Source organism: Erpetoichthys calabaricus, chromosome 8, assembly GCF_900747795.2.
Source record: "Erpetoichthys calabaricus chromosome 8, fErpCal1.3, whole genome shotgun sequence".
Taxonomy (NCBI): Eukaryota; Metazoa; Chordata; class Cladistia; order Polypteriformes; family Polypteridae; genus Erpetoichthys; species Erpetoichthys calabaricus.
Genome location: NC_041401.2, coordinates 82,781,946 through 82,847,434, shown reverse-complemented (window position 1 = coordinate 82,847,434; position 65,489 = coordinate 82,781,946). Strand labels below are relative to the sequence as shown.

Here is a 65,489-nt window from a genome sequence, read left to right as displayed (position 1 = left end):
ACACTCTGCCGCCCCCCGGCCTGGCATAAAATTACTATTGTTTAGGGCCTTCAGCTGTTTCCCATGCACACGTGTGTGACAATTTCTTATTTCAGACAGAAGGTGTTGTTGAAGAATGAAAATAAAAGATTATAACATGAAAGCTTCAAGGAAGCAGTAATGAATTAGTACACATCAAAATATAGATCTCAGACCATCATCTTGGAAGTCTGAAATGCTGGTAATGAGAGTAATGTGTCAGCTATGATGGACAAAAGATACAAATTGTCCACAAATGAGAATGCTACACTGGTTAGACTGAAAGAATTTGCTGCGGCATGAGTACAACTAACTACACGACAATGCTGGCTCACTGAGTGCCCAGACACTGTGGATCTGTTTACATCCAACTCACCAAAGTTATCTGAATTAAAAAAAGGCAAATGTACCTTTAATTGTATTTTGTTTAGGCCCACCTTTTATTTATTGGAATTTTACTAATAAAGCAAATCATCAGTAAAATATTGTATCTAATTAATTTCAACCTGTCACCCATTCATTTTCCAAATGTGGTTCCTCCATTACAGGGTCTGGAGTCTATCACAGCAGTGTTAAGTGTAGGATAGGAACAGGCCGCTGACTGGGTTAGTCCATCACTGGACACACTCTCAATCTCACTCATACAGGGCTAATTTAGACTCACAAAATATTCTAGCCTCCATGTTCTTTGGAATTTGGAAGGAAACCGAAGTATCTTGAGAAAATCGAGACATAGGGAGAATGTGCAAACTCTGCACCAATAATGACCAGTAGTCATACCTATTTTCCTGGAGCCATGAGACAGCTGAATTGAGTGTAGTGACACACCTTTATTTTTCTGCCCCACTTAGGGATGTCACAATATCAGAATTTTAGCATTCAATACCAATATCAGTCAAATTTTATTCACCCACCTAGTTTCATATATGCCCACCCACCAACAAAATTCTGGCTATGCTACTGATTCAAAAGAACAAAATTGTGCTTTTTTCTGTGTAATACAATATAAAATATATAAATATTAAGAATAACAAGAGCTTAAAAATACTGGTATACCCATCAAGTAGCAGAATGATGTGCTTCTATCTGTTTCTGCGATAAACTTTAGATTTCCTGTTAAACTATGACAACTAATGAACAATCCAAACACTGAGTCCATTATGCAGGACTCAACAGATTATTATTGACCAGCACTTGTTTGAAAGAAAGCTTTCATCTCCAGAAATAGTATTGGAGACATTAACAGATGTATGTATACAAGGCAACCAATTTCAGAAGTTTTATTCAACAAACGAATCTGTAAGGGTTTAGAAAACTGATAAAAGCAAAAGAGATGACAACTTGAAAACCAATGTAGGATGCAACCAGAGTATTGCGAAAAGACAACTCCATAGACAGGCTGGAAACAGCATGTCAGCAGTTATAGTAAAAAGAAACTCATATGCTGAATTACTGATTAATGAGAAGGTAAGAGAAGTCAAATTAGCACAACCTTAGTTTCAAGAAGCTTCCTGAGTTGCTGGTAAATGTAACAAGGTCCAAAGTCAAAGCCAGTAATGTGAGAGTACAAAAAAGGATTGATCTAAATCATCAACAGTCTAACTAGAAACAGGAGATTCTTTTACAGTACATGGTGTCAGCAGTATAAAAGAAGAAAGCATGAAAAAACATGGTAACAAAATTTAAAAGATAATCAGCATTAACATTTTATTATTTAGACCTACTGTATTTTGTTATCATGTATTGCCAAAACAAAATTCACCAAGATTTTCATGAATAATGTTTCTCATAAGATAAAGTTTTTATTTGTTTTTAGCAAGTGAATCACAGACTTTTACATACTGTATGTCACACACATGCTCGGCACTCATGTATGCATTAGATAGTCAATCAAATTGATCACCCTTCAGACATTATCTTTTCAAGTCCAAATACTCAGGTGCTACAGTTGTGCTTGAAAGTTTGTGAATCCTTTCGAATTTTCTATATTTCTGCATAAATATGACCTAAAACATCATCAGATTTTCACTCAAGTCCTAAAAGTAGATAAAGAGAAACTAGTTAAACAAATGAGACAAAAATATTATACTTGGTCATTTATTTATTGAGGAAAATGATCGAATATTACATATTCGTGAGTAGCAAAAGTATGTGAACCTCTAGGATTAGCAGTTAGTTTGAAGGTGAAATTAGAGTCAGGTGTTTTCAATCAATGGGATGACAATCAGGTGTGAGTGGGCACCCTGTGTTATTTAAAGAACAGGAATCTATCAAAGTCTGCTCTTCACAACACGTTTGCGGAGGTGTATCATGGCACGAACAAAGGAGATTTCTGAGGACCTCAGAAAAAGGGTTGTTGATGCTCATCAGGCTGGAAAAGGTTAAAAAAACATCTCTAAAGAGTTTGGACTCCATAAATCCACAGACAGATTGTGTACAAATGGAGGAAATTCAAGACCATTGTTACCCTCTCCAGGAGTGGTCGACCAACAAAGATCACTCCAAGAGTAAGGCATGTAATAGTCGGCAAGGTCACAAAGGACCCCAGGGTAACTTCTAAGCAACTGAAGGCCTCTCTCACATTGGCTAATGTTCATGTTCATGAGTCCACCATCAGGAGAACACTGAACAACAATGGTGTGCATGGCAGGGTTGCAAGGAGAAAGCCGCTGCTCGTCTGCAGTATGCTAAAGATCACATGGACAAACCAGAAGGCTATTGGAAGAATGTTTTGTGGACGGATGTGACCAAAATAGAACTTTTTGGTTTAAATGAAAAGTGTTATGTTTTGAGAAAGGAAAACACTGCATTCCAGCATAAGAACCTTATCCCATCTGTGAAACATGGTGCTGGTAGTATCATGGTTTGGGCCTGTTTTGCTGCATCTGGGCCAGGACGGCTTGCCTTCATTAATGGAACAATGAATTCTGAATTATATCAGAGAATTCTAAAGGAAAATGTCAGGACATCTGTCCATGAACTGAATCTCAAGAGAAGGTGGGTCATGCAGCAAGACAATGACCCTAAGCACACAAGTCGTTCTACCAAAGAATGGTTAAAGAAGAATAAAGTTAATGTTTTGGAATGGCCAAGTCAAAGTCGTGACCTTAATCCAATCGAAATGTTGTGGAAGGACCTGAAGCGAGCAGTTAATGTGAGGAAACCCACCAGCATCCCAGAGTTGAAGCTGTTCTGTACGGAGGAATGGGCTAAAATTCCTCCAAGCCGGTATGCAGGACTGATCAACAGTTACCGGAAACGTTTAGTTGCAAAGGGGGTCACACCAGATACTGAAACCAAAGGTTCACATACTTTTGCCACTCACAAATATGTAATATTCGATCATTTTCTTTAATAAATAAATGACCAAGTATAATATTTTTGTCTCATTTGTTTAGCTGGTTTCTCTTTATCTACTTTTAGGACTTGAGTGAAAATCTAATGATCTTTTAGGTCATATTTATGCAGAAACATAGAAAATTCTAAAGGGTTCACAAACTTTCAAGCACAACTGTAGATGAGAGGGCATGGATTGCTTGCAAATGAGTAATAAATATTATAGAAATACAGAGGTTATGGTACACACAAACAGTGATAGCTTTTACACTTTTTCTTGAATGTTACTCTCCATGGATGCAGAGTAATATTAACCATCTGCATCTCCAGCAAACCAAGACAATTCACTGAGCAAGAAAAATCTTGATGAGGATCTAGTTTTACAACCAATGTGGCCAAACAGTCCAGAGGTTTAAATCAAACAAACTGACAGATATTTCTCAAGGCATGATACCCATGTTTCACATTTAGAAAAAATCTTTTCACAAGCCGTAAACACCATACAATTAATTTCCTTGCCATAGCATGCACAACTGGATTCTACAAGGAACGTGGACCAAAATTTCAACTGGTGTATAATTCCATCAGCCCAGCAGCATCCAGTATCTTTCTTAAAAGGTATTTCCTAAAATCTAAGACAGTGTACAGTATGTGTATCGCCACATGATAAAAGTTCAGAATACAAAAACAACAAATCACAGAACTATTCGGTTAAAAGGGAACGTTACCGAATAGTGGTGTTTGACATAATTAAAATTACAGTTTGTCATGGCAAATGTTTTGTAGTTTTATATAAAACCATATTTAAAGACTTCTTTATTTATTTGAAACTTTAGTATTATTTTTATCTAATTCCATTTCAGCACAAAAATGTTTTCTAATATTCTAATGACAAACTGCATATTTATAAAAATGACCAGGTCGTTGTCAAACTATATTAAATAATTTAAGACAGGTGCAATGATATTACTTTATTGAGTTATTATGTTAATATTTTATTTTTTTTCCAATATCCTTGCAATTCAATGATTTTTTGGAATTTTTGTGAGAGAATCAAAAAAAGGAGTAACCTGGAGATAGTATGAAGGAAAAATGGGAAGACCCGGAGTAAGACATAAAACAACATAACATAACTTTTTAAACCCACATAATCCAATCCTGAGTAATTGACTTTGTCTTGAAATGGACTAATGGACTAACGTTCTGTCCAAGGTAGGTTACTGATTTTCAAGTGATGCTGTTGTGAACTTCCTACGACACTGTAATGGCAAAAATGGGCTTAGATAATGGATGGCTGCATATATTTTATGTGCAGTATTATTGTGAAAAATTATCAATGATTTTATTTTTATTAAAGCTATTATATATTAATATATGCATAGATGTTGGAACATCTGTTCTCTCTTTCCCAGATGTTTCAGTCAACATTTTTTAATCATTACCCGTTACAACAATTACCAGGTTTAGGTTAATCCAACAAATCTCTTTTTGCAATTAAATAAACACATCACAATCAATTTTTTACACTCTGCAAATGTAGCTGAATATTTTGTCATTGATGTAGTTATGTTACAGTATGTTTGAGTTCTAGTTTAATTAAGTGGACATACCTGTTTAACCACTTTACATTGTTTTCCTACATTTATTCTTCAAGGTTAATTGCTTAGGCATATCTAAGGAATTTTACTGTATTTATTTTAAGTATAGTGGGAGTGATGTGCAATATGGTATTGGAATTTTAATGAAGATCTTGGTGGGTGCTTAGTGCTTAAGTGGTTAAGTATTTCATAATTTACTATTATAATAATATACTGTAGATCACTTTTCAACATCTAATCTGCACTGTTTTATCCATAAATATAAATGCAATGTTCAGTGGGGAATCAAAAATCAGCCAATCCCAGTTATCAGTACACCAGCTCATGCTTGGTAAATGTAGACATGATTCTGCTTCACAGCAAAATGCAACCTGAATCTGCTTTGAAGGACCAACCGCTTCAAATGCTGGAGGTTAAAAAAAAAAAACAAATAGAAAAATCTTCTAAAAACAATGTGGTTAAAATAGCACAGGAAGCAATCCTTTAAACACACAACACCCGGTGTCTTCTTTTTACCATGGCGGCTCCCCTCTCCTACTCCCATCTGGGCTACTCAACAGGAGAGTCGCCTACCTGCAGGAACAGCTGCCTTTCACTCTGGTCCGGTGGCCCTCCGATCCCTGGCTACGTTGGGCTCCAAACCGGACCGAGACTTAGGTTATTTCCCCTGGCCAAGGCATTCATGCTGGGGCTAAACCAGCCCAAAGCCTCCTCGACTCCCGCTCCTTTCATTGGTCAGTCGTCTCTTCTACTGGTCACTCCAGCTCCTAAATCGCTCAGCTGGACCGACTGCTTCCTTCAGCCCCACTGAGTGTCGGCCAAACACTCCCCTCGTGGGCTCACCTCCCAGCTACCTGCTTTCTCTCATTCGAACCTGCTCTTGCTCACTCGCTCACCTTCTTCCTCACACCGGCTCTCTCCACCTGCTTCCTGCCTTCTCTTGCTACCTCCCGTTCTCTTCTTTCTTTCCTTTTCTTTTTTTTTTCTCCTAGCCAACTCGGGCTTCTATGTTATCCAGAGGGCATGGCAGCTGTAGCAAATTAGTAGCCCCAGGAACAATCACGGATGCGGGCGGTCTCTCACCTGTGCACATAGCTGCGAGCGCAGTGATTATTTATTAAAACTGGCCTTTAATGGGAGCTGGGGAACCGCTATACCACATACCATCAATTACACCATTAACTCTGAAAAACAGCCAAATGTAAGACTAATGGAACAGCCTGTTCAGTTTCCATTCCTAAAGCATTCAAGGTTCTGGTGTCTCCACTACAAAAGCAAAGCAATAACTGTTCACAATCTTGGGTAAGCATGCATAAATTTATATGCAATTATTTAAAAACTGGATTATTTTTGTTCAGAAGACATATCAATTGACAATACATAGAAAAATACAGAGGCTAATATCAACTATTTCTTGTTAAAGAGTTTAAACTTTAGATTTTACTAAACTGATTACCAAACCCAATCAAGGCTGTGAGCTTTTCTTCATAAAAACTGTGAAGGATGAAAGTGTAACTTCTTACAATTATATTTGACAATCAACCTCCCAGTAAGTACAACATATTAATGGATACTAACTTAAAATTTAAGTAACCTTTTAATAACGTGCTAATTTGAATTACCAATCTTTATACAAACGAAACAATAAGTACAATTTGTATAAATACATTAGGCATAAAAACTGTACATTAATAAATCTCATATGATTATAAAATTAAAGGATGTGAGTTATGATGAAGGAGTGCTTGAGGAGATGGAGAGAGGACAAAGAACAGAAGAAAAGCAATAAAATGCAAATAGGATATGTGCAGAAAACTTATCAGACATTTAGTGGTATGATAGATCAACACGAAGGGAAGGGTAGATTGTGTGTGAAAATGAGTTCTAGTCGATACCTATGAGTTTGCAAGGAAAAAGAAGGAGCAACAGTTTAGAAAGAATGAGAAAAGAAAGTAAGGACGTTAGATTAGCAAGGAGAGTTAACATATATGCTGAAGGACCCTAAAAGAATACCTAGACCTGAAAATATGACTGGAGAGAGGCAGAAACATAGTTCATCTAGGTGGTTCTCATAAGTTACAGGAGAATGTTTGACCTCTAAAAGAATACAGGAACAGCATTAATGTCAACTGTAGAAAAAGACTGAACTTTTTGGGCAATAGTGACTCCTAGAAGCTGGAAAAATCTATATGGGTGGGGGGGGAGGGGGTACTGAAGACCTTAGGAAATTCTGCTAAGTGATTCAGTTTCCATCTGAGAGAAGAAATCTAGAGGAAGATAACAGGCATAACCAGTGATAAAAACTGCTCTTTGGAAGAAAACCGGCAATTCCAAGATTATTTAGAAATTAAACACTTTGACGAAACAGAAAAGGAAATACAACACAGTATATGAAATGTACAGTATATTGCTTGTGTGGGAGGTCTGAAGACAGGACTGAGGAGGGGTGAGTCTAAAAAATGAATGTCATTAATGAACAAAAAGAACTGGAGGCATGTTCAGGAAGAAGTATGTTGAAAGAAAGACAGATTTAGGTTTGTGTAACTACTACCCCAATTCATTTGCAATGTCTAATCAGTATCAAAGAATAAGACTTTCAAAGACACACTAATACAATCTGCTTGATAATTCCATAATACAATGCCATTCATCCCTAGTGACTAATGAAAAAGTAAATACTTCAGAAAATAGTTAACTTACAGACGATAGTTAACTGAAGGAAGGCTTTATTTGTATCAGTAATGTTCCAGTCTCTCTGTGGTGGGCTGGCACCCTGCCCTGGGTTTGTTTTCTGCCTTGTGCCCTGTGTTGGCTGGGATTGGCTCCAGCAGACCCCCATGACCCTGTAGTTAGGATATAGCGGGTTGGATAATGGATGGATGAATAATGTTCCAGTGATTCAAATTTGTCCTTCTAATATAGACTTTGTTTAAGTGTACTTCCTATATGAATGTTTTTGGTTTTGTTATGTTTACAACATTATACTTATATAGTATTTAATTATTTTATGACCATTAACTACTTGTATATCATTCACTATTGTCATTCTAATGTGTAATTGATTTATGGAAATGTGTATTTTATAATTAATTTTTGAGATTTAAAACAAACCTACATTAGTCAAGGATGAAATATTTACGCTGTTTTACATTTCTTATTAAAAAACATTATGGAATAACTACAGCCTAATAAATCCTATGTTTCCACATCAAAAGATTTAAATCTTGTCAGTCTTGTCACCCCTCCCAAATACTTCTCTATTTATTTTGAAAAGTAGAAATGGAATATTTTGAAAAGTGGAATGATAGATCAACGCTATACAGCTTATCGGACTCTCAGATCTGGGCAACAGGACCTTCTAGTTGTCCTACGCACCCGGCTAAAAACCCGTGGGGATTGTGCTTTTCAGTCCATGGCACCAAGACTATGGAATAGCCTGCCTTGTAGTCTGCGTGCAGCCGAGTCTGTTGATTCTTTTAAAAAACAACTGAAAACATTTTTTTTAAACAAGCTATTAATCAGTGCTGAATAGTTCCAGTTTGTTTATTTATTATTTTTATTGGTTTTGTTTATGTTTTGTTTTAACTGTTGTATTTGTACTGTATTTGCTGTTCAGCGCTCTGTGACCTTTTGTCTGTGAAGGGCACTATATAAATAAACTACTACTACTACTACTACCACATGAAAGGAAGGGTAGATTGTGTGTGAAAACAAGTTTATATTTATATTTTTCTAATTAAAAATTATACTGAAGGACTGGTACAGAAGCACACAACTTTAGCTACATTAAATTGGCTTAGTGTGTTGGGTGTGTGTGAGCATGTCTTAAGATGGAAAGGCACCCTGTCTGGTGTTGCTTTCTACATACCTTGTATCCACTGCTGAAAGGATAGGCTCACAGATTCAAAGTGAAAAGACAGAAGATAGACTGAGACAGTGTTTGTTCAAACAAACCGGATTGCAGTTTCTTGTCCATGTTAACATGCCTTTGACACAAGCTTTTCATGATTTCCCTGTGTATACATTATTTTTCTTTTAAGCCTCCCTTTCTTCATGGACATGTAAATCTGTTGTTTATATGTAACTAAACATAAACATGTAACATTCATATATTGTGTATAAAGTACACTGTATACTAATAAATCATACATTCATTTGTAAATTTAACAAATTCAGATGTTAATTTAAAAATATACAAACAAATTTCAAGTTCATCCCAGCTTTTACTGTTAATAAATATAAGGTAGCCAGTACTTTTCATTTTAAAAATATGTTTTCTCATCCTATAAAAAGTCTATTGACATTAAGCTAAATAACCAGTGACTCTAAACTTGCCTTCTATATGTGAATATGGGTGTTAGTGTGTATATGAGTGTGGACTGTGCCCTGTCCAGGATTTGTGCCCGATCCTCCCACCAATCCCACGTGGAATTCATGAAGTCTAAAAGGGATGTTTGGAAGGATGTCGGTCTTCTCTCAGTCATTCACCAAGTGGAGAAGCAAACATGAGTTTAAATGACTGTGCCAAGTTGTACCAAAGTCCATCATTGGCATCAAGGAAAGTGTTGACAGCACTTAATTAATGCCAAATCTAATAATACTTCTTGAATCTCTTTAACTTTGAACATAATATGACGTCTTTAAAACTCACTAAATATAACACCAACATCATTCAACCATCTTTTTACTTAACTGTTTATTGCAGTTCAAGAACAAGAAGAAAATATTTTAGTTACTTAAACAATACTAACAAAAATAATATGCATAATAATGAAAAAAGGCATTCATAGCTTATGGTGGTTTTAGATGTACTTTGTTTACAGGCTATCCTTTGTAACAGCATTCAGCTGTAAACTTACTCCCCCCTTTTCAAGGCGAATAACACACAAATATTACATAAGTTTTCACTCATTGGTTTAGGCTTATTTGTGTCTTCAGTCCATGGTAGAAAGTTCAAGGGAGGCTCGACCTTGTCGTCACAGTTTATATTTACCTCGTACCGACCGTTTAAATGTTAAAACATTTTTCTATAAGACAGGTGTAGGGACTGTCTGTAAGGAACGGCCTGCAATGATCAAGTTTAACTTCGCTATTACGAAGCAGAGTTTAATTATGTCTTTTATGGAAGAGCAAAGCTAGACTAGTTTTTACATTAGGTCCAGGCCGCACCGTATGCGATTTGTTTAGAGAACCAGGGTCATCTCCACAATCGCTTTAATTATGGCCACGTTCTAGACATATTTTAATCGCTAAAACTCATGAGGGAAATGGTCGGTATTCCTGTGCTAGTCGCATTGTGGTCTTTTGAAAGGAATAATAGGGTTCGTGTTAACATATAATTTTATTATATGAGAAGAAATTAAATACAAAGCTCCTTTAAGTACGTGAAGTCGGGTCTCCGTTATCTGTGTGCTGATCGAAAAGAAAGCACTCATCCGTAATAACGGAGTCTTTGACTGTGACAGACCACCTTGTAAAGGTGTACGTGAACTAATGACTTCCGCTTGTTATGCAAACCACACACCTTGGCACAGTTTAACTGTGTCGCACTGACTTTAACACAGGGCAACTTTAGAAGCCTTTTGGTATCTTGGCAACCGTTTACGTCAGTTCCTCGGTGGGTCCACGTTTTTAATTGTGCGATATAGCGGGACTCCTGCATTCATAGGCTGGACTGCGCACTAGCTACGTCCTTTTCACGTTAGGACGTACAGCATCAAAGCAATGAAGAGTCTGCACAGTTACAAACCTGTTTTTTGCCCTCGCCCATCTGGAGGTAGGTTTTAGGTGCAGTCGTGAAACTTATCTACCTCAAATGGACTGATCTGACATTGAAGTAATATGTTCAGCTGTTGTGTGTCGCTTATGGTTCAGGTACGAATAGGAGTGCTGATCTCGCGCTATATTTTCTAGTTGTTGATGAATGTAAAAATATTTATAAACTAATAAAATCATAGTTGCATTGAATTAGATTTCGTTCGGCAACATGGACATTTTTGATAATTTCGTACTATGCCATGGGAACGGATCCCTTTACATGTCTTTATTTTTATTTATTTTTTGACTCGTAAACATTAAACGCTGTCATGCAGAAACTGCTTTTAGGCCATTTTAGTAAGTTATAGTGGAAGAGGTGTACTTTTTAACTGGCCGTGAACTTGCGCACGTTACTAACCGACTCCTATCAAAGAAGATTCGAGTTTTAAGACTATAAGACGGTTGTCAAATTGAGTTGGGACCATTGATAAAAATTGTTATCTCACAGATAAACATATGAAACAGACAATTAAATGAAACCCCACCTTAGTTCGCTGTCGATGCGAAATATGGCGGCTTCTATCCCTATGCGCGCGCCATTTACTGATGCAACTGCGCACGCGCACTCTCAGAAGACGCCGCAACGGTCCTGGTTGGTTGTGATCTGTTTTTTTTTCTCTCGACATTCCGTGTTTCTTGTAGCCTTTCCAAGAATATAGCAAGATATGTCAGTTTTTTTACAGTTGGTAACATCCAAATATAAATTGTGACATTCTATAAATATGCATTGGGGAAGTGAAATAAAAAATGAATTTGCTGCACACTTGATCGTTTTGCGTTTCACATGATAAGATGAATATGAAGCAAAATTCCAAAACATTATCTATGGATTTTGGGTACGCTTGTGCATACGTTAATATTATAGAATAATAAATTTGAGTTTGGCACAGTGGCGTTGCAACCTCTCGGATTCTCTGCTTGAATCGCATGCCCAGTTGTTGTGTTCATATATAGTAAGCATAGTCTCGGCTGTCTGTTTTTTTCCGATTTTATTTTTAAAATTTTATTCAAAGAAAATAATTTTCCATACAATCAAGTCGAACTACAGAATTCAACGCTCATCCAAGAGAAGAGAGCTAACAGCATGGACAAAAATTTTAAAAAAAGAAAGGCAGAAAGAAACCACAAACAAGGGAAAATATCCTAACCCCATCTCAGCCCATCTGCGAGTACTGTACACCAATCACAGCTGTGATAGTAATCTATCTATCTATCTATCTAGTGATGAGTGAACTCTATGGTGTTCACTTCTCCTCAAGTTCAGAGAAATTACGGAATTGTTTTTTTGAATATCATCAAACTTGGCAAAATGAATTGAAGTCACTGGGGACAGACTAACTGAACTAGATTTGACTGGATTATAGTGCCGCAATCATCTTTAAAGTGTCCCTGAGTGCTAGGGAAACATCTGCCAACTATACTGGACTGATTACTGTGGCCAAAAGGAAAATCTGAGGTATGCGGCAGCAGTGCCAACCACTGTGCCTCCATGAGATTAAAGAACACAGAGACTCACAGTCGTATATTTCATCAAAACAAAGCAGAAATACAGAAATTGTAGTCAACATTCAGAAATAATACATAGGTTGTTTTATTTTGATTTATATCAGAAACTATTGCTTTGTGTGCTTTTCAGAAAAATGAGTTTTGTTGTAAAAAATATTCAGCTCTGGGAGGAAAGCAAAAAAATTCAATTATAAAAATAGTTGAAGGCAAAAAATTCAAAGTGGCGTGTCATGATTGAAGCCGCTGGCTCATTCTATTTAAGGCTGTCCAAACTATCTGTGTTGATGCTTTGCATTTTTTCTTCTTTCAAAAAGATAAAAATGTCTTTCATTATTATTTCATAGTCTTCTGTGTTCAGGGGGATATCAGGGTCTTGGAAGGTTTGTTTTCATTCTCCATGTAGCTAATTACACATGCATAGGGTACACGCCTCCTTCTCTTATACTGACATGAAACTCGAATTTTAACCTGCACATTTGTCAACAAGCACAGATAACTAATTGTTTATACTGTATATATTTCATAACAAATAAAATTTGAGAACTTGCATTATTTGCTTATCTGTTACGCTCCTTAAATTGAGTTCACCAACTACACACACAGTATTAATGTGCTTTTATGGCTTTACATTTTGTAGCTTTTGTTTTTATGGAAAATACAAAAGACTGCGGTGAATACTGATGTTATAGTAGTTCACCAAGTACCTTAGCACCTTTGATTTCTATGAAACCTGCATGCTCTGTTTATTATCTGCATGAGTTTTCTCCCAGTATTCAAATCTGCAGTGTGTCAGCCAGTAGACTTGTGATACTAACTGTGAGCGCGACTGTGTGCTCTTCATAGTGCCAACCACTGCATGCCTTCATAAGATCAAAGAAGAAAGAAGTAGTGGGAGATGCACAACCTTCATAACCATTCTGTAAAGCAGATTATCAGCATTATATACCCATGGGGCGGTCCCATCTAATGTTGGCTGTTACAGCTCTGAGGGATGTCACACTGACCTTACAAAGTATTATGGGACGCTGAAAAAAAGTTCTCCTAAACCAGCCAAATTATCAGTAAATAATTTAACAAACAAGGGGCATTTACTGTAACACTTTGGTGAAATTCATTGATCAACATTAGTTCATAGTATCTTTTGAAATTCTGCTAGCATATTAAGGACTACTGGTATAGATGTTTGTGTATGCGATATATAGAGTGCAATATCATCTCTGCATATATTTTTTTTTTGGAAAGATGATGATAATGCTTAGCAACAAGTTAGAGATAGAATTTTGTTCTTTCTAGCTTCTATAACCATTGTTAATACTAGCAGGGCTAACTTAGTTGAAAATTGTTTGAAAAATTCCACTGGGTAGCCTTAAGGGCGTACTGCATTCTGAATCTGGAGTGAATTTATAGCATCCAGTAGTTGTGAGAGTGTCTGAGGTTTGTTCAGTTCCCCTGTACTAAGAGTATCTAGCCGTGGTATTTATTTTGTGTCAAAAGACTCCTTAGATTGTGTCGTATCTTCTTTAAACTGAGTAGAACTTCTAGTACTCCCTAAATGTGTGGCTTATTTTTATGGTCAATGGTTTTATCTCCAACTGCACTGGATCTGCGTTGGAAATTTCTGCTATTGCATTGCAGACATGCTGTTTGTGGATTTGTTAAGCTAAAAGCTTCTCTATTTTTTTTATCCACATCTGAAAGAAGTGTGTGCTAGGGTGACTACAGTTTCTAATTTGACCTTTTGTGAATGTTGTGTTATCTACATTCATGCTTTGACCCAGAGTCTATGGACTCAGACCACTGTGCATGACACTAAATAGGACTAAATGGGTTTGAGAATGTTAGGATACTTTTTAAAATCCATCCCACCTTTTGCACATGCATAAACACAGGGATATTTATGAAATTTCTGAAATTCAATATTATTGCATAGTGCTGTTTGTTTACTGAGTACTTTGCAGACTGTTGATTCCTTAATAAATGTTTCAGCTATAATAGAGTGATAGTTATTAAATGATGCAACAATTTATATATACTGCACATAAAAGTTACATATCTGAAATGTTTCTGCTATAATAGAGTGAAAGCTAGTTATTAAATGATGCAACAATTTATGTATGCAATACATTAAAGTTATCTCAATAATTAACATAAACATTTCAATATTTAGCATAAATCTAATTACGGAGACACTTAATATTACTCCATCATTTTATGCCTTAAGGCTCACTATGACATCATTTATTCATTTGAGATGTTTGTGCAAGGCCTTGCTTTATTGTTTCTATTTGCTTTCAGTTTGAGGGGGTTTCGTAAATTGAGTTTTTTTTTCAGTGTTTTTTATCAATAGCCTTGTGCCATATTTGCCAAACTCCTCAATATTGATGGATGGTTTTTACTTTGGAAAACATTACTTTAACCTATGCATATAATCCACTTTAGTTTTTACAATACATGAATGCAATCATTGTTTTTGTTCTGTAGTGATACAGTATACTGTATATGAGTAAATATATACCAATCTTTTCATCTTAAATGTGAATTGCTTGTGTATACAATACAATTTTAGCTTCACTATCCCAATAAAATGATACTGAAAGTATGTGTTACAAGGCTTCATAAATAATACTGGTTAACTAACAAAAAATATTTTAGAACAGCTTTCCCTTCATTTTCTAACTTAATTGATAGTATTGTATTTAGATAAGGCTACTTGACTGTAGCAGTAGTAGTAGCATCAGCAACTATGTACATTAAATTATTGTATGTCTAATTGTACAATCTGCTCTGTGAACCTAAAGTGTTTTTACAGTCCCTTTGTAGGAATATGCACACTTCAAATCCAACATTTGGCAAGATTAAAGATGGGTTTCCAGCCAGTAACTAAACTATAAGCTATGCAAGAGGTGAAAGAATTACAGTACCTGCTTCCCCAATTTATTGTGCCCTTGATTTGATCATTTAATGTTTACTTAACAATATAAAGCATGTTTAAGACGATCTGAGCTTTAAAGTTGAAAGGTGGGAGGGTTTGTACAGTATCTTCAATTCAAAAGCTTAATCCCATAAGAGCAGTTTTACATTTCATTTACAATACTTTCATTCTGCAGAAGTATTTATTTACCAATAGTTAAAGCAAAAAATGTTTAGCAAAATATTTATCTGTTTTGGATATTTTGAGCACAAGACTAGGTAAATGGCATGTGGATTATGTGATGCAAGTAAAAAGTTTTCTTGTCCATCACCACATAGAACATATAGGGTAAGTAAAAGATAAAAATATTATTTTTGCATGGAGTATTCCCTTTAATTTTGTAGATCAATCATGATTGCCCCTTTTGAGTTTAAAAATAGATTTTTTTTACAAACAAATTGGCAATTTTGACTGAGCTACAAATTTCACAGTCTAACATAAACCAGCAAGCCTGCGATTCTTGAAAGAATCGCAAATCCAAGAATGGCAATCACTTTCTGTGCCCTCTGATACTTGGAGGGATGAAATATTGTTGAGGGTGGGCGCGTCCTGGGAAAGTTCATTTCATTAAATAAACATATCTGTATTAAAGCGGTTTCTTTTTGGAGCTGTGACTCATCTGGTTCTGGTGTTTCATAAGCGCGTTGTACGCACCTTCGTTTATTGTTTTTATCCATGCAGTCTCTTTTTTGTTTTTCTATGGCTGTGTCGTCAGCGAGAAGTCGTTTGCTGACGGCGGCGGATTCGCGTGCTGAAGTGACCATGGCGGCGGATCCGGGCATGGAGGGCTACATTACTAAACGAACGTGGTATATGCGGTGGTGTGGTCGGTCGCGTTCGGGCGGCTGTACAACCTGGCGTGCACGCTATGCCTCAGGTTTAGTTCACAGGTCATAGCCATGTTAAAGTTTTCATTTAATTAAATAAACATATTTGTACTAAAGCGGTTTCTTTGTGTGGGCGCCTTCGTTCATTGTCCATTTGGAGCCGTGACTCCTTTGCCTCTGCTGTGTCAGAAGCGCATTGTGGGCGCGTTCGTTCATTGTGTTTATCCATACGGGCTCGTTTTGTATTTCCGTTAGTTGAGCTCTTTCATTGTGGAGCCGTGATGTCTTTGCTTCTGGTGTATCTGAAGCGCGTCGTAGGAGCCTCCGTGTATTCTTTTTACCCATACGGTCTCGTCTTTGTTGTTCTGTGGCTGTGTCGTTAGGTAGAAGTCGTTTACTGTTAGGAAGCATACTCCAACTTACACACACTGACTGCTGGCACAGTGGATTAGAGCAGGTGTAGTTTACAGGTTGTGGTGTTTGGGTGCCACGCATTGACTCTGGGAACTACGGGCTCGGTTTTGTATTAAAAATCGTTGAGCTCTTTCCATTTGAAGCCGTGACTGCTTTGCCTCTGCTGACACAGACTGCTGGCACAGTGGATTAGAGCAGGTTTAGTTCACAGGTTGTGTTGTTTGGGCACCACCTACTGACTCTGGGAATCCGCTGGGTTTGACTCTGAGGCGCAGTGCGCATGCAGTTGCGTCCGCCGTCCATGCATAAATTAAACTGTCGTTTAGTAATATAGATGCTGTCTGTAGCACAGGGCAGTTATAACCATTGTAAAATGCCAAATACGTATGTATTTCGAGTTAAATCAATTTTGCTGTATATAGATAACTGCATATAAAAACCCTGCAGAGAATTTTTGTTCTGTTATCCTTTCATCTCACAGAAACTGTAAACAAGTTTTTTAGCGTTAAGTGTTTTAATAGTTATAAGTTGAGAAAATCTTGTGCTGGACACAGCAGATATTTATATTTTGGTTTCTCTTCATGATTATGGGTTTTGACAGCCAAAGCATCTCTCAGCTGCAGTGGTCAATCCACTCCAAATCATATACACTCACCCACATCAGTTTATGGTCACACTGTTATGTCTTTGGACTTGAATCAAAATCAACTTTTTGAGAAATAAATTAAATGAATCTGTCGAATATATATACAGTATATATTAGGAAAACTAACTTGAGTTGTACTATCTGTAGTGAGATATGAACACAGTCTGTGCAAAGTCCTTTGCTAAACTTTTGGAAAAACTTTTGCTAAACTTTTGCAATCATTAGGTGCAATGCCAAACAATCCAAGGATAGCACTAGTCCATTGGAAGATGAACAAATACACATACAAGCCAATATAGCAACATCAGTTCTCCCAAGTTTAATCAGGTCAAAGCTATTTAAGTTTAGTAAAGATGTTCTAGAATAGGCAGTGTGGTAGAGCAGAGCTGTTTGGGTTCTGCATGGTGCCTACATTGATTGGTATCAGTGAGTGTCAGTGAGTTTTTGCACTTAAAATGTCGTGCACAGTTCTGTTAATATCTAATCCTCAGCAAGAGATTTTTGTCATGCGTTAAAAAACTTGAGATTTGGTCTGTGGCACTTAAAACTGCTCTATTAAACAACCAGCCTTTTTCAATTTCTGAGTACTTTTTCTTGTCATGTATGTGCATGACACACCACAGAAAGTGTGGCATACAGATGGCTTAACTCTGAAAAAATTATTGATTTTTATTAAAATACAGCAAATTGTAATACTGTAGTTCAGTTTAAAGTTTGTTATTTATGCAAAGTATAATGAAGCTGGCTCTTTTAACTATGCTGCCACTTGGCATGAATACTGCAAAGTTGCAGAAGCAAAATTAGGATAATACACAGAATATGGCCTTGTAAGGTTGGGAGGTGTTGGTATAACTACAGTCATGGCTTCCTCTACCAGAAATGAAGCGTATCAAGAAACGTATCATTACCTCAAGAAAGCAGTACTGAAAAGAAAACAGAATCTGTGTTAAAATGTATTATTTCCAGTTTTCTTTTGTTGTCACAAGAATGCCTCAGAAACACAGAAGGTAGGTTTTTTTAAATTGAAACTTTCACTGCCACAAAGTGGATATATTTGATAAATTTAAAGCTGTTTTCACAATGGGACCCCAGTACCCATTAGCTCCATTATAAAACAGAAGGGCAAAATAGTTAATTTTTAAATTTATAAAATTTGCTTCACTTTAGAACACAATTTTATGTTGAGAATTAATGTATACTATGTTTGGGAAGAAATAACCTTGAGTTGAAAAATACCAAACTTATCCCTCAAATTCATATGAACAATATTGAATTTATTCCTCTGCAGTGGTGCTGCCAGCGGCTATCGACCACCCAGTGATAGAAGAAGACCTACTTTCCATACCTATCAATCCTAATAACTTCCCAGCAAAACTATGGCGATTGGTGAATAATCCAGAAATTCAGTCTATAAACTGGAATCCCAGTGCTGAAGGAGTAATAATTATTCATCAGAAGCTATTTGAAAGTGAACTTTTGTCACCAGTTAAGCTTTCAGTGGAATCATCAGATGTGTTCAAGACCACTAACTTCACCAGTTTCATTCGACAGATGAATCTGTATGGGTTTCGAAAGCTTCCTATGAGTTCTGGAAGTTTTTCTCAAAGTGGCAAATTTGGAGGAGACATCAAAGCAGTTAATGGTTCTGTTTGTAAAGACCTGCTTTCTAATATAGATACTGACAGATACCTTAATACAGTGGGGGACCAGAGAATTACAGATGGGACATTGCATCATTTCCTCCATCCTAACTTCAAGAAAGGACACCCAGAGCTATTAGTCAATGTAAAGAGACTGACAGGTGTTAACAAAGCCAAACTAGAGGCAGGAATTGAGGTAACATGCAGGAAACCTAGCCAGAAGCGGAAGTTTCTTTCATATTCTACTGGTTCCTCAGAACAAGGAAGACTAGAAGACCAAGGTACAATATTTTTTCGTTTGCTTACTTTAATTTTATTTATTTTCAGCATAGTCAAAGTAGTTATTGATTCTGAATTTACAGTATGGCAGTATCAAGGTGTATGTATAAAAATTGTTAAGTCATTATTTATCTGGGATAAAAAAAAAGTTTGTTGGTAGGAGGGTGTTATTAATAAACTGACATAGTAGAGTATTTCCTATTCCCATGATCCACATACAACTACCTTCTTTTTCTCTTTTCAGTTACCTTAGGTATTTCCCTGAAAGCAGAACTTCCCCATCTGTCATCCATGAGGACGACAGGCGTAACTGATTTCCATTCCATCTGAGTTCCTGGTTACTTAATTACTATAATATCTGATCAATAAAACATGTGTAAGAAATGTTTTAATATATAATTTCTATCAAATGCATTCATAATACTTTTGCATGTCAACAAGAGTGTAGCAATATATAGTCTCTACACTTTAGCAACCAGTTACTCAACTTGTAAAGGAGTTTGGCATGAAACTACAAAGGTGATATGTTGTTTATAATTTTGTTGTGTCTATGCAGTTGGCTGATTCATGCTCAGTGCACTCAATAATTTTTAAATTGTAATATCATAAAATATGGTGGCCTGGTTGCTCAGACACTGTCGTCTAAACAAAAAATTAATTACATTGAAATTAGTTCAAAATAATAATACTGATTAATTTAAAATAAAATATGCCTAGGAACCTGCAAAACAGGTACAAATTCTACACAATTAGAAAGCTCCTATCCACTTTCTCCAAATATTTGTATTTAGTGATGTTTAGTTTTCTTTATGCCTCAGCTGTCATTGTACTTCACATTCGGTCCAACCCAGATTCAAAGCAACTACATTTGCAGCCAGTTTTTATATGTTTGCGTTCCTTCTTTTCTTGCATTTTTTAAAGATGAGGGAACTTAAATAGTGATGCAGCACCTCCTACATTTGAGTGCTTTGCATTTTTTGATGCTTAACTATTTTCCTCTTAAATGTTCCTAATGTCTTCACAAATCTATAACTTTTTTTACTTGCCATACTGCAATTTCAGTAATGCTTCTTTTATGTTAATTTTTGTAATGATTACTCATGATAGTTTGTATTTTCAATGGGGCGGCTTGCGTAATTTTCTCCTCAGCTCTTGCATCATTTTCAAATTTAATTTGATGATATCAAGAACATCAACGATGAAAAAAACACAAATTTTCTTGTTATTCATCCTATTTCACTTGGCCCTAATTACCTTGTCTGTGTCCTAACCACATGTTGTAACTTAACTTAGTATACCACCACTAACTTGACTTACAACGATGCAGCTAAACACTTTGTCATTTTGCCATTACAGTACTGCAATTTTTGGTTTTATTTATCTCTCATATTGAACTTGTGAGTTTAGATTTGTTCGTTTTTTTACATTATACTCTAAATGTTTTCATCTTAATGTTTTATACCTTGTGTATACCACTGAAATGAGTATAAAGTGTCATTGTTTTAAATAAATTTCCCTGACATTTTGGGTTTATGAGAAAAACTTTTCACTTTACCTATCATAGTCCATTGTAACCCTCTCTACAAAGTACATTGAGGCAGAGTTCACAAAAAAGAGATTTCTTTGTCACAAGTAGGCAAAATCATTAAAAATTCTTAAATTCCTTTCAGCTTTCCAATGTCTCAATATATACTGTACATGTGTGAATTCCAAACCATGGTCTTTTATATTAAGAAGAAAACACAAAGTAAATTAATGCAATGTTTACAGTAAATCTACATTAATGTCAACAGTTAAGAAAAAAGACCAACAAAAATTCAATGAAAACTTTATAAAATTAAAATGAGCCAAGGATTTCAGCAAAAAATACAAATGAATTAATAACTGATACTTTTTTTGAGTCTAGTGCAGTCCCTTGTAGAATAAAGAAACATTTTTTCTCATCCTTCTGATAAATATAGGTTAGTTGACCCAGGTGGCTATCAAAAATTTTATTTGACTATACATTTAATTTGGACTATATTAATTTATAAATATTTGTGATGTATGTTGAAGATGTTTTAAATGTTTTTCCAACATTAAACTTTCAAATTGCTCATATGTATCAGATCCTGTAATGGTATTTCAAGATAAGGCCTATACATGTTCCAGTGCTTCTCCTTCAGCTTCTCCTTCTCCAAACTGTATGTGTTGTTTCTTCTTCTTTCTACTCTTCCTTTCTTCTCACTTTTTCTGGCTTTTATTTTTAAACAACCCAAGGATCATTATTGCTCTGATTATGGCAGTTTTCAATACACAAGTTAGAAAATCAAAGTTTTAATGATTTGTTCATACATTTACTTAATTACTTGATATTTGCTGCCATAAACCTAGTATTTTTTATTTATATGTCATTTTCACAACGTAAAGTACTAGTTTTATGACTAAAGTGGGTCATCTCCTGTTCTGGCCACATTCATCCATCTATTCATATCTTAACATGCTTTTCCAATATTGCTTCTTAGGAAGCCAGAATCTGTGTCTGACTGGGATGCCACTTCGCGTCTGGGAAGACTTACACTCGTTTTGGAATAAATTATAATTGCCACTTATTCAAATATGTGCTTTCTTCTGAGTGTGGAAGGAAACTAGAGTGCCTGGAGAAAACCTCTTGGACTGTGGAAGAACGTGCAAACTCCTCATAAGCAAGGATCAGGCATGTAATGAGCACTGGTTCCTTTAGCAGTGAGGCAGCATCACTAATCAAAACAAAAAAGCCCATCTTAGTTGTTTTCCTTTTTTATGCATATTTAACCATTTTTTGTATTTTGTACATTTCTGTACATAGTCTTAATAAATTCCTTTCAACCTTCCTATTCAAGATTCTTTTAGGAGTTCTAGTGCAATATTATGTTTTCTTACCATGTTACTAATGTTTAATTTAACCCTGCTATTTCTTCTTCCGCATCATCTTTTAATATACTGATAATTTTAAATTCATGTAAAATTTTTATATGGCTTAATTGTTTATTAATAAATTGCATATTTTGTTCTAATGCTGTATTTTTCCCTCAGATTCTACAAATCATGACCAGACCCATCATGCTTTCTACATGGAGAACTTGCATTTCATGAAAGGTCCTGATCCTTCTCCAATTTCACAGCATATGTGGCCAAACCATAGTAGGATGTACATGAGGAAAATAGATGGCTATTCTCAACACCCAGACTGGGGCATGCCTGTATCAGTTTATCAGGGATTGCCACTGCAAGCCAGCTGTGCTGTGCAAACCAATTCAAGCCAACTTCATGATCAGCAGAGTCCTCAAAGAATAGGTGATCTGGAACACAATTTCAACTGGCACCTGACTCATGTAAAACAGTATCCAAGCCTCCAAGGTAAAGTCTAAATAATGTTCTTGGATAACCAATGAAGTGAGTACATGCTAGATAAAAAAAGCATTGTAGTACCATGTGATATACAACTGTTAGTGTTTTTTGGATTCAATGATTTCTTTAGGTGCTTTTCACATTTGTCTTCAGGTATTAACAGTGTTTCCCACAAAAATTAGAAGTTCCCCATTAGAAAATGTAACTGTTTTGGTCACATGATCATTTTCACTAAAAATGACACTATCATTTTTTAATTAAGAATAAACATAAATTTAATAAAGTAAATAAGTAAGTTAATAGACAATAAATATGACAATGAAGTTTCAATTTTAAAAAATTGTCTCTTTGAAGAAATAACAGATTTTAAAATATAGCTATGATGGTGCTTGGAAACTGATTAACAGAGCTATATATGCTACATATTTTGTTATGAACAAAAGTCTTGTATAATAAATACATCCCCACTAGTTGCTGGAGCAAAGTTAAGATGAAGATGACACAGTGAAATAAAGTTGCAGAGGAATTCTGTCAATAACTCTGACAATAATGAATAAATAGCTTATCAATGTAGGGGAATCACAGTGATATCTGGTTGCTAAGTCTAAGGCTATTTAATCATACAGTGCTCAAGGCAATATATAGTTACAGCTTAACTGCATATAGTATTAAATTTCTTTTACTTGGACCACTAAAACATACTTATTTTTAGAGACTCGTTTTGATTTTTATCCATGTGTATCTGAAGAGATCAAAACATGGGTGTGGAACACCAGTACAAGTTACACTTAACTGTTTATTGGTTACAGCAAAGGCCAATTTATTATTACTGCTTAGCAACCAGACAGTTGTGCGGATATGCACGTTTTTCCTAACATGAATTCAGAAAAACATTATGGGCTGCCTGAGAAAGAATAATGGATTTTTATTATTTATATAATTTTGTAGCAGCACTAGCTTGCTGCTAAATGTTCTGTATTGGGGAAACACTGGGTATTAATGTGACGGGGAATGTCATCCTCTACAGTTATCATGGGAATTATTTAGAAATGTTCATAGTTTCACTTTTGCATGCTGTTGGTTGCACTTATTTTACTTTGATTTAAAAACAAAAAGCCTATTTGGCTTAATAAAGATTTGATGTGTAAATGTTGTGTAAATGGAAAACTTGATACTTTAGCTGAGAGGCTGTCACTGAGGCCTAGCTGATATAAAAGCCACCATCTTGGGGGCAGGATTTGGTTGGTCTGGGAGCCAAACCTGAGCAATAGATGCTTTGGAGGTTGAATAGAACTTTTAGACCTTGAGTGGTATCAGGGTGGACCAAATACAGAAAGCAAGTTACATAGTTTATGTTAAGTAACGGAAGATATGATATATTCCTTGTGGTGTGTCTTTAATAGTTACTGTATATTTGTAGATTGGACAGAGTGATGGCTGCTGGTTAGGGATCTGCACCGGCAATCGGAAGGTTGTTGGTTTGAATCCTGTAAACACCAGAAGTATCTCTACTCTATTGGGCTCTCGAGCACGGTCCTTAACCTGCAATCGCTCCATACTGGGTATGATGTTAATCCGCATCCAGCCCTGCAAGCAGGTCCTCCAACTTACAGGGAAAACTTGGGGGATGGTAGCACTTTAGCCACCATAAAAATCCTCATACTGATCCAGTGTGGTGCTGAGGTGTCACCCACCGCACTCGGGTCCCAGTCTAGGTGGTTTGTCGTGTGGTAGGTACGGCAATGCGCTCTCGGTGCAGGCTCCTAAACTATCCTGTCCTGTAGATTGGTGTACCCTGATGAAATGGTATATTATGGACATTCCTCATTGGTTGATTATGGTTACAGAAGTATAAAACCCAAGAGTACTTAGGGAAATTCTTTTGTTTGAAATGTTGATTAAAGCTGGACTGTTACTTGGGTGATTAAAAAAAAGTGAATATACCTTTTATTTTCCTAGCCTTATTTTTTGGAGAGACAGTTGGGTTTTTTTTGAGTTTATTTAATTAAATAAGATTTTTTTTCCTGACTCAAAATGAATAGTAAATAAAGCAATGATCATATTTTGGCATCAGTAACTATGGTCAAGGGCGGAAGTTTCATTGTTTCATAGCTCTCAAGGACCACACTTCTGTACAAAGGTGTGCTACGTGGTGGATTTGGTGCCACATTGCTTTGTGAATGCCATTTCCAGTATAGGCACAGCATAATCCTTGCATATGTGCAGGAAAAAATGGTTCAGATATTGGATGGGTGTAATCAGATCTTTATCCAAATACTAAACAGGATTAATAGGAGGATACTTTATTAAGGAACACAACAAAACTTTGGGGGTTCTTCCAGTTATATTATAGCTTGTGTAAAGAACTTAATACTTGTCACATAAATTCCATCACTAGTTAGCATTCCCAGATGAAGACTTTACACCAACCAAAGTGACTGGAAGTGTTATGAAGCCTTTTTGGTGCAGAATGTCATGAAACCTTAGGGTCTATAGTTTAGTTTTTATAAGCATTATTTAGCCCATTGTAGCCTTAAAAACTCAACTGATGTAATAGACATTAATCCAAAATTATGGAGGACTATGCAGGAGATTTTTTTTTTGAAGATGGACCACCAGTGACTTGATTGCAGACTCACTGAAACTGGTTTAGGCTAATGACAGTGTTCACTACATCATACAAATCTAAATGCATAGTTTAGACAAATGACAATAAAAGCTGGAAACAATGCATAAAAGAGAGAACTGAGTTAAAAAAAGAAATAAATGGCTGCAATTGTTTTTTATATATTTCATATCAGTATGTATGGAGACTTTTGTGTGCTTTAGTCGATGCAATCATTTTACAATTAATGACACTTTTAGTAATTCATGCTTGTCATAGAAAACTACTGCTCTCCTGTGAGTGGGAAAGTGAAATTAGTGTTTTTAAGTTAATATAGATTTATGAATGTAGGTCTGATCAAAGTCATGCAACGGTTCAGGAAATCTTAATGGAGCAATGTTTTTTTAATATATACAATCATGAGAAGTCATTTGACAGAAACTGAAAAACACAAATAACAAACTTTTATCAATGAAGTAATTTTAGATTGTCTGGTGCAATATATTACTAAATAATTGATCAGCCTTCCTCAGAAATATTTTTGCTCAGTGTGCCATTTTTAAATGCAGAATGCTAAAGAATTATTTGTGTTTTAAATCAACGCTAGTATTATAAATTTATGGTATTGCATAGTAAGAAAATCTATTTCTTGTCTTGGCACTGGGGTTGTTAATTATTTGCTTAACATATATTCCTGTACTGATTTCCAAGGCTAAGAGTCATGGAGTGATGAGAGTGATGATATATTATTAAAAAGTTGTATTATCCTTCCCTAGAATTAAGAAATGGTTACTTGGTTTTCTACAGTAAGAAAGCCATTTGCTTTATGTATTTAATTTTAGAATTAATTGCATAGGTAACCAACACAGCATAAGACAAAAGCCAAGGTCTATGTCTCCCCAATCATGATGTTGCCTGACTGAACAGTACAGTTTCTAGATAAAAGGAAAAAAAGGAGACAATCAGTGAGACAGTTTTCTGGACTCCAAAACCCCTTTTGATACACCTAGTATTTTAAAGAGAACTTGTAGTTATTATTGTAACTGAACAATATAGGAAATTCTTTGGTTAGTTTTTAAACTTGATTAAACATTTAAGTTAAAAATACAACCAAAATCTTGAATGAATGAATTTATTCTTGAGTTTTGCTTTTAACTTGTTTTAGGAACATGCCACTGCTGCTCTTCTTCATCTGTTGGCTCAATACCAGGATGTGCAGACCAGCATTCTTCTATTTTTCCTCACTACAACTATTACCAGGTTAGTACTAACAGTCAAAGTGAATTGGTAGCTTGGACTGTACTATGTGACTGTATTATTGTTAGCACATTTTTAAATAACACTTAAATCATTGAAAAGCTGACATAAATTACACTGCACAACAGTTTTTTTGAAAAGTCTTGCTTCCTGAAAGGTTTTTGCTGATTGTGACAGGTACTTACTGGGTATGCAGAAATATAGTTTTAGTTTTACTGCATCACGTAGGAACTCTGACAAATAGACATTTATAGGTTTACTGACAATAACATATTTAGTCACGTTTATGTTTTGCATAAGCTATTAAATTCAACAGAATTAAAAGTGTTTTGCTCCTGATTTTCTTTTGTATTCAATTTCTGGTGCATCACGTTGCAGTGTCCAACAGTAGTTAGCGAGCATTGACGGATTCCAGTTGCCCTGGTATCGTTTCTCCATCGTAGCAATGTCCTGGTGAAACCTTTCACCATGTTCGTCACTGACAGCACCAAGATTTGCGGGGAAGAAGTCCAAGTGTGAGTGGAGAAAATAAATCTTGAGTGACATGTTGCACTTCATTGTCTTGTATGCTTTGAGAAGTTTGTGTACCAGCTGAATGTAGTTTGGGGCTCTGTAATTGCCCAGAAAATTGTCAACAACGTCTTTGAAGGCTTTCCAGGAAATTTTTTCTGGCCAAACTAACAGATCTTCAGACTGCTTGTCACTCATAACATGTCTGATCTGGAGACCAACAAAAATGCCCTCTTTGATCTTGGTGTCAGTTATTCTTGGGAACATCTGTCTTAAATAACGAAAACCTTCGCCATCCTTGTTCAATGCCTTCACGAAATTGTTCATGAGTCCCAGTTTTATATGAAGAGGAGGCAAAAATATCTTTGCCGGGTCGACAAGCGATTTGAGTGCCACATTTTTCTATTCTAGAACTAACTTTTTACGGTGTGGCCAATTCTGTCGAGAATAGTGCGACTCTTTGTCCCATTCACAGATGAAACAACAGTACTTTGTATAGCCGAGCTGCAGTCCTAGTAACAGAGCAACGACTTTAAGATCTCCACAGATATTCCAGTTGTACTTGCTATACTGTACATGCTTCAGCAACAGTTCCATATTCTCATACATTTCTTTTATGTGTGCTGCATAGCCAAAAGGTAGTGAAGGATAAACGTTGCCATTGTGTAGCAGAACAGCTTTCAGGTTTAACATTGACGAATCAATGAAGAGACACCACTCTTCCGGGTTGTGATCACAACCCAAGGCCGAGAACAATCCTTCAATGTCACCACAGAAACAGAGACTGTCGCCTTGTGCAAAAAATTTGGTTATATCATGATGTCGGCCTCGAAACACAGAAATTTTCGTACCTGGTGACAGCAAACACCATTCCTGCAGTCTCGAACCCAGCAGCTCAGCTTTTGCTTTTGACAGACCCAAATTTCTGACCAAATTGTTCAATTCGGACTGTGTTATCAGATGTGGATCGCCTGATGAGCATGGTTCAAAATCTGGGTCAATGTCATTGTCAGTACCCTGCATTGCAGTTTCTTCATCTGTTTCGTCTAACATCCAGTCCTATGGTGGTTTTGGAATTGGAAGACTGTTGTCGTGTGCCACAGGTCTCATTGCTGAAGGCAGATTAGGATATTCAATTGACTTCTTGTTTTTGGCAGAGAAACCAGACACATTAGTCAAACAGAAGTAACAGTCCATCACATGGTCTTTCTGTTCTTGCCATATCATCGGAACAGCAAACAGCATCGTCTTTCAAGTGCCTCTGAGCCAGGCTCTCAGACTGACAGCACATGTCACACAGCAAATGTGAGGCGCCCATTCCTTGTCTTGATCACCAATTTTGCAGCCAAGATACAGATGGTAAGCTTTCTTCACAAGAGCAGTCATCCAACGTCTCTGAGGCGCAAGTGTATATTCACCACAGATATAGCAGAATGTATCGCGGCTGTTATGACATTGACGAGACATATTGCCCAACACCAAAACGTCTATAGCATCAAATTTACTTACTGTTATATTGCTACAGATACTATACTTTACTATACTGATACTATACATTACACACTGACAATCTATATAAACCAAATGAACAGGATCGGTGTATGCAAGCCACCTTTATAGCATGCTGAGACAGCGTCAAGCTCGTTCAGACCTGCTAAGGCATGCCCAGGATGTCAACTTTCACAGAACAGCTTCCACCCTGGCCTGATTCCATTCCTGGACAATGCCCAGGCTGCACAAACAGTTGTTGACAAGTCACTTACGGGAGCAAAAATGTTTGGATAGAAACAGAAGAAAAAATCATGACAAAACTGAAGATTTCTCTGAAACGGTACGTGATGCGTAAATATTCGTGATCAGCACCCAAACATCTATAAGAAACACCCAACAATGTTCAAGAATCAAAAACTTTCTTGTGCAGTGTTATCTAACTGCATGTTTTTTGGAAGCTAAGAATTTAACCATATACATGTAGTCCATAGGTAAAATGTAGATAAAATGAGTCGTTTCCTTTTTTGCTGTTAGAGATGCTGTATTAACGATAAAATAAGTCTAAATTAGAAGTCAGCAGTAAGATTATTATAGTTAATAAAAACTAAAATCAAAACTGAAACAAATAATAGAAAACATTTTCTTAAACTGAAATAAAATAATTAACAAAAGCAAAATGAAAAGCTAAAACTAAACAAAATTATTAAAGTAGCTGGAAAGACTAACAGAAATAAAAAATAATTTACTAAAAATATTTTTAGTTTTCATCACAACCCGGACTTACACAAGGACTAACCTGGGATCCTGGGGTTACGAAATTAATCAAAACAAATTAATAAAAATTTTATATTTGGTTTTTGAATAAATATTCTTAACGTTAGTCCCTTGTGACTTTAACCTCTAAAACAGAAAGTCATCCATCAAGAGCCGCTCACATACATTCATTCAGTGATCGACGCCGGGTGAAGGAGTGTGGGTGTTCACACAACATTTGCTGGGTATGGGCACGTAAAGCATGCGAAACAGAAAGCAATTTACTGTGTGAGAATAGTAACAGTTCTTCAGGAGCTGATAGTGGCAGCATGATAGATTCTGGTTCAAGTGTTAGTGAAGAATAGCACATGAGTCTAATGTCCGTTATGATGAGCTGACACATTTCTTTGAGCTTCTTGTATATCAAGATGTAAATTCAAATGGCTTGAAGTCAGAATGTGCTGGACAACAGAATCTTTACCATATGGACAGAAAAATCACGAGAGAGTGCTGTTTCAGTTTATTTCTCAATTATCTGCGTCCACTTTGCACAGGAAAAATTATTTTTGAAAATAAAACAACACTGATGGAGAGACTGACAAGGTCAACATACAAGATCAGCATAATGCTGCTAACCAATCACTTTTGCTTTAAAAAGGCCATGTAACAATGAAGCAATACAAACCTTGTAAAATTCTAGAATTGGCAATGTCTCCACTGAACTATAGGCAGGTAGGTGAAGAGAGTCTCCCAACTGGTGACAAACTAAGCCTACTTATGTGTTTTTGTATTTATTCTTTATTAATTTATCATTTTTAGTTTTACATTCACAGTTCAAAATACCTGAAATTGTAAAAATAATCCGGTAACAGAATTATGTTTTAAAATATTTGTTCCCCTGTTTTCAATCTTTCTCTCTCTCTCAAAATAAATAGTTGAAATATCATACTCTTTTTGTTCTTAACATCAGACATATAGTAAATATTGCATCCAAACCTGCTGGGATAGGCTCCAGAATCCATGAAATCCTGATCTGGATAAGCAAGTTTAGAATATACTATATATATATTGTTCCTGTTTCTGTCGTTTTGTGGCTGTCCACAATCCTATTACCTGCTCTTTCTCTGCTCATTAAGGGTTTACTGTGCATGGGCTATTCAAGTCTCACTACTCCTAACCTTGACACTACATGATTGTTTTTCTTTGTTTCCCTCATCACAGTTAGGTGGGGTCTGGACACTGATTCAAGTCTAAAAGCCCTGTTCTTCTTAAACCCCCGTGATACTGTGTCAGAACACAGTACAATCTATTTTTGATTTTTGATATCTTTTCAGGCCTGTAGGTGGCAAAATTCTGTCTATAAATTGTATGTGCCTGAGATCGAATCAGAGATCAATATGGCTGGTAGAAAATAACAAAGCAGTATGGGAGACATTTGAATGCTATATTGAAGGCATTCATTGTTAAGCACATTGTCTTGGAACAGGATATGTTGTGTGCTGTACACATTTAGAGTGAAAAACCCTCAAACCTTAAAATTCACCTAATTTTCATCACAAATTGGCCCATTCTCAGCAAGAAAAGTAAAAGATGAAAAGTGCCAACAGTCAGTGCACATTTATTTGTTCAGTACAAATGACATAGAAAATATTTTTAAAATTATGAAATTGTATAAAATTGTTCATATTCAGTATCTGGTTTTGATTATGCTTTTTTATCAGACAAAAACAAACCCAGATAGTAAACTATGTAGTGTAGTAAATTTCCACTAACATTAAACTCATATCCAGACAAGTTAAGTTTACAGTTCTGTCTGATTGTGGCATAAAATTAAACTCCATAGTAGCTCTTTAACCATATCATAATTAGTAAAACTAAAACTGAAACTAATAGATATAAAAATAAAATACAAATGTTTTTGTGAAATAAACACTAAATTAAAAATAAGATACAATACAAGATGAAGGAAAACTAAAACTAAACTGATTTTCCAAGCAAGGTCATAAAAAATATAGAAATAAAAACTCATATAAGAAGGTAAAACTATAATAACCTTGGTCAGCAGTACACACTGTGGTATTTCTCTAGAGATATTTGCATTGCATTCGTAAGACTGGTTGATTCAGTATGTGCATCATGGCTGCCTACTTATTGTTTAAGTGTTACTGGTAGATGGAGAACGTGGAGAGCACTAGCCATATAAAGCCAGGTATCATCGGTAATTTCTATAATTAGCTACTTCACTTCCAGCCATAGAAGTAATATATGTAGTAGTAATAGTAGTATTGTCATGTGTTCAGAGTACAGTAAAATAGCAATGAGTGGATATTACAGAACACACATGGTGATCAAGCAATTAGCTGCAGTGTTCTGTTTTACCTGCCAACTGTAGTTCAGAGAAGGTAGAAAATCCCTTTAAGATGGCAACAAGTGCAGCCTTTTGGTAGCAACATGAGCTGAAGACAATGTCAGGAATATACTGCCATATTCATCAATCATACTCGACAGAAATTCTGCTGTGACTTTTTTGTTTCTTCACATTAAAATTGGCATTTGTGGTCATTTTGACATCGCTGCTGAAGAGATCATTGTGGCTTTGATAGTTCTTTCCACAAAATGCTTTCTCTGTCTGCTTCCAGCAGTCATATGAGAGAAGCAGGACTGCATTTTAGCTGAGGGAAGTTTCCTTTGGAGGATGTGGACAAGCACTGCACTTTTCAACTGCTCGACTGCAACTCATATTGCATTGCTTTAATTAAAAGTAATCAGTGAACTAATCTGTTGCACGCTGAGAAACTTGAGGCCTTTTTATCAAACTTATTTAATATAGATGATCATGTCTATAAGGTATTAGAAGCAATTAAGTATCTAAATATTACCTTGTTGATCCCAGAGTCTAGACTGATTTGTTCCAGCAGCAATACAGAATATAAAGTACAAAATTGCAAAATCACAATTTAAACTGTTTTATTAAGATCAAGACTCAAGATCAGACCGATCGACCGACCGAAAGAAAGAAAGAAAGAACTTTATTTGTTCCTAGGGGGAAATGTGGCTTTTTACAGAAGTTCTTTAAATAAATACATATATAAATAGGTAAATACAGTAAGTATACACACACTATGGTTTGAACACACCCCAGAATGAATATAAAGCAAGAAAACTAAAAAAGAAAAGTTCTGACTTGGCTATCACCAGTATGCACTTACTGTTTCTATTGTTTATCTTGTTTCTAAAAAATATTGTCCTTGTACCAAAGTGTCTGGGATAACTGACTTGGATGAAGACGGCCATGATGGGAGGAGGCATAAGGTTTGATAGCTAATGATAAAAAATAGTGGCTGTAGTACTTGTTGCATCAAGAAGCGGTAAGATGTTGGACAGCATTAGTCATGATGGCTGCTTTTCCATCATCCTTTGCTTCTGCCAATGTTTTAAGTGAGTCTATAATCAGTCTTTTAAGTATAACTGGCCTTCCGGGTCTGTCTATTCAGTCATTAGCTATTCTCTAAGCTGGCATTCTCCCATAAGAATACAGAACACAACAGCACACACTCAGATATGACTGATAGGGTAAAGTATAAGCTTGTCAAACATTAAATGACCTCAGCTTTCCCCGGACAAAATTCTGCTGTTGCCCTTTTTATATATAGCAAGTCTGTGCTGTCCAGTCAATCTAGTCTACTCTTCCATATATTTACAGGTCCATAACACCTTTTCCTTTATCATGATCTCTGAACTCCCTGGCATACTTATTGAAGCGCATTGTTAATCTTTTAAGGACTTTTTCTTTGCTAATTTTAGTAATTGTAACAACAATATAGTTCATTGTACGTTTAGAGTTATCAAAAGAGTGACCAATCAGTGCCTATTACTGTGAGAAAGTGCAATTTAAAATATTACCTTCAAAATATTACTATGAATGTTTTTTTCTGAAAATAAGTGAAAGCAACGAAACAGGTTTATTTTTACATTGTTTTGTCCAGCTGTTAGTTCTAACTACAATATGAGGGTCATGTTGCTTGTATTTATAACCCAATTAATCTGACATCTGTTTATTTTTCATATGTAGTTGCCATGTCCAGTAGGTGGTCGGAATTCCTTCAGTCCAAACTGGCAACACACCAGCTCCTGTTCCTCTGAAGAGAGCAGGAAGATGGATGTTAGTTTGGAAACAGTATTTCAAATAGCAGATGAGTTGCAGGTATCTCCAAAAGCAAGCATGGTAAAAGTAGAAATGGATCCACTTCAAACCCCTACTCAAGAAGGCACTGCTGCAAAAGAGCACTTAGTATCAGATGTTAGCAGTCATGTTGCTGAAAGTTCACTGTCCCAGTTGGCTCCAATAGAGCTTCACAACTTTACTCCATTAAGTCTGGAGACCGTCCCGATATCTGCTACTCCTGATTTTCAAACTGAGGGAATAATCACTCCAGTTTCTACTGTTGGTGCACCAGAAGCTTCAGTTCAGCAGCTGAAAACAGAACCGAGCACCATTCATCTAGAGTCTTGGGGAAGCTTAAAACCTTCTCAATCTAATGAGGTAAGAAATCGTATTTTAGGTAAAGAGTTTATGCTACAAGGTTATGGAATACCAATTATTATTCAAAGGCAGTACTTGATTTGGCAAAAATAGGCAATGACAGACCTGCTAAAAGTAAAAAATAAAAGAATTTTTTTAAACAAAAACTTTTAGTTGACAATAATAATGGAGGCAATAAATAGTCAATGTAAAAACTAAAATTAGTATAGTTTCTGGTGAAGTGTATCCTTTTGTATAAGTATAATAGTTCCTTCATGGTATTATTTAGTTACTCTCAAAATATTCATTATTTGAATAATTCAAGATGCATAGGCTAACACTTTTTCATTAAACCATTCGTTTTTGTCAACTTTAATTAGTCTCCACTATTATTACACAAATCAGTAGTGCAAAACAAGCACTGTGAGAGAGTACAGAACACAGCAGTAACATTTACAGAATCATCTCCTTGCACTAAACCTAACTGAAACCTAGAGATTAATTTAGCATTACTGAGATGAATTTAACTGTCACTTTTTTATTCCAGATTTCCAAGCACATTCTCCACTCTTTGCCAGAAGAAAGATCCCTAACAGCCATGGAAAACAAAACTTCAATTTATGGCACCAATACTCAACATAAGCAACACATACTACAGAGTCAATCTCTGAGTAAGTTGAAAAATGAATGTATATTTTCATTCTGTCATACATAGATTCTTGCCAGATCATCATAAGAAGGTCTGTTTGTTTTGTATTGTGAAATAATAGCATTATGAAAAGTGTAAATCTGTAATAGTCCATTGTGATTGGGCTGCTTCTGATTATAAACATTAATGGCGTACCATAGATACAACTTTTCAGAATACATTATTAATCTTAAAAAATTAGTTTATCCTGAAACCCATCATTTAAACTTTTACTGTGCTTTCTTTTCTGATTGCTGCCTGACCCATTCATGTGTATTTCTCTGATACTTGCATATGTGGAAGTGTTTAGTTATTTTAGTTATTTGTGACTCTTGATGTGCAATTGAACCAGGAAGCAAGTGTTACTCCTCAATTAAGGATTATGGAATATGTCATGGGTGTGATGGTAATACAGTGGTTACAGTTGCTACCTCAGTGTCCAATATTTGAGACCCAGGTTATGTTATTTGTCTATTCTTAGTTGGGCCAAGTGTAAGTAAGTTAGAGTTGTATGTACATTTATGTATGCATCACAATGAAGTTGGTGCCCTCTTAGGCTCCAGCCCATTGCAACCCTGAGTTTGATTAACTGTACTTGAAAATTAATTAATAAATTAATAATGTGTCATAAACTTTTCCAATGTTTTTGCTAGTATATGTTTAAAGGGTTCTGTTTATCTTGTCATTTGTTAGAAAACGTTCAGTTTATTTTCTTCAGTTATGAAAACTAGCATGCTAAGAGTAAGAACAGTTATTAAGTTAACTTCAGGCTTTATATCAAGAAAGGTTTTATACAACTGAAAACATCACATAGCATTTAATACCTTGCTACCAGTTTATATAAAATTATGGTTAAACAATGAGTGTTACATTTCCCTAAAGATCACTGCTGCACTAATTCAATTATTGATTGTTTTTCTCTGTCCAGATCTTGTCCTTTTAGTGGATGTTGCCTGCAAGCAGGAGCCCAGTGGGAACAAAGATTGTCAGGTTCCTGTCATCCAGTCACCAGCTATGAATAAAAAATAAGTGACAGACCTTTAACGCTTACTTCTTTTACAGACCTTTAACGCTTACATCTTTTCCATACTTGTTGAGTTTCTGTTTTAACATTTGTTGTCCTGTTCTAATGGATTTTAATGAAAAATAAATTTTTGAAAAATAGAAGCATCAAAGTTAGAGAAGTTCATTTAGTAATACTGTACATTTGTAATGAGCTTTGCATTCATTTAAATATTTTTAGACTGAACATGGAGTTATACAATGATGACACAATTGCATAATCAAGAGTGATGTGGTACTGCAGGTCCTCACAAATCCAAGGTTCAAATTGGGCCTGTATGGAGTTGGGTTATTCTTCTGTCTTTCTCCATAATTTGCTTCATGTTCTCCACAAACAAATATTTAACATTGCTTAGTTAAATTTATTAAGTAGTGACTTTAATTGTCCCTATGAGTTTGATTAACTGTCAATGAACTGGTCCTCAGTCCAGGGTTGTTTGTATCATGGCAGGATAGACATCAGCCACCTGAGACCCAGAATTGAAATAAGCATGTTTGTGAGTGCTATGTTATGAATTTGCCGGAACAGTATTTCCCTTGGATCCTCTTTCTTAAGATTCCTATGCTTTTAGCCATCATTGTAAAAGATGCTAATCCAATTTCTAATAGGGGAACATGTTCTTTTAAAATTCCAGGTGAAGTTTTAACTTGAAAAGAAGGGATCTGTGCAGTGTTAAGTGGATGAGTGATCTGTACCCTTTACTGGGCGATTTGTGAAAATGAATTAGAGGAAAAACAGTTTGCTTTTGATAGATTCTTTACTCTTCCAGTGGCTTTTGCCTAAAGCCTATATGCATCCTGACAGAATAAGGGCATTGCCGAGTTACCTGTTTCCATTTTCTATTTTACAGCCAGATAAAGACTCTTACTGATTCTACATCTTTTTGTGGCTAATGGCCCCTGAACTATCCTTCAAAAAGAAAGTTAAGGTTATTTGTTATTTTGGCCTCATGGTAGCCCCAGTATGTATCAATAAGAACAGCATTTTATATTTTGAACCGCTTGAGTATCTTTTTGCTGCAGGCTGAAAGGTAGGTTATTTTCAACCAATGAGAAATTATGCCTCTAGCAGTATCCAGGCATCTGGAATATCCTTGACCATTTTAATTCATAAAATTTAACTTGATGAAAATCTTGAAGAAATGTTCAGTTCTATAGGAAGAGCGTTGAGGTCCAAGGAGTAACTTTTTATTATGTTCTTCGAATGGTAGATACATATAGAAAATACAGATATAAAATACTTTAGTAGACCCCTATTTTCCTTCCTCTTTCAGTGTTAACACACACACACATACATGTGTGTATACTGTGTATGTATATATATATATATATATATATATATATATATATATATATATATATATATATATACACACACACAGTGGGGCAAAAAAAGTTTTTAGTCAGCCACCAATTGTGCAAGTTCTCCCACTTAAAAAGATGACGGAGGCCTGTCATTTTCATCATAGGTATACCTCAACTATGAGAGACAAAATGAGAAAAAAAAATCCAGAAAATCACATTGTCTGATTTTTGAAGAATTTATTTGCAAATTATGGTGGAAAAAAAGTATTTGGTCAATAACAAAAGTTCATCTCAATACTTTGTTATGTACCCTTTGTTGGCAGTGACAGAGGTCAAACGTTTTCTGTAAGTCTTCTAAGGTTTTCACACTCTGTTGCTGGCATTTTGGCCCATTCCTCCATGCAGATCTCCTCTAGAGCGGTGATGTTTTGGGGCTGTCGCTGGGCAACACGGACTTTCAACTCCCTCCAAAGATTTTCTATGGGGTTGAGATCTGGAGACTGGCTAGGCCACTCCAGGACCTTGAAATGCTTTTTACGAAGCCACTCCTTCGTTACCCAGGCAGTGTGTTTGGGATCATCGTCATGCTGAAAGACCCAGCCACGTTTCATCTTCAATGCCCTTGCTGATGGAAGGAGGTTTTCACTCAAAATCTGACGATACATGGCCCCATTCATTCTTTCCTTTACACGGATCAGTCGTCCTGATCCCTTTGCAGAAAAACAGCCCCAAAGCATGATGTTTCCACCCCCATACTTTACAGTAGGTATGGTGTTCTTTGGATGCAACTCAGCATTTTTTCTCATCCAAACACGACGAGTAGAGTTTTTTTCATCTGACCATATGACATTCTCCCAATTCTCTTCTGGATCATCCAAATGCTCTCTAGCAAACTTCAGACGGGTCTGCACATGTACTGGCTTAAGCAGGGGGACACGTCTGGCACTGCAGGATTTGAGTCCCTGGCGGCGTAGTGTGTTACTGATGGTAGCCTTTGTTACTTTGGTCCCAGCTCTCTGCAGGTCATTCACTATGTCCCCCCGTGTGGTTCTGGGATTTTTGCTCACCGTTCTTGTGATCATTTTGACCTCTCGGGGTGAGATCTTGCGTGGAGCCCCAGATCGAGGGAGATTATCAGTGGTCTTGTGTGTCTTCCATTTTCTAATAATTGCTCCCATAGTTGATTTCTTCACACTTACCTATTGCAGATTCAGTCTTCCCAGCCTGGTGCAGGTCTACAATTTTGTTTCTGGTGTCCTTTGACAGCTCTTTGGTCTTGGCCATAGTGGAGTTTGGAGTGTGACTGTTTGAGGGTGTGGACAGGTGTCTTTTATATTGAACGAGTTCAAACAGGTGCCATTAATACAGGTAATGAGTGGAGGACAGAGGAGCCTCTTACAGAAGAAGTTTCAGGTCTGTTAGAGCCAGAAATCTTGCTTGTTTGTAGGTGACCAAATACTTATTTTCCACCATAATTTGCAAATAAATTCTTTAAAAATCAGACATTGTGATTTTCTGGATTTTTTTTTCTCATTTTGTCTCTCATAGTTGAGGTATACCTATGATGAAAATTACAGGCCTCGCTCATCTTAAGTGGGAGAACTTGCACAATTGGTGGCTGACTAAATACTCTTTTGCCCCACTGTATACTGTGTATATATATATATATATATATATATATATATATATATATATATATATATATATATATATATATATATACTGCAGTACAGGTAGTGGAGCACATGACAGTCCTGGTAAGCAAAATGATCTGGCCATGACTGATGGTGTTCTTCTTGATAAAGTAAAAAAAAAAAACAACAATCCAGATGTGTTCTAATTTAAACTTAATTCTTACAAATGTTTATTTAGACTTGCTGCTTTAACAGGATGAAACGATAAAATAAATCACCAGGAGGTGAAAGCAAAGGACTAAAAAAATCAAGGGACAAGTGTATTTGGTGTCCTTTCTAGCATGTAACACATTCTGTCACCATTCAAAGTCCAGTGTGAGTAGATTTGAATTCCCTTTTTCAGGACAGGTTCTTGTTTTTTTTACCATTCTGCCCTCTTTGTTTTCCCCTGATTTTGTAATACCCCCCCAGTAAATTTTCATAATCTATTGGTGCCACTTAAAATGCCTAGTCAAGTCTTTTGTGAAAAGCAGATCACGTTAAGCAGATGGCTATGGGTGCCACATTATAGACTTGCTCCTTATCTATGTAAGAAGTAAAATGGTGGCTACAAAGCTAGAGGTTTCAAAGTGTTCCAGTAGATGGCATTATTTCCCAGGCTTATTAGGAAATTGAACAGTTAGAACCTTCTTTTGCTGTGAGGCACATCAAATGGTAAAATGAACAAGAAATGTTCCCGATATAGACATAAACTGGGTTTATAAAATGTTAAATTGCAAGTTCTTTCGCAAGAATGTTGCTTTTTTTCTGTTGCTGCTCTATTTTATACTTTACCATGTAAGATGTGACTAATGAGTTTGTCATTGTGGAAACTGGCAACAGCCGACTGATTTTCTTAGGAGGAAGCAGTAAAACTTGGTTCCATTTGGAGAATTTTGCCAAAATAAAAGTCTGTATCCTAGTGACAATATTTTTTTTGTGAGCACACTTTTGCCAGTGCAAGTGACTATACTATAAAATCACAAATTCAGTTTTGTTTTTGCACAGTGCGACAGAAAAATGTTTTTAATGGCCAGGATAGTGAACAAAGAAACTCTGGTCAGGATTCATTTCCAGAAAGCACAGCTAAATGTACTTCGTAATAAATTTTCTATGATTTAACTGGGAATTGATAATAATAGCTGAGCTGCAGAAAGGCATAATATAATGCCAACTGCAAAATGCAATCCATGTAAGCCTATCTGACTAATAAAATGTGCTTTTGTAATATGTGAGGAGATGAGGTAACTATACGACCAGCCTGGCCAGAGCCTTTTGCTATAGCAGGTTTTTTGCCCTTGTGACGTTCCTCCTGAGTTTGGTGGTGGTTCAGGTTTTGTGTTTTTGGATAAGTCTGCCAGTGACTTGCTTCACTTTGCACATTGACCTCTGCTCGCCTTTTTTACCATGTTTCCAGATATTTGGACATTAATAAATAATTAATTCATACCTCTATGTGACTCTATGGCACAGGTGCACCTCAACATTGGTTCATGCTACTGCCCATACTTTTAACAGAGCCATAGTCCTCCTCATTTGAAGCCTTTGCTAGCAGGAAGAGGTTTTAAAATGCTCAAATGCCCAGATTACCTAGAGAGCACACACCTATGCACATGCTGAAAGCACCTCTCCTTTTTAGATGTTTTTATCATGCAGTTTGCCAACAGAGACTATTGGATCTTTATGTCGCTGGCGTGACATTTTCTTTTTTTTTGTAGGTTGTATATATGTATAACTGTAGATAATAACTGGTTTATCAGTCCTGGTGAAGGCAAATTTAATACATACCTTAAATCATTTATAGCAATAAATTGTAGTACCTTGTATTTTGGCCTCAAGGCAGGTGTCTCAGATCAGATAAGATTGTAAATAAAGCAGCACAGATAGCATAAGGTAAAATTTAAATAGAACCCACTGAAAACCTGTTTTTATTGCTTTGATCCTGAACAATCAAAAAGAAAAATTTAACAGTCACCTAGAAAGTGTTATAAAAAAATGGCGCTCTCAGCAGCCAGATGAGTTCAGGTGAGAATGCTAATGTGACGGCTGTGACTTTTTTATCTGTATCTTTTATTGACCTGCTTATCACTTCTTATCCAAGTCTGATGACGTGTAAGAGAATCAGAGCTTTTGCCTGCAGAGTTCTTCTCCGGGGAAGGAAGTAAGTATATTTAGTCATCCCTCACCATTCTGGAAAGTCAGTTGTATGATCAAATGTCAGGGTAGGAGCAAAGCAAGCTTTGCACACCTTCTGTAATGATAATAATAATAGTTTATTTTATTTATAGGCGCCTATCCAGGCACACAAGTACACCTTACAGAGCACATTAATAACAGCAGTCACTACATAAAATAAACAGAAAAAAATACGATAATAAAATTAAATTTAAATTTCCATCCATCCATTATCCAACCCGCTATATCCTAATTACAGGGTCACGGGGGTCTGCTGGAGCCAATCCCAGCCAACACAGGGCACAAGGCAGGAAACAAACCCCGAGCAGGGGGCCAGCCCACAGCAGTAAATTTAAATTTAACAGCTAAAATTATCAGACAGAGTAAGCCATCTTAAAAAGATGTGTTTTAAATTTTTTAATCTAGCTTCAGATTTAAAGGTGGGAAGAGAGTCGATATTACGGATGTCTTGTGGGAGAGAGTTCAGAGGCGAGGGGCTACTCGACTGAAAACTCTAAACCCCATCCATGGTAGTCAAGCGAGCAGGAAGTATAATAAGATTGATAGAGGAAGACAATCTAAGGATACGAGAAAGATTGGAGATGTGAAGAAGATCAGAAAGATAAGGAGGTGCCAGATTATGAAGGGTCTTGTAAGTAATAAGCAGAATCTTAAAATCAATGCGATATTTAATAGGGAGCCAGTGAAGCTGTTGAAGGACAGGAGTAATGTGTTCTATGGAAGGGGTTCTGGTAATACGAGCTGCAGCATTCTGAACCAATTGGAGTTTGTAAAGGAGTTTGTGAGGAAGACCAGAGAGGATAGAATTACAATACAACAACAACAACAACATTTATTTATATAGCACATTTTCATACAAAAAGTAGCTCAAAGTGCTTTACATAATGAAGAAAAGAAGAATAAAAGACAAATAAGAAATTAAAATAAGACAACCTTAGTTAACATAAAAAGGAGTAAGGTCCGATGGCCAGGGTGGACAGAAAAAACAAAAAAAAACTCCAGAAGGCTGGAGAAAAAAATAAAATCTGTAGGGGTTCCAGGCCACGAGACCGCCCAGTCCCCTTTGGGCATTCTACCTAACATAAATGAAATAGTCCTCTTTGTAGTTAGGGTTCTCACGGAGTCACTTGATGCTGATGGTTATCAATACACCTTCTGTACAAGAGTAACAATATAATTTCTGTCTTTATACTTTGCACAGTTTTTCACCATTTGCATGTTATGCTCTGGTAGTTTCCCTAGTGTAAACCCCTGAGAAGCGAGATGTCTTTACAGCTTGACAAATGTAATAAATATGACCAATGGGTATTACATTGCAGTCCTACAACACCTTATTTCTGCAAATCTAACATCACGATCTGGTTTTAAACTTCACAAAGATAATGTAGTCTTGAACCAAATAGTCTGGTGTCGCACCTATCAGTTCATTAACTGTAAAATGTGTCAAATTTCATAACATGCTCAATGTGAGACCCATAGAAACCATCCCTCCATCTTCAACCCTATTTGCCTAAACTTACCATGGCCGTGATAGAAAGAACAGGCGAATAAAGCACGTTGTGCACGAGAAAGTATTCTGATGTCCACTGAGCCTGCTCATTCCAACTTTAGGGTCATAATGGAGTCACAGATCTTTATGGAAATAAATTCTAAATGCAAGATAGGTATGAACCCTGAAAGGGTCACCAGTCCATCACAGAGCAAATTCGCTCACAGCAGGACACTCACCTTATCATGATTACCATCAGGATGTGGGAGCAAAGCCACAGGGAAAAGATGCCAGCTCCACTCTGACAGTAACCAGGTTAGGAATCAAGTTCAGTTTCCTGTGATGCCACCACTGTGTTGCCATTTTGCAGTGCCCTTAGTAATGTTTGGGATAAAGACACATCTTTCCTTGATTTACCCCTTTGCTCCACAGTTTATAAAATTACAAATCAAATAATTCATGTGATTAAAGTACACATTGCAGACTTTAAGAGTATTTGCATACACTTTGGTTACCCCATGTAGAAATGACAACACTTTTTCTGTATGCTCCCCTCATTTCAGGACACTATGTCGGCCTATGAAAGCATTCATATTTAGGACTTTTTCAAATATCCCTTGCTGCAATGACTGTTTGAGGTCTGCAATTCATAGACCTCTCCAGGTGCTGAGTGTCTTCTCCGGTTGTTGCTTTGCCAAGCCTATAATGCAGCCATCTTCAGATCCTGCTTGTTTAAGGGGCTTGTCCCCTTTACGTTTTTTCTTTAGCATATGGATTCATGTGGACTCAGATCAGGTGGTTGGCTGGGCCATTTAAGAATTTTCCATGTTTTAGCTTTAAAAAACCCCTGTGTTGCCTGTTTGGGATGCTAATCTTACTGTAGGATAAGTGTGGAGGCATTTAATGGAACTTGATCTGATGAGATGTTCCTGTACACCTCAGAATCCATCTTGTTAATGAAGAGAAGTGTGCCAGTACGCGTGGCAGCCATACATGCCCAAGCCGTAACAACCCCACCACCATGTTTAATAGATGAGGTGGTATGCTTTTCAACTCTTGTCATCACTCTGATACAGGTTCATCTTTGTCTCATTTGTCTACAAGACCTTTTTACAGAATTCTGCAGACAATTGCGCAAACCGCAATCAGGTCATCTTGTTTATGTGGCTAATAGTTTACATTTTGCAGTGTAGCCTCTATTTTTATTCATGACGTCTTCTGTGGATAGTCATCTCTGACATACATCTGCTTCCTGAAGACTGTTTCTGATCGTTTAGACAGACATTCGGGGCTTTTTCTTAACTATAGTGAGACTTCTGTCGTCAGCAGTGGAGGTCATCCTTAGCCTAACAGCCCCTTTGTGACTACTGAGCTCACTGGCACCTTCTTTCTTCCTAATGATATTACAGACAGTTGATTTAAGTAATCCTAAGGTTTTACCCTTTTCTCTAATGGTTTTATTCTTGTTTTTCAGCCTCATAATGTCATATTTTTGACTTTCACTTGAAAAGTTCTTGTTTTCACGTTGAACAATGGCAACCACAGACTTCAAAGGGTAGAAGCAAGGTGAGGAGAACCCACAAAACACCTGTGACGCCAACTGTCCCAAACATTATGGTGCCCTAAAACGGGGTGACCATGTGGAAAAAGTGTTGCGACTGAAATATAATACTCCCAAGTTTTCAATGTGCACTTTAATTACATCTGAATTGTTTGATTTGAAATTTTAAACTGTGGAGCAGAGGGGTAAATCAAAGAAAATGTGTCTTTGTCCCAAATGGTATGGAGGGTGCTGTATGATCGTATCTTTTTAAATTATTTGACAGACTAGTGTTCCTATGTAGCTGACCCTAACAATCCTAAAAGGAGGTGGGTGGTCTTGAAACGGTTTTCCATTATTACAGTTTGTCTTGCATGGACTGTGCCCCAGTTTAACCACATTACTGTTAGACTGACTGGCAACGCAAAGCAAACCTGCTGCAGCATTGGATTCTGGGTTTGTGTAAGACTTGTGACTGACTTGTGCTGGCAGCTTGTTCTTGCCTAAAACCTGTTACAGTACTTCTTGATTAGCCTTTTTAAAAAATCATATATTTCTTGCTTTTATAATTTCAGTAGCAAATCATTTTTCAGCCATTGTGAATCTCTCATGTGTGTAAATTGGCAAAAAACTACTGAGGTGTTTAAGAGCCAGACAGAAAAATATGCATGTTATCAAACGCAGCCTTCATGCCCTTGAAGTGGGAAAGATGGGCCTTAGAGGGTGAAGGCAGAGACGGAGCTGGAAACACACAAAGCAAAAAAAAAAAATTGGAAAGGGATTAATGTGCCGAAAAAGGCATATGGTGAGTCATCTGTAATGACAGCATTAGGAAATAATCCTTTAAAAACATAATGAGCAATGTCATGTACACAAAACAAAGTTGTTTTCTCTTTTTTTTGGTTAAAGCAATTTAAATGTAATCTAACAGTTCATCCATAAAATCTAAAATAAATAAAAGGTTACAATTTTTAGTATTTGTGCTACGAATAAAAATGCAAAATCCCAGTAACCTAATATTCACCCCAAGAAAACATGCATGTAAAGCCCTCATCATTCAGGGTCCCCAATCTCCTGTGTGGTCCTCAGGACCTCCTCACTAACCCAAGATATTAATAATAATAATTCATTGTATTTATATAGCGCTTTTCTCAGTACTCAAAGCGCTATCCACACAGGGAGGAACCGGTGAAGCGAACCCACAATCTTCCACAGTCTCCTTACTGCAAGCAGCAGCACTACCACTGCGCCACCTGTGAGGAGATATGTGCAGTAGGCAGAAGCAAGGCCGAGACACGGCATGCTGGTAAGCTCGGTGGTACTTGGACGAGCTGGGTTTGGTAGCATTGCAACACCCCGATACAATAAAGCCCAGGAGAGCGAGAGACATCAACTGATCCAGGAGGAGATCCATGCAGAGGTGGAACCGGAAAGGCGTAGCAGGGTAGTCGTTATGGGCCAGCAAGGAGCTTGGATTAACTGGAATCATTTAACTGCCCGAAAGATCACATGGGCAGAACTTTGGAAATCAGAACCAGTGAGACTGAAGTTTCTGATTCTGTCGGTGTCTGATGTCCTTCCAAGCCCATCCAACCTGCATTGCTGGGGTCTAGCTGATACCCCGACCTGCCGACTGTCCAGGGCAAGAAGCTCTTTGGAGCACATCTTGAGCTGTTGCCCAAAAGCCTTGAGAGAGGGGAGTTATAGGTGGTGCCATGACCCAAGTGCTGAAGGCAGTACCTGATACCATCTGAACGGGAATTCAACGGAGCAAACACGAGGTCCCAATAAGGCATAAAACATTGCCTTTGTTAAGGCAGAGGGAAAAACTACAGATGGAGTGCATGGCCTCAAGTGGGCTGTTAGCCTCCACATGGGATTGGCAGCTGAAGTTTCCAGAACACATCACGAGGACGACATTAAGGCCAGATTTGGTCTTAACATCAGACCTGTCTAAGCAAGTGATCATGATGGAACTCACTGTTCCCTGGGAAGACAGAATAGAGGAGGTCCATGAGCGTAAGAAGGCAAAAACAGAGGAATGTAGAAGGCATGGGTTGAAGGCCCAATGCAAGCCCATTGAGGTGGGCTGCAGGGTGGTCTCTACATAGGGCACTCCGTCTCCTTGGCATTAGAGTGGTGCAGGAAAGAAAAAACACCAAGAACAACAGCAACACTGGAGGAAAAGCGTCAAGGTGGTTGTAGATCAAGAGGGGCGATCCTTGGTGTGGCACGCTACTTGGACACAAGCTGGTAACTGATCATCCCCAGCTGTGTCGCACGGGTGAGGATGTCCGATGATCAAAAACCCAAAACACCTTCTTACCCTGGGTTCATCACTGATGATGTGTCCAAGTTGTTCCACTTGATGTATAAAGAAACTGTGTCCTCCTCCCTTGTAGTCTGGAGCACACGCTATGACGACTTATGTAAAAGTGGGGCTTAATGTCTAATGAACAACAATTGCTTCAAACTGACCAGTTCAAGTAAATGTCATGTAGATATTTTGATAGGAATGGGACTGTGAAGGTTGCTGGTTCAAATCCTGTTACTGCCAGAAGGGCCCTTCTCTGTTGGGCCCTTAACCTGAGTTAACAAATTCCAATCTTTGCTATTTCTTAACTCACTTCATGCGGCAGAGGGAGTGGGAGAAGACAGAAAGCAGCCCTGATGAAGATGCCGCTCGATGACAGGACACCCTCACCAATTTGCCAGTTTAAAGTTGACCGCCTAAGCTGTATGTCTTTAGGATGTAAGAAGAAACCAGAGTAGTTGCAGAAAATTCCATTCAAAGATGGGGAAAACATGCAAACTGCACATGAACAATCTGAATTTTAAACCCAGAACCCTAGAACTGTGTGATAGTCACTCCATCGTTATAATTCTTTTCATATTTAATTCATTCATACCCTAATTCTAAAGTTTTTGGTAGAAACTTGGAAACAGACCCTGGAAGCACCAGCAGGGCACATTCACATCTTCACACACACAATGCCAATGCAGAATCACTAATTTGGGAGGAGAACTGGAGCACCTCGTGTAGCATGGGGAGAACATGTGAGTTTCACATGTCAGAAATTAACCCACCTACTTGGAGCCGTAAAGCAAACACACTAACCACTGTTTCACAGAGATGTTTCGAAAATGAAGGCTTGGCCACTTAGAATATACAGTAACACATAACAGTCTTAAGCTCATCTGATCCAAAGGACCAAAGATTTTCCCAGCAACACTTCATGGGGCAGCAAGACAAGAAATAGCCCTTGATGGGATACCATTGGGGCCACTCGTGAACACATGGCCAATACGGAGTTGAAGTTCAGCCTAAATCTCACATTTTGGCGGACAATGGAGGAAAACAGGAGCTCCTGGAGGAAGATGAACACAAATATAGGGAGAATGTACAAACTGCAGGTGGACGATGACTGAATGCAGGATTTCAATGGGATTTTCAAAACACTTGACCAGTGAGGCTACAGCACTAGGTCTTGTTTGAAGATCTGTGATGTGTATCCATCCAGAGAAACACTAAAAAAAAAAAAAATTAAATCATTACATTTATATAGCGCTTTTCAGAGTACTCAAAGTGCTATACATAGTGAGCGGGGAGCAACTTCAACCACCATTAAGGTGCAGCATCCACCTGGATGATGCAACAGCAGCCATTTTTGCACCAGTACAGTCACCACACATTAGCTATTGGTGGTGAAGTGGTGAGAGATGGTCAGCCAATTAGAGACAGGGGATGATTAGGGGGCCAGAATGACTAGGCCATGGTGGGGAATTTAGCCAGGACATCGGGATACACCCTGCTGTTTACGAAGAATGCCCAGGGGGCTTTCGTGTCCACAGAGAGTCAGGACCTTGGTTTTACATCTCATCTGAAGGAGGGTGCCATTTTCACAGCACAATGTCCCCGTCACTGCATGGGGCACTGGGATCCACATTCAGATCATGGGGGAAGTGCTCCCTTCTGGCCTTACCATCCCCTCTTCCAGTAACAACCAAGGCTTTTCCTAGATGGTCTCCCATCCAAGTAGTGGCCAGGCCCAAACATGCTTACAACAACAACATTTATTTATATAGCCCATTTTTATAAAACAATGTAGCTCAAAGAGCTATACAGGATAACAAAGAGAAAGTTACAAGAATAGAAAAACAATTAAAATTAAGAAAGAATATTAAAGATTAAGTAACAACAAAAGAAGGTAATTTCAGATGGTCGGGAGGACAGAAAAAAAAAAAAACCTCCAGTTAGGGTGGAGAGAAAACAAAATCTGCAGGGGTTCTAAGGGCAAAAGTCCACCCAGCCCCGACTAGACATTTTACCTACCATAGATGTTCTTAAATCAGTCCTTTTTGTTTTCTGGCTTCACATTACAGCATTAGAGGGAACAGATAGCAACCATACAAAAGATGGTGGTGCCTGTGAAAATCCAAGATGTCTGCTATGTACTGGGATAAATTTGTACTTTTTTTTTGTTATGACTGCAAAGCAATTGGTATTTGAGAGTGACCAGGGGCCTCATGTACTGTATACACGGTGTGTATGCACAAAAATGTTGCGTAAGAACGTTTCCACGCTCAAATCGCGATGTATAAAGCCTACACTTGGTGTAAAGCCACGCACATTTCCGCAGTAGCTCATACCCTGTTGTGCGCTCGGTTTTGCAGACTGGTGGCACCCAGCATCAAAGCAGTACTACTGTTCCAGTGTGGTTTCCCTTTCTTTTTTAGATCCACATCCCTGACGCAGCTTTATTATATACACTAAAACTAACTGCATATTGTTTATTAGTTTAAGGCATCTGATTGTAATTAACCTGTAACAATATAATGGTCCAGGGAATAGCCAAAGTATTCCAAATACCATAACTGCTTTAGCGTTGTTACTCTCACTGCACCTTCTTTTTCTTCTTTCAGCTGCTTCCGTTAGGGGGTGCCACAGCAGATCATCTTTTTCCATATTACTTTCACTGCACCACTCGGAGTATTTATATCACAGTATCTGAGTGGGGAATCACAGATCTACAGCAGCTAATCGGAAAGAGAATTATCGGTCTACAGCATCAAGCACATGCAGCCTCAGCCATGCTGTCTATTGAACTGCTCTCATACGGCAAACAATTCAAAGCCTTTCCTGTACAGACCTCGAGGTTCAGAAACAGTTTCATCCCAAGAACTATAAACGCACTCAATCAGTCCATCAAGTGTTCTTTGTAGAACTGTTTGTACTTATTAGTACAATCACCTCACTGTAAACTTGCACTACAGTTATAATATTGCACAACCTGAGCCACTTTATAAAGCGTGTATTTACATATGATGACAATATCATTTTTAAGATGAAATGAAGCAAAATATGTTTATTATATTATACAGATAAAACTGTAACTTAATTTAAATAAACTATATAGTTAATAAACATGTGAGGACACTGTGCCGCAGTTCTAGCAAGGAGCTGGCACTCATTCAGGGACTGTTCCTGCCTCGCGCTGTATTCTTGCTGGTGCTGGCACGACACTGGAAGGATAGATGGATAGAATAATTAAACACGTACTACGAAGATATTTCAATGTTCCTTAAAAGTTTTGAAGAATTGGCGTTCTAAGCTTCCAGATGGCTTAACGTCTATTACAGAGCTGATTGTGTGGTGATTGGGTATTTGGAGAAAGAAAAGTAAGGACAGGAATTGGAGGTTAGTACATTTGAAGGAGACAGTACTGCTACAATAAAGTATTTCATAGGAGGTCGCGCACGGTGCAGCAAGCATCTTGCGTGAGACATGAACAATCACTGCGCCACCGTGTTCCCATATTTAATAACATGCTTTAATTCCTATCATCATGAAAATGGTTTCAAGTATACATCTCAGTATTTTAATTATTCAGAGAACTGTAATATTACAAATGTAATGGCTTCTGTGTCCTGACAGAGGGAGAGAAAGCCCGGAATCACGTAGTGATTCAGGCACATAGAGCACATAGAAGATCAAATACAAAACAAAGCATTTAATGTGCTACTTTAGTTACAATGGGATTTGAGAAACTAGTAAATTAAATGATTTTAAGATGAAGTTTATGATGTTCTACTTTAATGACAAAATAAACTATGTGATTAAAGTGGAAATTTCAAGATTAAAGTTGATTTTTGGGCTTTTTTCCCACTGTGTGCCTATTTTTCTTTTCTCTGTACCCTAATACGCTTTCATATGACACTCAGACGGTGGGCTACAACTCGCCTATTCACGGCAATTTTGATACCTGACAACTTATTTTTTATTTTGAGCACTGTGTGACTTTGTGAACTTGAGCTTTCAAGTTTCTCCGACACGCTATGTTACTCTATCAACTTCCTTTTGAAGTTTATACCACTGTTTAAACCAACAAATGGTATGTTTTTTCTTGCCTCCACTTGGTATTCGCTGAAATTCTTCTATTTTCCCTCATGCTTTTGCCATTGCCTTTTCACAGAACGCTGAGCCCCAAAATAATAAATGATTCCAAATATTGACATAAAATATCTGAAAAATTACCAAAAGTAAGAATACTCATAATGTTTTATTGCTGTTTTTGTAGTGAGAGGTCAAGCAAAATTACACCTTTTATTGGCTAACTAAAAAGATTCTGAGGCAACTCGGAAGCTTGCATATTGTAATCTTTTTAGTTAGCAAATAAAAGGTGTCATTTTGCTTGACTTCTTACTACATTCATAACAGCTGGCATGGCACAACACACTAGTGCTATTGCTATTATTGTTAATTTTGAATTATTATTTTTCACATCTTTGTTTTTTCTGTTGATTTCATATGTGATGTTTATGCTTTAAATGTGGTTGTGTTCCTCATTCTTTATGGGTGGAGCCCCAGGAGCTGTGGCCACCATGACATCACCTCTCCTGATCCCCCCTCAGGCTATTTATACTGTTCGAGAGCTCAGCAGTGGGGATCATTTGTCACTTAGAGTTTTCACTTAGAGTTTTCACTTAGAGTCTTGTAAGTATTGCTTTTGATGTTTGGATATGCTTTTTTGTTTTGTTTTCTTGGATTCTTCCTCTGGATTGTATATTGAGATCTGTTTCCTGTATAGATTACCTTTTTGACAGTTCTTTTTGTGCCTCTTTTTGCTCTGTGGAGCTTTTTCATTTTTTGTTAAATGAATTATATATTTATATGGATTCTTTGTTGGCCTTGTTTTTACAAGCTGAAGGTTAATGGCTATCCTTCTCCTTGTGGGGCTTTTGTTATATTTTTGGACATTACTAGTTGTTTTGCCATCTTCACATTTTTGGGGTCTGCTCCAGCTGAAGCCATCAGAAGCCCTTGGAAGCCCGGCTGAAGTCTGGTAAGCCCCTACTGGGTAGACAAGGTAGGATTCTGGTCTGCACCCTTCTTTTACAGGCCTTACCTATTTTGTTCCATTTCTGACCAAAATGATTCCTCCAACAATAACAAAAAAAGCAGTAAATCCAAACAACAAAAGTCCTCCCTGTCCAGGATGTGCACCTCTTCATCTTTAAAGGAGTGACCACTATCCTGTAGATGTAAATAGACTGCGGAGTCCTGGCCTGACGAGGAAGCTTCAAGGAGGCCATTTACGTGAAAAAGGAATGACCATCTCTGAACAGAGGAGGGGGCCTAAGGGTACATCTGTCGCCATCTTACAATGCTGTGATTGCAGCCATTCCTCAACCCCCTATGAATGGTTCACACGTCTACTAATCAGTGGACAATTTGCATATCACTGATCAACTGGCCCTTTGTCAATGGTGCTAGTCTCTGTGATTAAGCAAAGGTACTGTTTATAAGGTTGGGGAAACCTGCAGTCAATTGAGACTGAGGAAGAGACTTGGATAAGTCTCGAAATATTTCTCCCACTTAAAAACTTTGTCCAGATGAACAGAATCAGATTTCTAGGATTTCCTTACCTGGATTATTGAGCATGCATCGAGACAAACAACAAAAGCTATTCTTACAAAACTCCTATAAACAATGAATGGTCCCAATTTCTTAACTGTCTCACTCAGTATAAAAAGCCTGTTCAGGAGCAGGGTTTCTTCTACCAAGGTGAAACAAATATGTGACACTGCCAGCATTGCCAAGGAGTTGGCGAGGCTCCAATGGGGAGCCCTAATAGCAATGGACAGTAGGGACCTAAATCTGTGTTTGGATTGGGAGCCCATTTTACAGTAGGGACCTGGACCCATGGAAGAAAGTCGGTTGCGCCTGTTGGTTTGACATCTCTACAGGTTGCAAGACCTGAGCTGGGTAAGCTGCGGAGACGTCCATTTTAAATGGGAAGCACTGGGAACTCAATTTTAAAGGCTAGACGCCTGCTTACGATTTTAACCTTGCTTTAATAGATTATTTGCTTTTAACCTCAACTTTTGCACTGTTTTTATGGATCATTTTTTTTATAATGGATGGAGCACTGCACTGTTAAATTTGGACACTTTTTTTTAAATAAAAAAACTGATACACTTTTGCACCCCCCTCCCCCCCTTGCTTTGTGTGAGTGTCCTCATTTGTCTGGCTTATCCCTTGGTTCCATTATTTGCAGTGGCAGTTTCCAGAGGCTTGGATACGGTGCCAGTCCACACTCACTCACACAATAAACACACATTAGGGCCAATTTAGTGTGATTACTAATGTGAGCATTTTAAATCCCCTTACAACGCATAATTTACGTCTTCAAATTCCAGGAAATGAAACAATGCAACTCTGCAATGAGAATTACCCAATTCATTGTGAATCACAATCTATCAGACTCATGGAAACCTTTATACCCACATCTGATAATTTCTTGTTCAATATCAGATTTTGTAAGTACGACACTAGTGTCATCTCCAACTATGCTACTCTTATTTTGGTGCTTACAACCCTATGCCCTGCTTACTCACAACTGGCATCTTAACCCCTGTCATTAGCAGACAAAAACTTCACAGAAATCATCTCCAAACAAACTGATTGTTTTTTAGAAACCAACAGACCTCACCAAATTCATAAACAGGAAATTCACAATGCAATTATAGAAATTACCAATGCAATTGGAAATAAAATTAGGGAGCTTAAAGTGATAACTGACACGTTTAATGAGTGCTATAAGTCCTTTTATTCTTCTTAGTGTAAAGCAGATACCATGTATAGAGTTTTTTGATAAAATACTAATACCACATCTTGATATTTTTACTTCAGAAGAACTTGATAAACCTCTGACAGAATTACAGGAACCTGTAAACTCACTGTAAAGTGGGAAAGCTGCAAGCCCAGATGGCTACCCACTGGAATTTTTATTGGGAAGTGGGAAGTATTATTGACAATAATCATAGAAGCTAGAGAAAATAAAATTTTACCGCAAACATTCCACCAAGCATTAATAAGTTTTTCCAAAGTAAAATTAAGACTTACTACAATCTGCATCATAGAGACCCATGTCACTTCTATATAATGTTACGATACCAGCAAAAGTCTTAGCTAGAAGGATTAAGAAATTGTGTCCCTTAGTAATAATTATCACATGACCAAACTGGATTAATTAAAGGCAGACACATGGCCTCAAACCTTCGGTGCCTGTTTAATGTAATCTACTCACCCACAAAATCTGACTCATCAGACATCTTACTATGTTTGAATGCAGAAAAAGCATTTGATTGAGTTGAATGGGATTATCTATTTACTACACTGCACAAATTTGAGTTTGGCCCCAATATATCTGCATTTATTAAACTACTTTTTACAAGACCAGAAGCCTTTGTCTATACTAATAACACAAACTCATATTATTTCAAATTAGAGCAAGGTACTTGACAAGGATGCCCAGTATCACCAATACTTTTTGCATTAGCCATTGAGCCATTGGCTATCCAATGAAGAAGCCAGTGATTAAGGAAATTATCCCAGAAAATATCACTATGCGCAGACAATACGGTGAGTAATCTTTCATATGCACAGTTATCTTTAACATTGGTCTTAAAAGTGTTAGGAGAATTTCATAAGGTCTCTAGATTCAAAATTAATTTGAATAAAAGTGCTCTTTTCCCCGTTAATTCTCTAGCACATCATACCAGATTGGATGCCTATTCGTTGATAATATCAAAACATTTTAAATGTAACTATATAACTGGGGATAACCATCCACAGTAAATATAAGATCTTTTTCAATACAATTTTAAAAGTGTTATGGAAAAACAAGATGTTAACAGGTGGCTCACACTCCATTTTACCTTTGCAATGAGAATTACTACTATTAAAATGAACATCCTCCATAAGCTACTACGTATATCTATTCCAGAGTCCCCCTGTATACTGTGGTTTCAAAATGTATTCAGACCCTTTCACTTCTTCACATTTTGCTATGTTTTAGCCTTGTGCTAAAATCATTTAAATTAATTTTTCTGGGCTGTAATAACTGCCAAATTCCCTTCAACTATATACTGACTACAGGGTCTGAACACTTCTGTCAACGTAATATTTCATTTTTATTATTTGTAATACATTTGGAGAAAATTCTAAAATTATGCTTTTGCTATGTCATTTTTATTTATTGAGTTTTGGTTGATGTGGGGAAGAAATTAATTTCAGCAATTTTAGCACAAGGCTGCAACATAGCAAAATAGTTACAGAGGCTGATTACTTTCTGAATTCACTGTGTATCTTTCATTAAGACATTAGACTCAATTATAACATCACTCATCTTGAAATCGAAATGGTTGTGCATTCAAAAGGCGATTCCAAGAACATGTAAAGCAGAAGGTGGCATTACACTTCCTAACTTTCAGTTTTACTAGTGCACAGTTAATATGCAGAAACTCATGAGTTTATATATCTGGCTTGCAATAGAAAAAATCTTGTTCTAAATCTGCTTTTCATGCTGCCCTGTGATGCAATCAATAACAATTATTGTCAGTTTACCAGCAATCCAGTCATCCACTAATTACTCAAAATATGGAACCAATACTGGACACATTTCAAAACAGTGAAGCTCATAACTGTTGCTCCTATACATGATAATCACCTTTTTCAGCCTTTTCAGACCTAGTCAGTGTTTAAGTAATGGAAAACACCAGGGGTTAAAAAACGTAGAGATCTTTATATAGACAACGTACTTGTGTATCTTATGAACAATTACTCTCCAAATTTAATTTTCCAGCTAAACCATTTTTTTTCCTATATACAAATTAGAAACTTTGTTAAACAAGACCTACCCAACTTCCTATATCTCACACCCACAAGTATCCCAGAGGCTATACTGGTTAGTCAGCAGGAGAGGAACTCAGCCATACACTTTACACTTTAGTCCTAAATGTAGCAAGCATTCCATAATTCATTTATAGATTTTTAATCGATTACATTTACCTAATTTAAAATTGCCTGAAATGTTCCCAGGACACAATCCAACTGGCAAGCTCCAGCATCTCTAGGCCATATGTTCTGGGAATGCACTGTACAAAATCTTTACATACTTCTCTGACAGCCTTGGTGTCATAGTCACTCCTAATCCATTAAAAGTGATATCTGGTGGACTCCTGGATGGCATCAAAGTGCACTGGGAGATATCGATTGTCACTGCTGGCACATAGACCTGTCTCACTCAGCTGGAAGAATCCCAACCCACCTTCTATAACTCAGTGGGTAAGTGGTGATCTATATTATCTCAAGTTAGAAAAAACTGAATTCTCTCTTTGAGTATATGGCCAAGACTTTAATAAAACATGGCAAGAATTCATTATAATTATTTTAGATAAAAATGCTGGGCCTGCAATTGACTCTCTTATTTTATTAATTGTTCCATTATATTGAAAATGTTATGGTTTTTTTTTTGCTCATGTTTCTATTTTTTTTTCTTTCACTTAGATGGCAGCTGAATCTTGTTTTATTTTTTCCTTGGTATTTCTTCTTTTGTTTTGTTTACTTGTGTACATTTTGAAGTAAATGGTCATATGTGCTATATTATTAATATTTGTTTGAGTGAGTAGTATGCCATTGTAATAATCTGTTTTTTCGAAATAAAAAGTGGTGTATATATATATATATATATATATATATATATATATATATATATATATATATATATATATAAACAGTATATATCCATCCATCATCCAACCTGCTATATCCAAACTACAGGGTCACGGGGGTCTGCTGGAGCCAATCCCAGCCAACACAGGGCACAAGGCAGGAACCAATCACAGGCAGGGCACCAACTCACCATAGGGCGCACACACACACACACCCACACACCATGCACACTATATATATATATATATATATATAGACATCAGCAGCAGCTGTAGAAGCCATGTAGAAAACAACAACAAAATACATCCTTGGACTAGAAAGAATGACTTATTCTTACAAGCTAAGAGAATTGAGCAACAAGTGGGCGCTCTTAAAAATCTTCAAATGTTGATCCAGCAGAATTGTTTCAGTTACAGTAAATATTGGTAAGAATTAAGGGAATGAACATTTGCAACAGAAACCAGGAAGTACATTTTCACTCAAAGGGTTTTAAGAGTCTGGAGGAAGACTACTGAGTCATGTAGCTGTAATTTAAACCCTGACAGGTTTTAAAAAGCAAACAAATGAGTTGTTGGAATATCCTAATTATTAACAATAAGCAAAGGAAATTAATGGACAGAATAGGCACCTCATTTTTATTGAACTTCATATGTTTTCAAGTTGACTATAAGCACGCCTTCCTGCAGCATGGTTGAAAAACACACTCATTTCATAAGTAATCAGTGTGTTTGTGAAGAAGCACGAGAATTATTAATGAAATATTTGGAATATATTTATTGATGTTTATGGTTGACCCTGTTCGGCTTGTCTGACTCCTTTTCTACAATCTGCCCGTGGTTCTACAATTAGCTGATGGACAGATAGTGCTGCTTTTCATTTATGTGAATTAGTTTCTACTTTGTTTTTGGAGTACTTGAACAAATTCATAACCTTCTTTGTGATAGTTCTATATTTAGTGAGTGGTATAATCTATTCTTTTTGCTTTGGGAGTTGTCATGGTACTGTGTGCCTGCGCTTGGTGAATATTGCTGTGCAGGAAGAAAGCATTTTGTACTATGGTGTTATATTTCTGAGTTGGCGATGATAGAGTGACAATCTAGCTCTGTGAAGAGGATTAATTGTATTCTGTTTTGTGTGTTGTATTTACCCCATTTTTTGACACCCATTACATGCCCAACCAACCTGGAAGGGGGGTCTCTCTCTCAATTGCTTTAAGTTTTTTCTTGTCTTCTTAAGAAGTCAAGACTGGAGGGGCTGTCAAAAAACATGACCTGCTAAAACCTATTGAGGCATTCCTTGTGATATTGGGCTATATGAGAAATAATTTTTTGTTGTTAAAACTTCGTTATATTTATAATATTTTCACGGCACCATTTTGTGTTGTTTTGGATCGCAATCAACACCATTTTGCATTTTTCCTATTTTGTTGGTAAAAACAACAATGTGTAACAACACAACACGACTGGGATTGCATTTAAAATGGCTGTGTATTAAGAACTTCATCTAAGTTTCTGGATTTCTAAATCATCTTGGTGCAAGAAGTTATCATTTCAGCGTTTAATGCATGAGGACTTGTTACTTTTGACTTTGGGTTTTTATTGGGATTTTGAATTGGTACTTCTTTAAAATTAAATTTCTGACCCTCTTCACGTTGTTTAGCCTTGACATCTCCCTTCCTATCCTGGTCCTAGGCAATTTTGTCTCAGTCCTGCCTTTTCATTTTCCAAGTCAGTTTTATGATTTCAAAAGCTGTCCTGACCCTTGCAGTAATTTTTACTGTTTATTTTTCCCAGTGTGTTGTTTATGAGAAGGACTTGTGGCCGAGTGGCATACCAGCTGTGGGCTGCTTGCTGCTGGCACAGAAGATTGGGTTAGAACAAGAACTGAAAATGACGGCAGTGGCACTGTTTTCACCTGGTGGCATTTATTAAATCGTGAACACATGCAGAACGTTTCTCTCTATTATAAAAGGAAACCCTGGGACAAGATTTTCTTGGTGATAATTACAGGTCCTGCAAGACAAGATTTTTTGCCAAGAGATTTTGACCAGTCCCACCCTCCTCTCAAACATTTACAACCACACCCACAGTCCGATCACTTCTCATTCGTGTGAATTCTATTGTCAGACACAGTTCCTGCACCCTCAGCTCCAAGTGGGGTCAGAAATAAAAGACAAAAAGCAGAAGACAAAGTAGAATGTCGTAAAGAGTTCAAAAACGTTGGCGCGATACACATGCAGAGCAGGTTAGAGATTATGAAAGTACTAAAATTCGAAAGTCTCAAAAAACTGATAGTAAAGATCGCATTAGCACTAACATAAGGAAATTATTACTTGGGGAACAGTGAAAAGAGATTGAATATATGGACATAGGTGATATGACAGAAGTATGTAGATATTGTTTGGCTTTAAACTTTAAGTCGGAGACTTGTAGATCGTCTAATTCATGTTGCCATCAAGAAAAAGTAGTGTTTCTTCCCAATGAAGAGGCATATCTGTGAGAATTAAAAGATTTACTGTTTGGTGAAAGTGAAATCCACATACGCGAGCGGCAGATACGCAAAGTGGCTGGAGCAGAGTGCAGGCTGGGGGCTTGGCAAGCGAAGTGAGCAGGGGGCAAAGGCCCCTAGTTTTAAAAAAAAATGCTATAATTAAATAATATGAAGAAAAGAAATATAAAGAAACCAAACAAATTGAACACATTTGGTATAGCAATGAAATTGCATTGTGTGGGGAGAGTAATTTCCTGTCTTGGGTTTGTAAATGCAAGGACTGTCTTAATGGGTAAAGCCATTTAGGGTTTTTCTAACCTTGAACTAGTAGTACAGTATAATTCTGCCCCAGTCTATATCAGTCTGTTTAGTATACAGTATATAGGGGTTGACATGATGGCACAATGTGTAGTAATAAATGCCACGCCTTGTTGTGGGCTTGCATGGTCTCCCTTTGGTTTCCTCCACATACCTTGGTGCTCCTCCAGATTCCCTAAACACACATGGCTTAGGTTAATAGGTAAGTGTGGGTGGACCCTACACTGTGTGGACTCGCACTCCAGAGGCATTTTCTGCCTTGTGCCCATCGGCTCCAGAATAAGCTCTAGTCATCTCGAGTCTGAATCGAGTTAAGTGGTTTTGAGAAACTTCTGATATATCAAATTTTTATTAAAAGGTATACAAACCTCAATTCAGCATAAACAAATGTACATTTGGTACACACTGCACACAAAGCACAGAAAGTGAGGAATACAGAAGATTTAAAAGTGGAGCACAATAATGTCTGCTTGAGTGGTTGATTTTATCTTTGTCTGTGTGGCTAATGCATACGAGTCAACCATAATGACTGCTAACTTAATTATGACAATAAGATGGAGTGAGTCAATTGAGAACAGAAAAGCATGGGAAGCCTAAGCTACCTAAAGCTACTGTAAACATGCGAAATAGTGGACCCCCCCCCTCCCCAATACTCCCAATGAAATATGCTTGGTCTTCCTCACACACACTCAGTAGGAAGACATTTTTATAACAATTTATATGTGCCTGTTGAGTGCTTTGTGATGGTATTCATCATTATGTGGCTGCTGGGATATGTAGAGAGGCAAGAGTCTAATCACTGAAGAAATGTTTTGGCATTATGCCTATGAAAGCGCTAAGTAATCAGGCCTCCCTAGATGGCTCACAGCTGGCTTTGCCGCTCTCAAGTTTAGCTGAGGTGATCTCTTGTTTTCATAAATAATTCAATAAAGGAAATGATGATTTGATGGCAGATGTGTTTCGCTTGTCCTCCTTGTCATATAATTTAACCAACAGCTTGCCTTTGAATTTTTTTTATGTCAGCACACTGCCCGTGTGTGCCTTCCCACTTCTGTTGCTCCAAAATTTCTGCAGTTGTGTTCCCCGTTCTTGAACTTAATTTCCCCTGAATGAGGCTCCCTTCTTTTGTTCACTTATATTATTTCTATTTATTGACATCTGGTGTCTTAAATGGCACAGTAATGGAGAAACAATTAAAAACAAAAAATATCGAGCAGTTAATTAAAGATGCAAACAAAAGTATACATATGGAGGATGATGGTTAAATGTACAGCACAACAACGGCTGAGCAGCAGGCCTTTAACTCAATCAATAGTTTCACTAACAGACTTGGAAATTGACTGAAATGAATGAAGGCAGCTGCAAGGATTTGTAGTGACTACTGTAAATCATGCTTGTGAAGAAGTAGGTGCCCCCCCATGACAACAGAATGAAGTTGAACACTCTGCTATGAAGAAACAGTCATGGTGGACTCAATGATTTTAGGCACCTCGGTACTCTAAGGACTAATCAAATCATTACCACTTCCCCACCACACTTGACAAGTGGTATGATGTACGCTTGTGATGATATATTGCCTGTGGTTATTTGCAAACATGTCATTGTATATAATGGCCAAGTGACTCCACTTTGGTTGTGACTGTCCAAAAGCAAATGTTCCTCTTTACACTTCCTTGCAAATCTAAAGTGAGATGGATAGAAGGACTTTTCTCCTGGATGAACTTCCAAGAAAACCATACCTGTTCAGTTTTTCTGAGTACAGTCATGAACTGTAACTATATTGAAAGATGTCTGTAGATCAATTGATGTAGCTTTTGGGTTATTTGAATAAATTGGGACTATCACTCCTGGGAAGACCAACAGCAGTCTACAATTTTGTCCATTAGTATATATTTTATCTCTCTATGGATGATGGACTTCAAGTTGTTTTGGAACTGGTGTAATCCTTCACAGACTGATAAGCAGTAACAATTGCTTCTCTAAGATCAGTTCAGATGTTGTTATGCTTAGAATGGTGTTGCTACAATCTTGAATGCTTGTGAACTTCCAATGGTGCTGCTTTTATACTGAGGTACTCACTGCATTTTGTAATCATCAGTTAATGAAGTGTGCTTGATTAGCAGTACATGACTTTCATTTTATCTTCTCTGATTACCTCCTTAATTGATAAAAAAGAATAACCCCACTGGCTTCTTCATACATGACATCTCCATGCTGTCTTTCTTATTAGGTTCTTCAATTAAAATATTACAAAGTAAAATCCGTTATGTGTTATCTAGGTTAGGCTAGATTTGTCTAACTGTAGGACTTACTGAGGACTGGATGATTCCAGATTATGTTCTGATATGTAAAACTATATAATTCATTGAAAATACTGACTTTAGACCCCTTCATTTTCTTCACATTTTGCGGTCTTACACTAAAATTGTTTTAATTCATTTTATCCCTCATCAAACAACACAGAATGTCAATGTGAAAACAGCATGTTAGTCATTTTTGAGAATTTATTAAAAAATAAAAAGAGAAATATCTCATTGTCCCAAGTATTCAGAATCTTTACTGTGACACTTTACCCTGGTGCATCCCATTCTATTTATCATCACTGAGATGTTTCTACACCTTGTGTGGAGTTCATTCAATTGACTGGACATCATTAGGAAAAGCACACCCCTGTCTATAAAAGTCCCACACTTGTCAACATGTATCAGTCAAAGACTAAGCTATGAGGCCAAAAGAATTGCCAGCAGAGCTTAGGCAGGATTGTCTTTAGGCACAGATCTGGGGGAAACTTTCTGTACCACATAAGGTGGCCAGGAGCACATTGGCCTCCATAATTAATAAATGGAATACATTTGGAACACCCATGGTTCATCTAAGAGCTGGCTGCACTGCCAAAATGAGCAAATGGGGGGGATGAATTTTAATTAAACAGGTCACCATGAATCCAGTGGTCTCTCTAGTTGAGCTTCAGTGAACCTGTGTGGAGATGAGAGAAACTTCCAGAAAAACAAATACCTCTGTGAAACTCCACTAATCTGCGTTTTATAGCAGAGTGGCCAGATGACACATGAAGACCCACTTGGAGTTTGCAAAAAGGCACCTAAAGGACTCTCAAATTATAAGAAACAAGATTCTGTGGTCTGATGAAATCAAGATTGAACTGTTTGACCTCAGTTCTAACCATCATACTGTATCTGGATGAGACCAGGCTTGGCTCATCACCTGTGCAATACCAGTTCAACCACGAAACATGGTTGGTGGTAGCATGATGCTAGGATGTTGGTTTTCAGTGGCAGGGGCTGAAAGACTAGTCAGAGCTGAGGTACATTGCAAAGTACAGAGATATCCTTAATGACGCCCTTCTCCATAGCAATACAGACTTCAGACTGGGACGAAGATTCACCTTCCAACAGGACAATGACTTTAAGTACAAAGCAAAGACAGCACAGGGGTAGCTTCGGGACAGCTCTAGGAATGTCCTTGAGTTGCCCAGCCAGAGACTAGACTTGAACCAATCAAACATCTTTGAAGTACCTGAAAATAGCTGTCCACTGACAGTCTCCATAAAACTTAAGAGGATCTGCCAAGAAGAATGGCAGGCAAATCCCACAATTCAAGGGCACAAAACTTATTGTGTCATACCCAAGAAGACTCCAAGCTGTAATCACTGCCAAAGGGGCTTCAACTAAGTGCTGAATGAAGGGCCTGAATACTTGTGTCATATTATCATATTTCAGTTTCTGTATTTTTAACAGATCTACAAATATTTCCAATATCATGGTTTTACTTTTGTCAATCTGGGGTATTGAATGTTTAATGAGGGAAAAAATGAATTTAAACAATTTTAGTATAAGGGTGCAACATAACAAAACAAGTGAAAAGTGAAGGGGTATGAATACTTTCTGAAGGCACTGTATAAATATACTGTATATATGGCTAAGATAAAATAAATTAAAAAAAAAATCTTAACCAAGTGTTCTGAAGACCTTCACTGCCACCTTTTAATAAGATCCTTAAAGTTTATATTTTTTAAAAACAGCTTCAAACCAGTAACTGTCTGTAATGGAAATTCTGCCAACTTTAAACAGACATTCAGAATGGTACTTGTCGAGACTGGCATGACAGCATGTAGACAGTAATGAGTATATGAAAGGCACATTTTTTTACGAAAAATATGTAAATTCCTATCATTTGTTATGTCTTCCTCGTTTGTAATTTAAACAACATCATTCTAATTCATCCACCTCAAGTTTAGGTCAGTAGACCAGCATCATAAGCATCAACATGTATAGTTCCAGACAGACAGACAGTCTTCCTCAACCCTGGCCCATTATAGCCGTTTGTTTTTTGTTCTAATTGGTTTATTCACCAAAATCAATTAATTTTAATCAAAAATCATCACAAATTCACCTTAAGCAGATCCTTATAAGTTTGGGAAGTGAATTTACAGAAATGATGAACAGTGCCACATCATAATTGAGTGTAGTTTAGTGTTGTTTTTTTATTTATTTATGCTCATGATTGCTCAGATCTTACTTAATGAACAATAGGAGAGAGAAATAAGAATTTTTTTAAAAGTGACAACTACTGCCATGGTAAGAGAGGCGTCTGGTGAGAGAAGGCACAAGCACCTTACAGATTTTCAGTGGCAGATTCTGATGTCTTCATTGTGGGGCTCAGCCAAGTCATTGTCAGGGTCTCTCATACAGTCTGGATGTTGATCATATGAAATGAGATTTTTAGACACATCAGTGCTGGATTTTATCTTGTGCAGTTTAACCTAGCTGCTAAGGCATGGAGTGGTAAACCACAAAACTGCCAGTTCAGACCTCACATCTCAACTCAGTTTTTATTTTTTTTTTAACATAAGAGAGTTACTTAACTTGCCTATGCTATAGTTGTAGAAAAATTTTAAAAATGTTTACTTGTGATCTCTAAGTTATTTTAGGAAAACGTTCAAGATAAATAATAACAGGTATATAAGAACAACTGAAGCAAGTTCTTAACATATAACTATTCGCTACAATGATAGGATTCATCACATGCTGCACACACGAATGGAAAACATGGACTGGGTATTTTTCTTTGCCATGTAGTTTTGTTTTATTTTCACTCTGTTATGCCATTTCCTTCTACCAAATCTACTATCACATTCTGTGATTTTCTATACCATGCCACGCATGTGCATCAGGGGTTCACCCACTGACTCCCTCCCAGGTATGTAGTTCCATCACTGGCGCTGTCATTAACTGTGTTGTCTTCCTTTTCCCCTACAGTACTGTGAAATCACCCAGTGAGGGCAACTGACTCCATCCCTTCTGGTCCCTGGGCCATAAAAGCATGATCACATTGAAGGAGGTGTTACTTCATGACCAAGCAGCCAGCAAGATGGAACTCCTCTGTTATCTGATAGAGCCACATTGCCCAGAATCTAAGAAATCTGACTCCTTGGTGCACTTGCTTATTTTGATTATTATTTGGAAGTAAACGGGGATGGCCTGGATGACGCCTTAACATTTATTTTTGTCATGAAATCTCATTCCCTCGTACAACCATGACCTATAAAAATTGTTACACCTTGGAAATTTTTACATTTTATTGTTATGCAACATCAAATCAAAGTGGATTTAATCTGGCTTTTTTGATGCTGATCAACAGAAAAAGGCTCTTTAATGTCAAAGTATAAACAGATCTCTGTATAGTGGTCTAAATTAAACACAATTGATTGTTCCATAACAATGATATGCGAAAATTTCCAAGGGGGTGAATACTTTCAATAGGCACTGTATATTTGCTAAAAGTTTGTTCAAAGGCTATAAAAACCATAAATGACTAGGAGTTTTTCACAATTATTCTGCTGTAAGATGCAATCTTAATGTAGTTTTGGAAATATTTGACCTTTGGTCCATACATACATAATGACAAAGTGACAAAGTGAAAATAAAATTCTACCTATCCTTTCATGGCATGTTTTAAACCTAGATATTCAGCTTGTCCCATCTCTAATACACTCAAGGTATAAACCAGTCATAGAATGGGCATATTACAAAGCTTACTCACTGACGCAAACCCTCTGTCAGTCCTATCAGGGTGCCTCTCAAGCTAACTTAAACACCTTCAGGAGTCCCTGAAGAAAACACACACACACTGGGCAACCGCTACGCAGTGACTGGGAGAGTGTTCAAATCCACCCCCCTTAACTTTATGGCAGCAGCAGCAGCACTAACTATTAGTGCAGACCCAGCCTTTAACTAAAAACAAAATCAATTAGGTTTCTTCAGGTAGCATGGGAACCATTGGTGAAGAGAAATTGCCACCACCACATTTTGGATTAAGGTGCGGGGTTTAACTGGACCATTACAGAATATTAACATTTATGCTTCCAACTCCAGTGCAACTTTGGCTATAAATTCTGGGTTACTGACCTGTTGGAACATGAATCATCCCTCAAGTGTTCCCTTGACTTGTGGTTTCCAGCATAATGTTTGCCTTTTATTGTCGCAGGTTTTCTAGGCCTTGAGGCAGACTTAGACTTGATGCCAGGATGGTCAACATTAGTCTCATTACTTGCTTATTACTGGAGAATCATCTTCTACTTTGGCTCCGGGCTTTCAATACGTTTTCTACGAAAATGTTCTTATGTGTTAAGCCCAGCAGGCATGGCAATTCAGTGGGTGACCGGAAGACAAGGACATATTTTAAAAAAACTAGTGAGAAGCAGAACCAAGAGAACAACTGTCAGTAACCTAAGCCAATAATTGTGAGACAAGAATCAAACTTATAAGGCATACAGAGAGTTCAACAAGTAAAATAAAACATTTTCTTTTTCAAAAAGGTCTGAAGGGTTTTTGGAATCTGTGTTATTGGATGGGGATGCCATTTACAGGCCATGACCTCAGAGGACACGGCCACTCCAGTATGGTCCTAGCAACAGCAGTGCTCTCAGAATGGTGGCAATATAATGGCTCAAATCAGAACTATATTTCAAAAATAAATTAATCTAATAGATACAGAAGGATATAAGTCCCCCCCCCCACAGATGCTAACAATATTCAAAATAGGAGTCTCTGACATTATGAGCTGCTGTGAGCTTTTTCATAAATGACTTATTTTGTCACTTTCCCATAAAGCCCTATTTGATAAACAGTTGTTT

At 37.2% G+C, this 65,489-nt stretch overlaps 1 protein-coding gene across 1 annotated transcript; it reads left to right on the top strand.

Annotated features, from left to right (window-relative positions):
- The first annotated feature begins 10,497 nt into the window (after window positions 1-10,497).
- Window positions 10,498-35,297, top strand: LOC114656559 (heat shock transcription factor family member 5). The gene is made up of 7 exons (XM_051931244.1): window positions 10,498-10,728; window positions 18,422-19,054; window positions 22,107-22,430; window positions 26,192-26,286; window positions 33,110-33,580; window positions 34,107-34,230; window positions 35,176-35,297. Exons 1-7 carry the CDS (start codon window positions 10,677-10,679, stop codon window positions 35,274-35,276), a joined length of 1,800 nt encoding a protein of 599 aa, XP_051787204.1. The 5' UTR covers window positions 10,498-10,676; the 3' UTR covers window positions 35,277-35,297.
- Window positions 35,298-65,489: the final 30,192 nt, after the last annotated feature.

Excerpts from the sequence above, each read along its gene's own strand:
- LOC114656559 (XM_051931244.1), top strand. The coding sequence starts at position 10,677 with ATGAAGAGTCTGCACAGTTACAAACCTGTTTTTTGCCCTCGCCCATCT. Across the intron at positions 10,729-18,421 it reads TTGCCCTCGCCCATCTGGAG|TGGTGCTGCCAGCGGCTATC; the intron begins GTAGGTTTTAGG and ends ATTCCTCTGCAG. Across the intron at positions 22,431-26,191 it reads ACAGTATCCAAGCCTCCAAG|GAACATGCCACTGCTGCTCT; the intron begins GTAAAGTCTAAA and ends AACTTGTTTTAG.